Source organism: Alosa alosa, chromosome 19 (genome assembly GCF_017589495.1).
Source record: "Alosa alosa isolate M-15738 ecotype Scorff River chromosome 19, AALO_Geno_1.1, whole genome shotgun sequence".
Lineage (NCBI taxonomy): Eukaryota > Metazoa > Chordata > Actinopteri > Clupeiformes > Clupeidae > Alosa > Alosa alosa.
The window spans coordinates 6,938,184-7,009,690 of record NC_063207.1 but is presented as its reverse complement, the minus strand read 5'-3'; the positions used below and the strand labels follow the sequence as shown (position 1 = coordinate 7,009,690).

General features: G+C 46.2%; 4 protein-coding genes across 7 annotated transcripts in view; 2 read left to right on the top strand and 2 right to left on the bottom strand.

Annotated features, from left to right (window-relative positions):
• kctd3 (potassium channel tetramerization domain containing 3) overlaps positions 1 to 15,406 on the bottom strand; it is a 20,769-nt gene extending 5,363 nt beyond the window's left edge. The window contains exons 1-17 of the mRNA XM_048227850.1: positions 14,995 to 15,406; positions 13,572 to 13,625; positions 12,964 to 13,009; positions 12,611 to 12,684; positions 12,421 to 12,479; positions 11,637 to 11,717; positions 11,154 to 11,318; positions 9,459 to 9,549; positions 9,108 to 9,298; positions 7,902 to 8,017; positions 6,361 to 6,448; positions 4,969 to 5,085; positions 3,929 to 4,099; positions 3,337 to 3,492; positions 2,792 to 2,888; positions 2,262 to 2,461; positions 1,652 to 1,790 (exon numbers count right to left, since the gene is read on the bottom strand). Of these exons, the coding sequence (XP_048083807.1) occupies positions 1,652 to 1,790; positions 2,262 to 2,461; positions 2,792 to 2,888; positions 3,337 to 3,492; positions 3,929 to 4,099; positions 4,969 to 5,085; positions 6,361 to 6,448; positions 7,902 to 8,017; positions 9,108 to 9,298; positions 9,459 to 9,549; positions 11,154 to 11,318; positions 11,637 to 11,717; positions 12,421 to 12,479; positions 12,611 to 12,684; positions 12,964 to 13,009; positions 13,572 to 13,625; positions 14,995 to 15,065 (1,916 nt within the window). The 5' untranslated portion in view covers positions 15,066 to 15,406. The remainder of the gene's footprint in view (positions 1 to 1,651; positions 1,791 to 2,261; positions 2,462 to 2,791; positions 2,889 to 3,336; positions 3,493 to 3,928; positions 4,100 to 4,968; positions 5,086 to 6,360; positions 6,449 to 7,901; positions 8,018 to 9,107; positions 9,299 to 9,458; positions 9,550 to 11,153; positions 11,319 to 11,636; positions 11,718 to 12,420; positions 12,480 to 12,610; positions 12,685 to 12,963; positions 13,010 to 13,571; positions 13,626 to 14,994) is intronic.
• Positions 15,407 to 23,570: 8,164 nt separating this feature from the next.
• LOC125284437 (keratinocyte-associated protein 3) lies at positions 23,571 to 29,065 on the top strand. Of its 2 annotated transcripts, none has more exons than XM_048228380.1 (7): positions 23,571 to 23,734; positions 24,123 to 24,307; positions 24,510 to 24,569; positions 25,090 to 25,290; positions 26,956 to 27,087; positions 27,897 to 27,983; positions 28,579 to 29,065. In XM_048228380.1, exons 1-6 carry the CDS (start codon positions 23,722 to 23,724, stop codon positions 27,960 to 27,962), a joined length of 657 nt encoding a protein of 218 aa, XP_048084337.1. In that variant the 5' UTR covers positions 23,571 to 23,721; the 3' UTR covers positions 27,963 to 27,983; positions 28,579 to 29,065. The 2 variants fall into 2 exon arrangements, with proteins under 2 accessions (XP_048084337.1, XP_048084336.1); XM_048228379.1 differs by having other exon boundaries at positions 28,576 to 29,065.
• Positions 29,066 to 30,925: 1,860 nt separating this feature from the next.
• Positions 30,926 to 62,986, top strand: LOC125284436 (frizzled-3-like). 3 transcript variants are annotated; one of them, XM_048228378.1, is made up of 8 exons: positions 30,926 to 31,197; positions 32,531 to 33,308; positions 51,078 to 51,274; positions 52,154 to 53,168; positions 59,179 to 59,327; positions 60,067 to 60,309; positions 61,272 to 61,313; positions 62,382 to 62,470. In XM_048228378.1, the coding sequence occupies exons 2-7, from the start codon at positions 32,901 to 32,903 to the stop codon at positions 61,294 to 61,296; spliced, it is 2,037 nt and encodes a 678-aa protein (XP_048084335.1). In that variant the 5' UTR covers positions 30,926 to 31,197; positions 32,531 to 32,900; the 3' UTR covers positions 61,297 to 61,313; positions 62,382 to 62,470. The 3 variants fall into 3 exon arrangements, with proteins under 3 accessions (XP_048084335.1, XP_048084334.1, XP_048084332.1); XM_048228377.1 differs by lacking the exon at positions 61,272 to 61,313 and having other exon boundaries at positions 60,070 to 60,309; positions 62,382 to 62,986; XM_048228375.1 differs by lacking the exon at positions 61,272 to 61,313 and having other exon boundaries at positions 62,382 to 62,986.
• Positions 62,987 to 68,388: 5,402 nt separating this feature from the next.
• cdc42bpaa (CDC42 binding protein kinase alpha (DMPK-like) a) overlaps positions 68,389 to 71,507 on the bottom strand; it is a 94,188-nt gene continuing 91,069 nt past the window's right edge. Inside the window, 1 exon segment of the mRNA XM_048227796.1 lies at positions 68,389 to 71,237. Coding sequence (XP_048083753.1) covers positions 71,106 to 71,237 — 132 coding nt within the window. The 3' untranslated portion in view covers positions 68,389 to 71,105.

Below are 71,507 nucleotides of genomic sequence, written 5' to 3'. Positions count from 1 at the left end.
TTAAAGACAATTTTTCATGTAAAGACATTTGCAGTTTGTTTCGTAACTATTGAATTACAACATTGTGAAAGATCGTAATTCCAACGACTACAAACCCATCAGTCGCGCTAGTGACGTTAGCTCATTCACAGCCACACTAGATTGTACAAGCATACCAGCAACAGGTCTTAATTGGGCTTTCCTTGCCGAAGAAAATACCATGAGTCAGAGGATTAAACACATCAGGTAAGTTGTATTCCTCCATAGACTTTACATTACTGTTAAGTGACATAGCAGGCAGCAAGATGCAACCGTTAACTAGCTCTTATCGTTTCATTATGTTGGTGACGTACATCATTCGAGACGAGAGATGTAGTCCACTGAGTGGATTCGCACAAAACCAACATAACTTTTGAAGTCTATCGAACAACAGTACTTTCTTGACGTGAAAAATTATCTTTTAAATTCACACACATCATATGTGAAATTTGTGGCACAATTCAAACTGGACCAAAAAATAATTGTTATCTCTCCATTAACTCCCGTTCATAATTTTTTGAAAGATAGGTCCCATGGACCGGAAGTAGAAGGGGCGGGACTTCACCACTCTATACTTCCGTGAAGACATCACACTCTTCACCCTTAAAGGTGTGGGTGTTTCAACATTCTAACTTAAGATTCCGTTCCGCAACAATTGAAGGTTCTAAAATTCTATGTTGAATTCAATGAACCCTGATACTCTTTACAACGTTCATTTTCCAACATTCCCATCACACCGGTGTGACAGTACAACTTTAAGCGTTAATGCTAATCTCATCTGAGAGTGCAGTCTGCACTATAAGGCCACTAGGGACCCCAAGTGCGGTTCCTCAGCAGCACTTAAACAGCGCCAGAGACGGTACACCTTTAAGCGTTAATGCTAATCTCATCCCAAGTGCAGTTCCTCAGCAGCACTTAAACAGCGCCAGAGGAGTCGGAGCATCTCGCCATTTCAGCATGGTCAGCAAAGCCAGTTGCAAGTGCCCAGGTCAGACTGCAGCTCTTTATCAGGCAACAGCTTCTCTCTACAGAGGCTAGTAGTGAGACATTCTAAATGTTTGTCTGGGCACTAATAATTACACACACACACACACACAGAGAGAGAGGCTCTTCACCAGGGCATTCTAAAGGGCCATTCACACCAGGAACGATAACGGCAAAAATATACCGCTCTTGGTAAGTGTGGATGCTAATATCTTTATAGTTATCTTTCCTGGTGTGAACGGCCCTTAAATGTGTGAGCACTAAGAATCATACACACACACACACACACACACTCTTCACCAGTGCAATCTAACCCAGAGATGTAGAAATGCACATTCATATTTATCTTCTTAAACAAATATGATAAAGCCCAATTACGTGAATGTAAACACAGAGTTCAGGCAATACTGAGTCATTGTCGATATTTTCCTATTGTGCGATAAGTCAACAACATAATTATTGAGACAGGCTTACATCGAACACATTCAAAGTCATTTACACATATTTATACAAGTCACATGATTTTCTGTTTAGTTGTCATCACTCATAGGATTGACCTTAGTTAGAAAGCCAGGTTCTCTCCCTGTAGCTGACTGTAGCTGTCCTAGCTGAGCTGTGATTGGCCCGTGTGGTGGGGCAGAGCTCTCACCTGGAGCAGGACTCTCGAAGCCGATTGGGCTGCAGCACGGAGGGGGCGGGGCTTATGTTGGGTGTGGCACAGCGAGATGTGCTGAGGTCACATTGGTCCAGCAGCTTCAGAAGCTCCTCCTCTGTCGGACCTCCCACTTCTGTCCATCATGAAAAAAGGAGGAAGGAATAAGATTTCAGAGAATGAAACGCAGACCTGCTGCATTAGCTGGATTACAGAATGAGAGTTTATCAACTCTGGTATTGGAACGCAGACCTGCTGCATTAGCTGGATTACAGAATGAGAGTTTATCAACTCTGGTAATGGAACGCAGACCTGCTGAATTAGCTGGATTACAGAATGAGAGTTGATCAACTCTGGTAATGGAATTCAGTAATTTCCCACATTGTGTGTAAACCGCTGGACAGTGTTTTATGCAAATTAAAAAATGTGCGTGTGTGACTGACCAGTATCTCTCCTGACTGTCATAGCCCTTGTCAACAATGTCCATGGCAGCAGTGGTGTGTGTGTGTGTGTGTGTGTATGTGACTGACCTCTCTCTCTCCTGGCTGTCATAGCCCTTGTCAACAATGTCTACGGCAGCAGTGGTGTGTGTGTGTGTGTGACTGACCGGTCTCTCTCTGGGCCCTGTCGTCGGCCTTGTTGACCATGTCCATAGCGGTGGTGAGATCCCACATCTGGATGCTGCCGTTGGCTTGTCCGGTGAAGAGGTAGCGGCGCGGCCGCGAGCCCATGCGGCTGGAGCCTTCACACTCTCGCACCGTGAAGCAGGTGATGGTGGTGCCATCAACCGACTGCACCTCACAGATCCTGACCCACACACACACACACACACACACGTGTATATACACACATGCACATACACACACATACACAAACGCAGAAACACAGACAGACCAGATCAGTACATATAGGGACATAGGTCCACATATGATGCACAGGGGATCAATAAAGTATCTATCTATCTAGATAAATGTCAACACACACACACTCACTAAACGCTCCTTTGTGTATGTGTGTGTTTGCGTTCATTTAACAGTACAAGTAGCCCACAAAAGTATCCTCATAAATGATGCAAACTAGAAAGGATGGGATAGATATTGGATACTGTTAGAACGTGTACACACACACACAGTGTACCTTTTTCCAGTGGAGGAGAGGCGCACAAAGAGTTTGTTGGTGATGGGGATGACCTTCTGGATAAAGACCTGCTGGTCATCTCTCTCTCCAAACGGGCCTGTGGGAGTAACAGCAGTTCCATCACACACTATACCAAAATACCACTGTGCACACAATCACAAACTGTACAACTATACACACCATCACACACTATACTACTGTACTACTGTACACACAATCACACACTTTACTACTGTACACATTCACACCATCACACACTATACTACTGTACTACTGTACACACCATCACACACTATACTACTGTACACACCATCACACACTATACTCCATGTTTGGATACTGTCTGTCCACATTAGCACATATGCATAACCCCTCCCTCCATGCCACAGCCGAACTGTGGCCACACTTATACCTTTTCTTAAAATACAGTGTAGCTTCTCTGGCTAATTTGATCTTTGCTGCCGTCCCCTTATCTGTCCCCCTCTCATTGTAATGCCTTAACGGTCATGCCCCATCTGCGTCTTCCCTCGCCCCTTCCTGCTTACCGACGTCATTTCCTGCGGAGTAGCTGTTGTGGCTCTCAGCCTCCTCCAGGGAGAGGATCTTAAAGGAGGCCAGAGGTGTGGAGCCCGGCTGGGTGGAGATCATCCCCCGGAAGCGCGTCACCGTCCAGGTGCGCACGTGGTTGTTGTCAGCACACACTGATCACACACACACCCAACACACAAACCCAACACACACACACACACACGCATTTATAAACAGTGTTTAAAGAATGATTTAGATTTTTTTTTTTTTTTTTACTCATTTAGAATTTTGAGCAATATTGTATAAGTCAAGTTCATTGTCATTGTTCATTGGTTTTACGTTTATGGTCCTGTATTAAAAATGTATGAAATAATTGTTTTCTGGCTCTCTCTGCCTTACATAAAAAAAAAACATATCCTCACAAGAACCAACATTCTGGCACGTAATCACATCGCCAAAGGAAATCTAGCATCATTGTTACGTTACATGAAAAAAAGTAGCCTTTACTAAAACAAGTTTTAGTCTCACTAATAAAAACACATCCATGACCCAGGTCTAGCACTGGTCATCTTAGATTTTCCCATCAGCACCTTGGCCAGCGGGGCTCACCTGACACCAGGTGTTTCTCGGAGAGCATGATCTTGGTGACGGGGCTGCGATGGACAGTGAAGGTTTGGAAGAGTTGGGGCCCCGAGCCCACCGTCTCGGGGTGCTGGACGATCACACGCACCGCTCCAGAGCTGGTCCCGTACGCAATCTCAATCCAGTTACCGCTCACACCTGCACAACACACACACACACACACACACACACAGGGAGAGAGATGTGCTATATCAATCCAGTTACCACTCAAAACTACAGCACACAAATACACACACACACACACACAGGAGAGAGATGCGCTATATCAATCCAGTTACCACTCAAAACTACAGCACACAAATACACACACACACACACAGGAGAGAGATGCGCTATATCAATCCAGTTACCACTCAAAACTACAGCACACAAATACACACACACACACACACAGGAGAGAGATGCGCTATATCAATCCAGTTACCACTCACAACTACAGCACACAAATACACACACACACACAGGAGAGAGATGTGCTATATCAATCCAGTTACCACTCAAAACTACAGCACACAAATACACACACACACACACAGGAGAGAGATGTGCTATATCAATCCAGTTACCACTCAAAACTACAGCACACAAGTATACACACACACACACATATCTCAATCTAGTTCCCCTTAACAGAGATGGATGGATGAGGTGAGGAGAAGAATGAGGAGAGGAGAGCTGGGAGGATGAGGAAAGGAGAGATGAATTGAGGAGAGGAGAGATGGGTGGATGAGGAAAGGAGAGATGAATTGAGGAGAGGAGAGATGGGTGGATGAAAGGAGAAGGAGAGGAGAGGTGGGTGAGGGGAGGAGGAGAGGAGGAGATGGGGGGAGGAGGAGAGGAGAGATGGGTGGGTGAGGAGAGGAGGAGATGGGTGGATGAGGGGAGGAGAGATGGGTAGATGAGGAGAGGAGGAGATGGGGGGAGGAGGAGAGGAGAGATGGGTGGATGAGGGGAGGAGAGATGGATGAGGGGAGGAGGAGGAGGAGGAGACGGGTAGAGCCACTCACTGGTCTTTGGGGTGAGGTAGACACTGAGGGCAGTGATGGCGTCGTTCGAGGGGTCGTGGTAGAGCTCCGTCACCAGCAGATCATTATCCTTCATCCGCAGAGGAAACTTCTGCATGTCTAACACACACAAACACACACACACACACACACACAGACTCAGGACAGGCAGCTGTGACAAAACACATCCCATAGAAACCTACACTCACAGCAGTAGTGTTAATAAATCTAAGCTGAATATAACTGTTAAATGTAGAAATCAGTTATTAAGACTCTGAAGACCTTATTAAGACTCTGAAGGCCTTATTAAGATTTTAAAGACCTTAATAAGACTTCCACCCACTCCATGAAGGGCAGAGACCACAGGTGATAGAGACCAGATGGGACAAAGAGTACCGGTACTTTAAATTGATCTGTACTTCTGTAACGTCCAGCCAATTTACTCCTAAGCCACCTGGGGGTGTGCTGCATTATTCATTCAGTATGATTAGCTCATTAGCAGAGAATCACGTGGCAGCTGGACATTTCCCAGCCTTAGTTCTTTCTTAATACCAGTTCTAGGCACAACACATCCTCACATACCTATGCTACTAGTCTTGAAGGCACAACACATCCTCACATAGCTGCCCTACTAGTCTTGAAGGCACAACACAGGGTCAAAGGTCATATATAACAGGGCCGAGACATGGTGACCCTCTACCTTGTCTGACCATTTGAAGTAAATCAGTTGTATGAGCAAATACATTCACATAGACAAACAGACTCTGATGACAATAGTGAGGGTAAAAATACAGCGCTAATAGCTGTTTATAACTGCCCAAGGCAATTTAATCCCCCCCCCCCCCTTGATCAAACCGAGACAGCTGGGTTATATAAATCTTACAGCTGTCCTGTCATTAGGTTGCATGATCAGAGGGTCAGTTCCCAGCATTGCTTCTTGTCTACACAATGACTTCATGTTATTCAATGCAAATGATGTTTGTGGCTAGCCAAAGTTTACATACTGTAGATAGCCAACTCCGCCTCTAATAGTTCCCTCTGCTTTATCTCTAAGGTCAAGGTCTGGACACTTTGTATATACACACACACACACACACACACACACACACACACACACACACACACACACACACATTAAACATACCAGAGCTTTGTTTAAAGAAACAGTGCACTTTCTACAGCCTGCAGAAGACTTGTTCCTCCAAGATGTTCCTAATATTCCTGACTACGGTATGTTCATCTATGCATGAATTTTTTTTACGTTTTCCACTGTTTTTCCACTCCTGCCTATCTTCTCTTTTGTTGTACTCCCTGCTGGACTGGAGGCAGCTATGGGGGAGATCTGAGAGACTGCTATGGGAACAGAGGGGGGAGATCTCAGAGCTGAGCTCTCACCGATGTAGTAGATGGAGCCGTTATTGCAGCCCAGCAGCAGGAAGGAGCCGGCCGTGTCACAGCTGGTGATGGGCACCACGTCCTGCACCTGAGACACACACACACAGAGACATATGCACACATACGCACACACACACACAAACAGACACATACAACATACACACACACACACACAGAGACACATGCACGCATACGCACACACACATACAAACAGACACATACAACATACACACACACACAGAGACACATGCACACATACACACACATATACAAACATACACATACAACACACACACACACACAGGAACAGGGATCAGAGGTCATCTGGGAGGCACACAGAGGTCAATGTCCTTGCCACAGATCACCAGACCACCTGTGACTGTAGCTCACTGACCCATTCAGTCAGCTGTGTCTGCCGCTCACAGAGCTCACCATCCAGCTGTCAGTGTCTGTGGTCAGGAGAAATACCAAGCAGCAAGCAAGCTTGCGGACATGCTCACTGCCCAGTGCCTTTCTTAACGACACTACGTACTTCCATCCCACTCTTATTGCAACGTTTTAACATGAGTTTACAATTTAATTTAAAGGGGAACTTGGCAGGATTTCCCCATCTGCTGGAGAAATTGTGCATTATGCTATTTCAAACTGCGGGAAAAGGTAACGATAAAGCACATGGATTTGTTTACAAGCTAGCGAACGGTTAGCATAAGTTTGGCAGAACTATGTGGATGTTACAAGGTAAGAAACACGATTTAAAACAAGTTTCTTGTTTCTCACTTCTCTTCCGGACGGTAGTCTCAATGTTGCAAGGTTGGTTTTCCGCCTGGGGACGCTAGGGCGAAATGGAGAAAGTCGCCATTTTCACCGGAACAGGTCATTTAACCATCCAAATGATTTCTAAATGGGTTTATTACGTTGAAATAGTTGCCAAGTTCCCCTTTAACAAGTTTACATTTTAACAATGAGTTTAACATCATTTCGCACTATTCAGTTCACTTAAATATATAATCAGTTTGATTTACATTAGATCAGATTTTACCTCACAGTCCTACATGCGGAAAACACTAAAGGGCTGTACACACCAGGACCGATATGAAAGAGATGACCGCAACTATAACAATATGAGCATCCACACTGACCAGCATAAAAGAAAGTCCCCCCTCGCGTTAATGAATGTGATGTCTAAACTTTGATGGATTCTCATTGGCTGTCGGCTTGTTATCGTTCTCACTTGTGATTCCTAATAATAATGTTTTTCATGTTGTTATTGTTATAGTTAATGTATGGACGTTTATATTAGCTAGAGTGATACTTTTTTTCCATTATTGTTATAGATATCGTTAGCATTCTTGGTGTGAATGGCCTTTAAAGTTGAAGTATCTAAAGCCTTGTCTTTTAATAGCATATTGCTTCAACCAAATAAGCTCCAATTTCAACAGCATCTCCAGTCTAAATGTATTGTAGTGCATTTTAGTCCAAATCTAATCCCTGCTGATGGTTCAGACGTAGTCCTCTGATTGGTGGAGAGGTTGGGGGCGTACCTGCCAGTGCTGAGTGACGGCGTTCCACACCCCGACTTTCCCCGTGTGGCTGGTGGCCACCAGCTGACTCCCAATGAAGAAGAGAGAGTCCACAGGTACCCCCAGACTGAACACACCTAAACACACCCCAAAACACACAGCACGGATTACATACACCCCAAAACACACAGCATGTGTTACATACACCCCAAAACACACAGCACAGATTATATACACCCCAAAACACACAGCACAGATTATATACACCCCAAAATGTTTGCTCAACACTCCCCACCCCCCCTTCACCTACCACCACAAATACAATTACATTTTGTGGGAAACACTGAGCACGCATTAGTCCATGGGTACCCCCAGACTCAACACACCTGAACGCACCCCAAAAACACATAGCACACACTTACACACAACATGGGTTAGAGCCAGAAGCAAACACTCTCAGGCTACTGGTTTTTCTACAAGCACAGCAGTAACATGTGTAGAGATGTGTGAGTAGTCCATCCAGGATTATCAACACAAAACCGAGGGATTAGCTGATTAGCTGTGGGGTTTCTTATGCCTGTGCAATGCACACAGTAAGGCAGACCATGTAAGGTATTAGATTAGCACTATAATGATGTAATTCAATTCCTGGCTATGGTGACTGTTGAAGTCAGGACCAGTGATGTGAAACTGCTAAGATCTATTCACACATTGCAGCTTGTTTTACCCTAGGAGTGTACAACTGCACTGTAAGTATGCAATTGAAACGGTTGACAAGTTCCCGGTCAACTGATAGCCAGCTAGAGCTTATGCAGTGCTTTTTATATGATATTTGATACATCATAAAATAGACTGCATTTCACACAGACACAAGCAATAATGCAGCTGTCTGAAGCATGTTTTTCAATTTCAAATGAATTTCCATATGAAGGACAGATAAGCCCACGTGTCCCAACAAACCGCCTTGGCTATGCACACTACACACACTTCTGTGCTCTGGCCCAGACCACTTCATTTAAGTGTGAAAAACACACACACACAACTTTCACAGTCCAATATCACCAACTGTATTGCCAAGACACCAGTTGGCGTGCTAGAAAGCCTTCCATAAGTGGCAGCTGTGTTAAATCTCAACTAAAAGGCATTGTGATTCACACACAACCGTTGTAAAAGACACACAAACACACACACAGACACAGACACACAGACACACAGACACACACACACCTATCTCATTCCCGTTCCCCCCATCCTGGATGCTCCATAGAATGATGCTGCTCTCTGAAGCAGCTGCTACCATCTTGTCTTTGTCGCCATGGGGACCACCCACCACCTTAGCATTCAAAGCCACACGCTCGATTGGCCAGTCCAGGTACGGGCTTGAGAACACCTGCTGCCAACCTGACGACTCCTTGATCCTAAATACACACACACACACACACACACACACACACATACATACACATACATAAACACATTTCACAGATAAACAAAAGCCACATGCATTTACACAAACTAACATATCTACTGAACTCATTTCTAATGAATCAGATGTAGAACTAAATGGGGTGACCAAACCTGTAACATATGACGAAATGTGCGTAGGCAACAACGATCCAGTTATGGTGGCCAGCAACAATCAGCACCTTTCTCGGATCAACGGGAGAGCCTGACAAAACAAAACAGTCACACGCAAACTCAGTCTGTCCATTTGGTCATTTCCATAAACTGTATGTACATATATGCTGCTGTTCCCTGGAAATGTATTGGATGAGACTTTAAACATGACTCCCATGAAACCTAAAAGGTTGTGAAATGAATCAGTGTGTAGCATGAACATTGCTTCTGTTTTGGTGCAATACACATGCAGTCTACATGCAGTACTCATCAGTCTGAAACATTTGACTCCGAAATGCACCACATCCGTTCTGATGACTAACAGAAATTATATCAAAGAGACATCAAGGACTCTAATTGGTTGTTATTTCATTTAGCCAACTAAATGAAGATTTAGATTGGCTATTTTTTCCATTCTCTCATTTCTCATTGGCTGCTGTGTGCTTCCCTCATCTCCATCCTCACATGACTTGAGTAATGCATCTCTGTAGGCCTCACAAAGAGAGCATCTCAGTTCCACATAAAAGGCCTTTCACTGGTCACTTATACACTCACACACATGCACACACACTCACTCATATACACACAAACACATACACACACACACACACACACACTCATATACACACACTCACTCATATACACACAAACACACACACACACACACACACTCATATACACACAAACACATACACACACACACACACACACACACACACACACACTCATACACACACACACACAGTCACTCATACACACACACACACACACACACACACACACACAAACACAAACCCTCCCTCTCCTCTTTTCCCACAATCCCTTGCTGCAGCTCTGCTGCTGCCCTAACAAAGCCAAGTGACTAACACAGTGGACATGTCTGGTCCCTGATAGCCTCATGAACTGACCATAGTAACAGCACTCACTCTCAGCACTTCACTATGCAAAATAAGTAAGTAGTATAAGTATATATACTCTTTTGATCCCAATCTGTGAATTACTGAAACAAACACAGCACACAGTGTACACACAGTGAGGTGAAGCACACACTAATCCCAGCGCAGTGAGCTGCCTGCAACAACAGCGGCGCTCAGGGAGCAGTGAGGGGTTAGGTGTCTTGCTCAAGGGCACTTCAGCCTACTGGTCGGGGTTCGAACCGGCAACCCGGTTACAGGTTCGAAGCGCTAACCAGTAGGCCACGGCTGCCCCAACATGCTGCCTCCAACATGCCCTCCAGCAAATGGATTCTGATTTACAGTCAGCGTTTTATCAATCTCAAAATCATATCAGCTAGAGCGATACTTTTTTGTTGTTATTCTTGTAGTTATCGTTCTTGGTGTGAACGGCCCTATAGTCTGAATGCCAATTCAGTAGTACAGACCCTAAAAGCCTAAAACTACTGAATGTGTTGTTCAGAAGCCTATCTCATTTTCATCTGCACGAAACGGAGTCGAGTGTTGTGTGTTAGTGTGTGTGTGTGTCCCTCCCTATACACACCTCACATAGTTACTGTGGTGCTTGTGTACGTCCTCTCACCTAAAGTTGCTGTGACACTTGTGTGTGTCTGTGTCTGTGTCTGTGTCTGTGTCTGTGTCTGTGTCTGTGTCTGTGTGTGTGTGTGTGTGTGTGTGTGTCTGTGTGTGTGCGTGTCCTCACCTAGTCGCTGGGTTGCGTCTGCCCCTGAGGGTCCCGGCAGGCCTGGATGTCTGGTGGGTCTGGGGGGGAACCCTCCCTCCGCCCCCCCGGGCCCCGACCGCTCCTCTGGGGCCCCTACAGCTGCTGCCGATGCCCCAACACTGCTGCTCTTACGCGCCGGGATTGCTACACACACACACACACACACACACACACACACACACACACACACACACACACACACACACACACAGGGGATATACCATACCCCACTCAACAGCTGCTGGCAGGTGTGGTGTGTGTGTGTGTGTGTGTACTCAGAACATTTAAAGGACAGGGACAGGTGTGTATGTGGTGACAGCACAGAGTACTGAGTAAGTGAATAATAGTAACAGACAGTGAGTAATCGTGTGAGCTCACTTGGCTAAATAGACTCGGAGTCTGTGTGCATGTGTGTGCTCACAAGACTGAATCTTTGGCAGAGAGGTGCATTATGGGGTGTACCTGGAGGCGGCAGGTATCCGTGAAACAGAACACTGCCACACGACGACCGCTCCAGTTCCTCACACAGCAACAGTCGCCGCACTGCGCCATGGCAACAAGGAAACAACAACATCAACAACAAACCACGTGCCAACTAATAAACTCCTAGCTTGGCATAATTAAACTGGAAGCGGGTTACACCAGTTAGCATATAGCTAAGAGGGAGCTATCGGCTAACTGGTGTAATTCACTTCCAGTGAATTATGCTAAGCTAGGCTAACGGTTTCAAACTGGGTTATTGCAAGCACAGAGAAGAGAAGGGTATGTATCCTCTTATCTAATGCGGTAAATAAGCTAATTTCCCAAAAGGTTCTTTTAAGGTTGTATCAGCGATGGCGGGGTAACGTCACTTCTGTTGACGTTCAAACAAAACAGAGAGCTAGCTCGCTACTCCCTCCCCCTCCCTCCCGTGCAATTGAAACTCTCCTTAACGCGCATCTCGTCGGTTATTGGTTGGAACACTTTATTTTGCCTTTGAGTGGGTGCCAACCCTTGTTGGTAGCAACTGTTTTTGTGTACAGATCTCAGAGTGTAGGCTGCCTACAGAGACGTGTTTTTTTGACGGCCTGCTTATGGGGTGGGCAGCTAGCGGATCGTTAGGAAAGATTAGATGAACATGATCATTTATGCTTGGGCCTTTTTTGGGCCTGTAATCGCTGATACAACCAAAGTGAAAGTCGTTACACCATGTCTGCAGTCAGGCTGAGAGAGTCAGACAGAGTGAAGTCTCGAGAGGTGCCCTTACCTAACGGGGTTATCCCGTAAAACTCAGCTTCATGCCGTAGGACGTTTATATTCACCCCCCTATGAGAGAACATCAAGAGCTCAACTGAGTTACACTAATCTAATGTAGTGAAAGTGAATGTAAAAAAAGACATATGAAGAAGTGAACCTATTTAAAAATATATATTAAAATGCAACAGTGGTTACTCTACCGCAAGTCCAATTCCTTCGTCCGCAGAAAGTTCAGAATCGGTGCAAACACTGTTGGGTCCCTGTCAATAAATATCTGCAAGAGAAAATTTAGTTGTTTTTTTTATATTATATACTTTTTTATATTATTTTTTTATATTATATACTTTTAATTACTTTCTGCTGTTAGTGAATGTGTGTGTGTGTGTTGTCTGTATGCTACTGTGACCTTGAATTGCCCCTGGGGATCAATAAAGTATCTAACACCAATACGAATGCTGATCAGACAAACGTAAAGTATGAGGGGGTGTGTAAGTCGTTGTATCAGAGAACGTGACGTTAGGTAGATGGGTGTCCATATTGGATCAGTACTCACAGCTCCAGTTTCGTCCCTCAGAGTTGAGATTCGCCCACTGAGCAAACTGCAAGACAACAACACAACACACAGTTAGAACAACAACAACAACAACTTTATACAGCGCATGATCAAGACATCCATAGTGCTTTTACAGTGAAGTGGGGAACCTCATTAACCACCACCAATGTGTAGAACCCACCTGGGTGATGCATGGCAGCCATTATGCGCCAGAACGCTTACCACACACCAGCTTGAGGTGGAGAGTGAAGGAATGAACAAATGACAATCACATTGCGGGATGATCAGGAGGCCAGATTAAACGAGCCAGGTTAGGAATTTAGCCAGGACACTGGGGGGAACCCCCTACTCTTTGCGATAAGTGCCATGGGATCTTTAATGACCAATGAGTCAGGACCTCGGTTTAACGTCTCATCCGAAGGAGGATTTAGTGCGGGAGAGTGGAGGCTAAACATGTGGCAGCATTGGTCTTGTGCCACTTCCTCTGAGCCATTCTTTACAGTACAAACATGTCACATTACAGAGAAAAATACACAAAGACACTACCATGTTAATGACACCTGTGTGTGTGTGTGTGTGTGAGAGAGAGAGAGTGTGGTGAGGGGTACCTTGAGAAGAAAGAGTCTGGAATCCACATAAGGGTCTGTCTGGAGGTGCTAAACCTGGAGATGACAGGAATGTGTGTAAGTTGTCATGGTAAATGACAAACAGTTGTTGTTTTTTTCTCACACATTAGATTATTTCTTCATGTGTGTCTTCTTCAGTGCAGTGTACAATCCTGGTCAACCACAACTATGCTTTTAGGACATATGTGGTTAAGGTTAAGGAGAGTGGATGACATAACCATCCATCACAGCGTATTATTACAGTGATGCAATAAAAATGTGGTCTCCTCCCTCTCTCATACAGTTAAGCTGGGTTAACCCAATCTCTTTGCATGGGGTTGTATGTCAACATTTCTACAGCGGTCATTATGACCACAGAGCATGTGAGCTGAGGCGCTGGCAGCAGACAGACAGATCATTCATGTTTATGGTGATGTATCGTGTGGGATCCATTCTCTGTGGTTTAATCCGAGTAAGAGAATGGTCATCCGACGCGGCTTCTGGTAGGCTACACAGGAGGGCCGGGCAGCGGGTTATCTCTGCTCCGCATGCAGCAATGGCATTACCTCATCCCTGTCATAAATTTACTTTCGATTGCCCTTTTCATCGCTGGATGGTTGCCATGCAGGTTTAAGAGAAACTTCAAAACGGAGCCGAGCTAAACTGTCAGCATATTAATACTGACCAGACTATTTAGTTCACAACGGTCAACGTGACATTTGGTGAACTTGTTTGTGAAATGCTGATGAATGTTTCCATTGTGAACCCAGCTAAGTATCCATGAGGATTTTTGCATAAGGAGAGTGCTGAACAGGACAGGGTTTAAAACATTTGACAGTAACGTTATCTCTTGTCATAGGGGTCATAGGCTGTCCGAAAGCTAGCTATGTGGGCCCTGAGTTAAATCCGCATTTGACGCTAATCCTGCATATTTTGACGCATTTGTGATTAAACTGAGGGAATAATACCAAGCTGTTATTTGCAGCCAAACACGCCTAAAGTAGCCTAGGTTATAGCCTAGGCTACTTGTTTGAGGGGAACAGTCATGAATTGCATGTTATGTCAATAACAAAACCACGTGTCAGAAGAAAATGTAAAGCCATGAGTTATTGGTGTTGAAGGCTACACATTTCTTCAAATATGACCACCACTGTTATCTTAAATCCCAAATAGTTTCAGAAATTCAGGTGACTTGGTAAACTTGCGACAAATGGTAACATGTTTTCCCTGAACGGGACAGGGACAGGGAGGGAGTCCGTAGCCTACAGTCCCGACACAGACCAGACCAGTTCAGTAAGCTACATTTGTAAGGGCCTGTGGCTATGTCCATCGTGTGGTCAAGGACTTCCATACGCAAGGATAATGTAGGCTAGCAACCAGCTTCATTACACTGTAAGAAAACACGAGAATTGCGCACAACACTCACCTCGTTCCGCCGACGTTAAGTTGAATAATTTCTCCCATCCCAGGTGTAACACTGTTGCAAACCCCTGCCATGTTGTTTATCTCCTCATCGAGTGACACGGTCGATTCTGTCAATTAGTATCCAGTTTGTTTATGTATCCAGCTTCTCGGACGTTACTTACTCGGATTTTTCTTCTCGACCCACCACCGCCGCCCCCATGAAAACACTACGCCTCACTCCTGCATCGAAACACCGCTGTCTCGCAACGGCGGGCTATGAGTACACAGCTTGTAAACACTCTCTCGTCATATCTGGAATCTGTCCCTATTGATGTTAACTAAAGACCGGATAGATATACGTGGGTAATGAGAGGGTCTTGAGAATCCCCTTCGCTGTTTCTTGGCGTTGGGGTGGAGGCTGCTAGCCTTGTGAGCAGCGATGCTAAGGTCTGGAGTAGCAGCCAATCCGGCAACGTCATTCCTTTCTCATGGCCGTAGCCCCGCCTTGCATTTCGAGTAGGCTAGACAGCTCTCCCGTCTCGCGTCTCGTCTCTTCCCTGGAATCCAACTGGGAAGTCGGCTTAATCCGAGGGTAACAGTATGGTGATTCATTGTAAACAATGGCATCGGATTGATTGGAAGAGATTAAAGAAATGTGTAACTGTTTACTGTTAAAACAAAGAAACTGTGTTCTTCCTGCAAGCGTTTTATTTACTGTTTTGATTCAGGTGGCCTATCTTGAATCAGACATTTGTATGTTGTGTTGTGTTTGCCTGCAATCATAGTGGTAAACAATTAGATTACTGAAGTAGGCTAAATTGTGTCTTTGGCTTGTTTTAGTTTAAAAGGAGCCAAACACCACTTCACCATACTTACACAGCAATGCCCCCCTACATACACAGCACATTATTTCATCAGGAAGCTTCTCCAACACACATCCCCAACATACAGCACACTGTCCCCCAATACACAGCACATTGTCTCATGAGGAAGCTTCTCCAACACACATTTTGCACACTGCCCTCTCCCCACATACACAGCACACTATCCCATCTCCCCTGTCATCCCCCAACACACACACAAGACCCTGGCAGTTGGGTTAGCCCCTTGAGCCGTGGATCTGCCCAAGGTTTCTTCCTTGGTAAGGGAGTTTTTCCTTGCCCCTTGGGTGCTCCTTGTTGGTGCCCCAATTCCAATCCTCCCTCACCTTTCTTATGCAGCCCTTGCCACTTAATCTACTAAACCCTTCTTCTACTGCACTTTTTACCCCCCCCCCCAACATAATTTCACTGCATTTCTTACTTCCAGTAACTATATGCATGTGACAATAAACTTCCTTGTATCCTTGAATCCTTGTAAGTGCTCCCATTAGGCTATTCTGTCCCATCACTCCATCACGATGTGATTAGAGACCTAGATCATTTACCATTTACAAAAGAGTAGCCTAATTTATTTGTTGATGTTTATGGTAAATATATTTAAACTGATAAATGATACATATATTTAACTGCAATCAAATTTACATCAACTTTGTTTTGCATTATAGGCTAGGCTACTCCCTCATATGTTGTGTAGCCTATAGCTGTACTCTTTGTTGATTTTTCTTGAGTTGAAATATCAAACGTAAATGTTAATCTTTTAACTTTGTTGCTCTGTCATGCCTAAACCACTTTGTTTTTTTTTATGTATTTATTTATTCAGACACTTTTAATCCAAAGTGATTTACATATGTTAACTATATTATAAGGGATTGCATTGTCCCCAGAGCAACTTGGGGTTAAGTGCCTTGCTCAAGGGCACAACAGTGGAAGCCAGGAATTGAACCCACAACTTTTCCAGCTACTGTGTGCTAGCCCAGCTCCTTAGCCACTATGCTACGCTGCAAATGCATTTTCTCAGCCATGCCTTGCCATGCTCTATCTGTCAATGTCAGAGTAAAAGGCCAGAATGTGCTCTCGATGCTAAGTGGTTCAGATGATTCGCTGCGGTGGATGGCGGCGGGGCGGGCCGTAACGATGAGCAGACCCAGCTGACCACACTGAGTCAGAATCCTGCTGGAGCATCCGGTCTTACCCAACTCCCCAGCCTCGCTCAGCCCTATATCATGGCAGACTGCCTCAACCGTGGTACTACATTTAAGACTCTGTCCTTGAATTAAGATACATTTACTTAATCCACTGGCAGATAAATGTACTTGTTTTTATGTCTTAATTTAATAAGATTTTTAATTATTTTAAGTCAAATAATCTTATTAGAAAGCTCAAAGTAAGTATTTAAGTATACTAAATAACTTTTTATCTTCATATAAGAACACTTGGTAAGATATAATTTTTTGTAGTGTAGGTACAGAGGACAATCTGGGTTCATCTCATCTGTGGCTGTAGGGAAATATATTTTTTTTATATTATTATTATTTTTCTGTGGCAAGACTATAAAGGCTCTGTGGAATTTACAAATACTTCCTTGTTTTGTGCTGCACACACAGTCCCTCTAACAGCTCATCCCCAATTCGGAACCCGGTTACAAAAACTATCGGTTACAGTCTCCTAAACTGCCGGCGTCGTGTACACGCAAGGCGCAACCGGTAAAAAAATTCACCGGTTTTAAAAAAAACAGCGTTGTGTAGACAGCCCCTCAGTCAGGGGTGCAGAGTCAACAGTCTGGGGTGCTGAGTGGGTGGGTGGTGGGGGGGGTTTCTAGGGTGATTCCAAGAGCCTGTGGTAGTGTAATGGCTTAGGAAATTGGCTAGTCACAAAAGGCCAGGCGTTCGATTCCTGGCTGCCACTCTGTCCCTGAGCAAGGCACTAAACCCCAAGAGCTGCTCTCCAGGGAAACTGGCCCCAGCAATTGGTATCTGTGTGTCACTTTATAAAAATGTCAGCTAAATGCATAAGTAAGAGTCCTGCACTAATTGAGTCCTGCACTAATTGAGAATGCCCCTACAGACTTTAATGACCACACCTTAATGACAAAACATTATTACCAACATCATTATTTCTAAGTTGGGCTAATAGCTTAATTTTCCAGCTTGCTGTAGCCCAAATGATTTGATTGGCCCGAACACAGCTTGTTCGAGCATAGAGACTTCTCAATGGAGCGACTCCAAGGGGGTATTCCAAGTACATGGTTTAGTGACAAACCTGGGTAAGTTAAATCAGAGTAGGTGGTAAACGTCCTTATAGAAGAGCTAACAAAACAATGCCATATGGCTCTTGTTGTAGGAGGTTTGGCCACTTACTCTGAGTTAACTTACCCAGGTTTATAACTAAACCACATACTTGGAATACCCCCCAGACTGAATTCCCAAACTCAAATTTTGTGTGCGGGCTTGTGACGGCTCGCTAGGCCAGTTCTTTGTTTCTTGTTTGTCTCCCCTGTTCAGGTGCGCTTGTGGGAGTGGCCGGCTCCTTAGGACTGCTGCGGTATGCCGGCACGCAGGTGTGCACGCCACAGGCTTTTAAAGGCGGCTGCTCCGTGACATCATGAGACTTTTTTGCCTTCTGAACATGCAACACACACACAGCAGATCTCCCTCATTACAACACATACAGCAGATCTCCCTCATTTACAACACACCAACAACACCACTGACTACTGACCTGCTCCTGTCCAACCCACTTTTGAATCTAAGTAAATAAACCTTCATAAACCTGTATGCTACGCACGCCTCACTTCCATTATCTTTGTTGTGGCTTAATTGAGGCCTTAACAGGGGGTAAATTCAGCCTGGCTCCCATGGCTAATACATTTCTCCTAAAATTTCTAACAGCACCTTGCAGAGACCAGCTGATTCTGGCGCAGTTCTGGTTCTGCTTCGGATACGGACCTCATCTACTCCTGCTCTGGGCCAGAACCGTCTCAGAGTCGGATTGTGTCGGGACGGTGTGTGAGGTCCATGGCATGTGCTCATTCAGTCAGAGCTGATATTTCAACTCAAACTAAGAGGGACATCTGAGAGCTCTGAGAGAGAGAGAGAGAGGCACTTACACAAAGACGGGCGCTGTTTCATAACAATAAATCCTCCAGCCTTCTGAAGGAAAGTCATCACTCATGCACCGCAGCAAATGCAATTTTTTACTGCCACTCCACTGAATAAATTACCGTTGTGCTGCCGTTCCGAATCTTTAAATGTCCATGTCTCTAAGTGTTGCTACAGCTGCACAACATTGTTTAAATTTGTCACACTACTTGCAATAATGTGACAGTACTATAGTACTGTCAGTACTATACTACAGGCCTATACCACAGACCATTTTTACTTATTTAAGCAAGTCACAAGTTTGTTCCATCATATATGCAGTTTAAACAATCAACATCTATTTTTAATGTATAAAATCAGCTGTAAAGCTACATTTTTGAAAAAAAAAAAAACCTACAATATTCAGCCTTAACACTATTCAACAGTGACTAGTCTACTTCTTGGTCAAGAGAGAATAATTGAGGAGACTCTGCTGTGTAGTAATATCACCACCAGAGGGCGCCCATTCACCACCCTATACCCAGTGAACCTGAGCGAGGCAGCTGAGATTAGCAACTCTCCTCCCAAGCTGTTGGGTGTGACAATTTGTGTTCCTCACGGTAGTGTGTGTGTGTGTGCGTGTGCGTGTGAGTGTGTGTGTTCATCACAGCTGTTTCTGGAGGAGTGAAACTCCATGCATGCAGGAATGAGCTGTTGAGTGTTGAGCAAGCAGAACACATGATCCTGATTATGTGTCAGTAGGAGCGAGCTGTCAATATCCGTCGATAACTATAGAGTTCCAGCAGCACTGAGCAGCGCTGACGACTCCACTCTGACTCACTTACCAGGCAAACCAAAGAGCAAACACGATGACACAGAGCTGCAGTATTCCCAACACACGGAGGATGAGTTACACACGGATGGTAATGGGAGATGTGTTGGCCAGTCAGACAATACTGCAAACTCGCAGTCTTTCTAACATTACATTATGTATTGTGTGTGTGTGTGTGTGTGTGTGTGTGTAGAGAGAGCGGTATAACTGTAAGCACCCATTGACCCTGACAAAAATGTAGGTGCAGAATTTCTCCTCCCCCCAGCCCAACACACATGCGGCAGATATAAAACACCCCCACACACACATACACACACAAACCATCACTTCTATACCACCCACCCCCTTCGTGTGGTGAACACATCAGTGGGTAAATCTGCTGAGCTGGACAGCAGAGCCAGGCTTCACCTAATTAGTGCCATTTGACTTCCTGCTTACGTGTCCCTTCCTTGTCAGAGGCCATCACCACAGTGCAGCTGTCGGACTGTTGGACTCAAGTGATACTCTTGACCATCGCCTCAGAGTTCAGATCTATTCGACTCAAGTGCTACCTCAAGTGCTACTTTTGACCATCACCTGCAGTGTTCAGAGCTATCCGACTCAAGTGATACTCTTGACCATCCCCTGCAGTGTTCAGATCTATCCTCTTGCCCATCCCCTGCAGTGTTCAGATCTATCCTCTTGCCCATCGCCTCAGTGTTCAGATCTATCCAACTCAAGTGATACTCTTGACCATCTCCTCAGTGTTCAGATCTATCCAACTCAAGTGATACTCTTGACCATCTCCTCAGTGTTCAGATCTATCCGACTCAAGTGATACTCTTGACCATCGCCTGCAGTGTTCAGATCTATCATCTTGCCCATCGCCTCAGTGTTAAGATCTATCCTCTTGACCATCGCCTCAGTGTTCAGATCTATCTGACGCAGATCACTCCGTGTTCAGATCTATCTGACGCAGATCACTCCGTGTGTGCAGATCACTCTGTGAAGAAACAAAATGGAGGCCAGAGGAGGTCTGGTTCTGGTTCTGGGCTGGATGCGTTTCAGAAGCTGCTGCCATTATGTCTTAGGGAAGGGATGTTAATCACACACACACACACACACACACACACACACAAATGTGACTTATATATTGGTGTGCTCAGCGCAAGGGACATTAAATCATGTTCAAACTTTGCTGGGGTGGTGATGACTATGAACACTCTGTATAGTAATGTCTATGTGATGAGTCATTTGAGCAGTGACAGTGAACACATGTGACCCTTAGACTTAATGTTAAAAATAAGGAATAAAAAACAAACAAAAAGAGTGTTATAAAAACACTGCACCAGAAGAAAAAAAGACCAAACTCCCATCAAAGGAGTTTATAATTCATAGTGTTGCTGCTCCTAAATAATTCAGTCGTTGCACTCTGTGACCTATACTGTGTCTCCTCACTGCCGTTCCAAGTCCGAGATGATAGGCCTACATACTGCTGTTTGTTTGTCAGTAGCTCTTATCATCTCGATTCTCACATGGACTTGTGGCTGTCTAAAGACCCCAAAAAACGTTAATTTACTGTATTTTGGTTTTGTGTTATCTTAAGTTGCATGAATCTTCATTTGTGATATGGCTCATGGTTTGGTGATTGCATCTGCTGTTGTTGTTTTAGTTTGTCTGTGCCTTGCCCAAACTGTTTGACTTCCATTTCCACTTCGGTCTGACTGGAGACTCCTACACCAATCTATTGTTTGAAGATATTGCGCAATATCTTTAGTCTGTCAGATAGCCTCTCTCTATCACTTGAGGCATGGACTTTTGGCTGACCGTTAGTAATGTTTGCATATGTATATATTGGAACCTCGCCTGTTCTTCAATTGTTCCTCTATCTGTTTCACTTTCATGCGTGTTGTGAGTGTGTGTGTGTGTGTGTGTGCTTTTGGGACTTTGGATGCCTCAACCCCTCCCTCATACACCTCTTATCTATGTAAAGATTAGCTCTGGACAAACACTGGACCTCTGCTCAACCCACAGTAACCAACAGCTAACCATGCCTGCAGACAGGATCTCACAGACAAACAGCAGTTGGCGGCGGTCTATTGGTAATCTAAACGGGCATCTCCGCTATGTTCATGGCAGGGAATGATCCATCTCCCTTCTCCATACAGGACATATTACTTTACCAGTGAGAGGGAGGGCCAGGGAGTGTCAGCCATGGACAGGGAACGCAGTGTAATTTAACCATCCCCAGATGTAGGCATGCGTGTGTGTGTGTGTGTGTGTGTGTGTGTGTGTGTGAGAGAGAGACATAGAGAGAAAGAGAGTGGACGAGAGATAGGGAATCTGTGTGTGTGTATGAGAAAGAGAGAGACAGGGAAAGAATCTGTGTGTGTGAGAGATAGTGTGTGTGTGTGTGTCAGACCTAGTCTTATGTCAAGCACGAAGAGGAGGTACCACAGAAAGACAGCTGTCCTCAGGATTTTACACACATGTACAAAAACAGACCCACAGGCAGGTGTACATGCATACACACACACACATATATACATGAAAACAGGCACACATAGACATGCATGCATATGCATACTTACACATGCATGCAGAAACAGACTAATATGCAAAGTGCATTTTCTGCACAAACACACACACACACACACTTAAGATTGATATTTATGAGCACATGCTTGTCCTCACATAAAGAGACATGCACACTCACATGAAAAAAGCAACAAAACAGCACTTATACACACACACACAGTTTCATACACACATAAGCATGCAAACATGTGTGCAACTTTACACTGGGGGAATGGCAGTCTGCTTATTCATGAACATCTCTGTTTTCAGCAGATTTATGCCACTTACTGCATATTCATCTTCTCATTAGCTGGTGTTAACCTCTACTGGGGAGAAAAGCGGAGAAGCCAAACAATGAGGAATGTAAAGCTGCTGGGATTTACGCTGTCAAAGTTCAAAGTCACGCTCAGTGAGCATGTCAGCACTTTGGAATTAATTATGCAAAACAAGCAAGAAATAATACTGAAGTTTCACTTTTTTCCCCATTTTCTGGTGTGCAAGATGCGTGGTGTTTACAGTTACTTGAGAAAGTCGGCTGAAAGGATTCACTCTGTCTGTGCTTGTGTGTTTGCCACTAAAATACACATGAATCTCTCAGGGTTTCAGGTATACAGTTGACTGTGCAAATCTGGTCCTCATCTGGCTTTGCTCTGGCCCAATGCTGGTCCGGATATGGCCCAATGCTGGTCCTGATATGGCCCAATGCTGGCCTTGCTCTGGTCGAATGCTGGTCCTGATATGGCCCAATGCTGGCCCTCATTTAGTCCATGACCGGTCCTAATCTTGCACAAATCCATTCCTGGGTGTTTGCTCCAAGTCAGGTAGCAACAGTATCACTAACAGACACAGGCTGTCCTATCCTTCTCTTTATGGCCATAGTAGCCTACTCTTTCCAGTTCATCACCAGGAACATGCACCAACTAGGCTATAATAACATGCTTTTAAGAAATCTATTAATTGTTGCTCTTCCTGTTTTTCTCAAAAGCAATCTCTGCATGGTTTGGTGAGGCTGTACTCTGATCTCTTTACATAGCCTAATAGTCTGGTAATATCCCTTTTGATCGGTGTCATCAGATAAATCACACATAATTACTGCAATTAATGGAAGTTTCACTGTAAAATTGGCTAAAAGCTTGTGAATGCTGATGAATGAGAAACACTTGGTTGTAGCCTATGAAGGCTAGGACCAGACCGAAAACGAGGGTATGTATTAAACATAGAATGACCTTTGTTTCGATGCTACCGCCCACTTCCGGCTCACAGGTAAAAAAATGACGTCACACGGATGGTAACTCTAGGAAGGAGGCAAACACGTACAGATTTTAATGAAGGTTTTTTTATGGGATTACAAGTTACACCCAACACATTGAACAGCCCTGCGGTGATTTAAGTACGTTTTAGGCATGTGTGGCTTTGGTAAGTGTTAAACCGGACTGGATGATTTGCATTGAGGTTTATTTTGCAGTGTAAAAGTATCTTGCCCTAGCCTACGTTTCTTTCTTCATTCAACTACGGCCTTTCGCCTTGGCAGATACTCTGATTAATTATTCTGAGCTCTATTATTAAATAGTTCTTATTAATATGTAACATTAGATCTGCTTAAATTATTTTAAAAAATGCCTAAAATAGCCTTGATTTCAACATCTTTTTTATTCTAAAGATGCTGAAATCAACATTTGTAGCAGGCCTCTATAACACCTAACCGCTATAAACAACACTATGTAGGCTTGGTTTGGCTTGGCTTGGCCTACACGTTGGCTAGGTATCCGTAAAGGGGAATACGTTTTTCTTAATCCTGGGGCAGATAAAGAGAAGGGGCCGGGTTGGCTCATGAAGAAGGGGCTCATTCTCATCCTGGTCGGCCACATCAACTTCATCCTGGGAGCCATCGTGCATGGCAGCGTCCTGCGGCACATTTCCAAACCCAACAACGAGATCACCACAGAATTCACGGCAGCCAACATCATATCCGTGACCTCAGCACTGCTGGTGAGTGAAGTTATTATAGCCCACATCGCTAACACCACCGTTACACCTGTGAGATTGGCATCAGATCTAGTTATGAGTTTGATGAGAGAAACAAGGGGACCGTTTATGTTTTTGAATGGATAGTAGGACTTTTGTCAATTAAACTAAAAACAACCATGGAAAGAATAATTTCCCCCATATCGTTGCCTTCTCCCTGTTCTAGAGCATCGCCTCTGGAATCATCGCGATATTGGTGTCAAGAAATGTGCCAGTTCGGAAACTGGTAAGCCCTTTTGATATTTCCTGATTGAGTGGCGTTGTTGGTGTTACTGAACTTTTGCTCTGTTATTGTTTCAGAGCAATGAAGAGTAAGGAATGCAATAATTGATTTGGGTGTCAGTGTAATAAATAAGGGCCGTAGATATCGGTAGTCTTTAGAATGAGTCTGATACGAATATAGAATACATAAGTAAATGTCATCCCATACAAAAAGGAGTGTGTGTGTGTGTGTGTGTGTGTGTGTGTGTGTGTGTGTGTAGTTGTTTTAAGGTGGTTGCTGACCTCTACTGCCTCCTCTAGCACATAGGTCTGGTGGTGAGCTCTGCTGAACGCGCTGCTGTCTTGCGGCTTGCTGTGTGTGTGTGTGTCTGTGTGTGTGTGTGTGTGTGTGTGTGTGTGTGTGTGGTCATTGAAGTCTGCTGCGTCCTGTAGCACATAGGTTTTGTGGTCAGCTCTCTGTTGAAGGTGCTGCTGTATGTGATGTGTGCGTGCGTGCGGTCATTGATGTCTGCTGCGTCTTGTAGCACATAGGTCTGGTGGTCAGCTCTCTGCTGAATGCGCTGCTGTCTGCGGCGTGTTGCGTGGGGCTGCTGATAGCCATCAGTGTGACTGTGTCAGGAGACGGAGCTGGACTGATGAAGGGCTGCAAGAACGCCAGCGAGGTGCCAATCAACGCCCGCACACCCATCTTTGTGGAATGCCCCTTCGACACCACACGCATCTATGTGAGTCTCTCAAAACACACACACACACACACACACACACACACACACACACGCACACACTATGTCAGTCTCCAGAGCCGGACAGTAACGGGGTACATTTACTTGAGTACAGTACTTGAGTACAGTTTTGAGGGATCTGTACTTTACACGAGTATCATTTTTGGGGAGTACTCATGACTTTACTCAAGTACATTTGAGAGGCAAATATTGTACTCTTTACTCCACTACATTTCTATCCATAACCGTGACTACCCGTTACTACTTCTAAAAAAAAAAAAAAAAAAAAGAAAAATCTCGAAACCCTCAATTTGTTGTTTCCCTCTCAAAAGTGATTGGATTGTGCAGGCGCCACTGATTGGGACAGCCTATCAGCAATCACCTTCAGCTTTCCGCCAAAGTCAACTCCATGGTTAGATTTAGATAAGAGACGAAACCATGGACGAAACAATGGCTGAAGACGCAGCAGGTCCATCCCGGGAATGTGCCAACCTGTGGCCCCACCTCGCCAGACTATTTCAATTTTCTGAACAAGTTAATGATAGTTTTTGCTTCAAGTGTTTCCATTACAAAATAGTATTTTGTATTTGAAATACGTATTTGAAATACATGTATTAGAAATACTGCCCATCCCTGGCAACATGGTAAAAAAATGAAAATTACTTGATTTTACTTTCAATTCCTTTTACATTCTCCAAGGTATTAACATTAAATTGTTTCATAACTCCATGTAGGATGTTTCTGTACATAAATGTAAGCACTGTAGGCAGTAGTAATGCAATATTTAGAAAATGTACTCTTGATACTCAAGTACTTTTAAAAACAAGTACTTTAGTATTTTTACTTAAGTAGACATCTGACTGTTGTACTTTTACTTGTACTTGAGTAAAATTTAGCAAAGGGTATCTGTACTTTTACTCAAGGAATGAAGCTGTGTACTTTGTCCGCCTATGTCAGTCTCTCACTCACATACACACCCACACATCTCTGTGGACTGTACCTTCAACTGTGCCTTCGACACGCACACATGTCTATGTCAGTCTCTCACTCACATACACACCCACACATCTCTGTGGACTGTACCTTCAACTGTGCCTTCGACACGCACACATGTCTATGTCAGTCTCTCACTCACATACACACCCACCTTCCACATACACCCACCTTCGACTGTACCTTCAACACACACACACACACACACACACACACACACACACACACACACATACATGCACATCTGTGGTTAAAGGTTTTGGCACAAGCAGAGGTAATGACCTCAGTCCCAGACTAAACAAGCACTATTGAGATGCACAGTGCGTCTTCAAGCGTTATTAGCTTGGTTTGTTGCAATTAGCATTTGATTGATCACTCAAGGATGGCTGTTAGTACAAATTGATATCCTGTGTGTGTGAGAGAGAGCGAGGAGGAGGGAGAGGGAAAGACAGAAGCACAGAAAGAAAGAGGGATAGAGGGAGTGGAGAAAAGAGAGATAGAAGAGGACACCAGAGGAGAGCAGAAGGTCAAACCCAGAGATTGTGTGTGTGTGTGTGTGTGTGTGTGTGTGTGTGCTCCTTGAGTTCAGGTGATAATCCGTGTGTGTAATGGTTTTGATGAATGGCTTGTCTTGCTGCCTCGCCTGTGCTCATCCGTCCTCGTCTCCTGTTGCAGGACACCACGATGGCCCTCTGGTTTCCCATGCTGTTCCTGGCGGCCCTGGAGGTCGCCTTGTCCGTCTGGTGTTTCGTCATCGGACTGACCCTCGGAGGCATTGGGCCCTGCGCTCGCATATACAGACTACAGGTATGGTGTGTATACACACACACACACACACACACACACACACACACACACACACACACACACACGTCTATGTCAGTCTCTCACTCACATATACACCCACATCTCTGTGGAATGTATCTTCGCCTGTACCTTCAACACACACACACACACACACACACACACGCCTATGTCAGTCTCTCACTCACATATACACCCACATCTCTGTGGAATGTATCTTCGCCTGTACCTTCAACACACACACACACACACACACACACACACACACTATGTCAGTCTCTCACTCACATATACACCCACATCTCTGTGGAATGTATCTTCGCCTGTACCTTCAACACACACACGCCAGAGTTTTCAAATGAATATGGGGCCGACAGCGTTTTTAAATCATCCCGTTTCAGCAGCTCAGAAACACCTTAGTAGTGTAGATGAGACTAAATTGTAACAAATGTCAGATTACACATACATACATACAAGACCTATATGGCTGGATGGAATGGTGTCCACACACACACACACACACATACATACAAGACCTATATGGCTGGATGGAATGGTGTCCTCCACACACACACACACACACAAGGCCTTAATGGATTGGCGGAATAATGTCCACACACACACATGCACTCACACTCACACACCAGGTGGAATGGTGTACTCAGACATACACGCGCACACGCACTCATACACACACACACACACACAAGGCCTTGATGGCTGGGTGGAATAGCATCCTCACGCACACACACACACACACCTTAATGGCTGAGCGGAATAGTGTCCTAATGTAATCTCTTCCTCCTGACCAGTATGGGGATGAGGCGGAGGCTTTCACACCCAGCAGAAGGCCAGAAGGGACCACCGCCCAGGCATAGACAACGACCCTGGACAATGGGGTGAGACTCGTGTGTTATTTAGCACAAACACACACAATTAGTACTAACCTTTAACACCTGCTTGATAGTTTCAGTGTGTTAGGAACCACTATGTGTTGGTCACTGAGGCCAGTGTCAGAGCATGTGTACAAAGCTTGATGTATCTGATTATGCAATCATGGATGCTTGAAGAGGCAGAGGTCAAATAAAATGGTCCCATAGTATCTATGTGTGCAGACCTTCAATTTATAGCATACTCTATTAAAAAAAATCTGGTATGCCTATAACACATTTTAGATTAGATTAGATTGAACTTTATTGCCATTGTAGAGTACAAGTACAGAGACAACAAAATGCAGTTAGCATCTAACCAGAAGTGCAAGAAATCAGAAAAAAAAGTAAACAGTTTGGTAGTGACAGGTAGTGCAGTGTAAACAGTATATGACATATAGTGCCATGTAGACAGTAGTATACAGTTAAGCAAGTGGTATGGTTTAGAATAAGGATATGTGCAGTGTATTAACAGTTAAGAGCAGAATAAATACAGTATATACAGTGTAGTAACAGCAACATTGTAAGAGCAGCAAAACATTTTTTATTTTGTCTCTCACAGCAGGAGTGGGATGATGATGATGAGCACACTAATCCTGACTGCTCCACACCATCCTGGACTACCATCCTTGTATGAGGTGTTTATAATCTCAGTGCTGAGGCAGGTTCTCCCACTGTCTCAGAAGTGCCATCATGTGTCCCGTCACATTTTAAACATTTTATGAAATATTTTTTATCTGTAGAAGAAATGTTTATTATAACAGCAGTTTTGTATTAATATGCTTAATATGCTGGGACAAGATGTCATATTACACAGCAGAAGCATACCTGCCTCTCAGTAAAGGGGTAAAGTATTATGCAGTACCCAGAGCTCAAGATTCCATAAACTACCCAATTTACTGTTGATGTGAAAACCCTCCACTGTTCTGAAACATTTCTTAAGTTAATGGACAGCTGTTTGTCTGACAGCTCTCCACATGGCCAGCCTTGCCTCCTGAGGTCTAAAGTGCATTAAATCAGCCCTGCACATCAGTGGTGATGTGGGGAAGAGAGAGGGGGGCGGGGGGGGGTCGCGGACCAGCTTTGGGGGTTGGAGGTTGGAGGTGGAGGGTTTTAGGCAAGCTTTTCCAATCTAGCCCTCCCATGTTAATCCTTAAGCGCTGAAAGGCCAAAATAAATATTGACATAAGGATGCGACTGACTGTCAAAACAAAGGGATTTCTCCAGGCCAGGGAACTTAATGCCCTCCCATACACTCCACGCCCTACCATACACTGTCTGCGCAAGGCCACCCGAGAGCCTTTTGGGTGCCCTCTGGACATCACTGAAGGAAATCAACATAATTAAATGTGTATTTTATGAAGACTGTGCATTTCATTTAAGTTTTTGTATTGTGATTTTATATGTTAAATATCTGAAAATTAAGTACTGTATTCTGAAATCTGATTTTGCTTCAGTGGGCAAGAAAAAAAGTGCCCATATTTTAAAATAAAGAATACAAAATAGTTTATTTGGTAATGTTTTGTTGCAAATATATACATTTATTTAGGCACTTCATTTCCAGACAGAATTGTGGTAATGAAATACTACTTTTCTGTATAGGGGTATTTCATCTTCTACTGTATGATGGGAATGCTTTAGTGATTAGTGTATGGTTCAGTGTTGATGTTTTTTTGTGTGTGTAAATTGTGTCAAATCTAACTCGATTATAAAATTGTGGTAGCACAATTCAGGCACAATTCAGCACTTCAGGCAACTCTCGCACTGAGCCAAGGAAAATAAGTTAAAAACCCTTTATTTAAAGCTGGGGCATATAGTAAACGCCTTTTCTTCTAACTCAATTATATTTCAGTGCATGGTTTAGTCATTGTCTTTGCTGTTCCTGCCTCCTGACTGATTTTGCGCCTCTCTAGTCTGGTCCTGTGTGTGTGTGATAAAGCCAGCTGTAACGCCGCACTAACTCTACCGTTAGCGGTCGATAGCTATGCTATAATGCCACACATTATGCCAGCGCAGTGCTGGGGTTGAGTTTGGTGTGGTGTCAGTCTGGTCCGTTCCACTCTGGTTCCGGCCCTATTCTTTCCTCTGGCATTGTCACGCTGACCTGTTTCACTTCATTAGTCCTGGCCCATTGTCTCCCCCATCCTTCCAGTCTGGACTTATAAAGGCTTCCTATCTCTGCTGCTGTTTTATGAATTATATACATTTGTCTGTGTTTTCTGTCACTGTGTGTGTATGTATGGTAATAGGCAACTAATACTGTATTGTATTAGTGCCTGCCCTAGTGCCCATACAGTGAAATATACAGTTTTTTTCTAATTCCTTATTTGAAATGTGGAGCAACCTTGGCATATTCATGAATCCTGTCATGTGTTTGGCATATTTTGGATGGTAACGGATAGTAACTTGTGTCTAGGAATAATTTGTTTCTATTTGATCATACTGTACTTGTTAACTTGGTGAACAATCATCATCAAAAGAAAATTATGATAAACACAGTTGTTACAAGTTAAAGTTTTGGAAATGGAAATTCACTATAATGTGAAATTGTATTAAATAAAACAAATTGTTGACGTTTCATTATAATACTAACGTAAACAATCTTACAAATCAAATTGTAGCCTACAAATGCGAGTTAATGTATCTGTTTGTTCAAGACGCCCGCGTTCTGCGTATTACTTAACAGTTCCAATAATAACAAGCACACAGCTGTCAGTCAGATCCTATGGCAAGTAGGCTTCAAATTGATTTTATTTTACATATGGAATATAACGCACAAATCGCGGTGCGCATCCTTTCTCTCCCACAGACATGCGCCGTGGGCAGAAGGTGGGGCGTATCAGAACGGGAGGGGGAGTTTCGGTTGGGAATATGCAAAGCAACTACCTCCTCCACTCGGCTGTTACCGTTCATGTGCGTCTGTTCCTGCCTGGGTCGGGTGGGCACTTGGCTCTTCGTATCTCCGTAAACCAACGTGTAGAGTTGTTTTTAATGCGTTTAATGCATTTGGAAGGCTTGCAGGGACCAGCAGACTTGCACTGAGCGATCGTATGCGAAGGAAAAATAAACGGGACCTGCAGAAAGGAATCAGACAAGGGGACTGGGCTTATTTTTCCAGAGCAACAGCGACAAACACAGTAGCAGAGTGAGTAAGTCACGTCTCCAGCACACCAGCCAGTAAAAGGTGAAGTTTCCTTCTTTTTTGTATTTCAAATAACATTTTAAGTGTTGCTGCAAGGTGTGCGCATGATATTGATCTATCAACACTTTCCCAAATTAAAAAGAACAGATTTGGTTTTATGAAATCAATTAAGTTTGCTACCTTATGGCACTCGTTAGGTCAACAGCGACTTTACGTCTGAATGGTGTCATTCGTGGAAATTGTGAGATTGCCGGTTTTAGTAACGCTACATCAGCGAGGTTTATGGCAACATTGTAATTAGCAATTTCCTGTTGGTTAAGGTAGCCTAATATAAATGTATATTTTCAATTAGTATAACTGAAGAAGTAGTGTAATTTTAAAATGTACCCCCACCTTTGTTGATGCAGCCTAATCCCGTTGTATAATGTTCTACACTGCACCGGCGTCTCCAAGGAAGCGTGTACTTAGGTTACATTTCAGTCAATTTGCTGCGAGTGGTGTTCTGCTGCAGGAGCGGTGTGAGAAATTCCGGCTGCACGTTAGATGGTCCATCAAGCTCACACAGACGTGTGGCGAGGGGGGATGGGATATGGTTTTGCGTTACTTGGGATTATTTGATTGAAAACTCATTAAACATAGCCTATTAGACATAAGAAAGACTCATAAAAGGATGGGATTGTAAGAAGGGCGTGTTCGGTTTAATGCTGATCTCGGAGAGAAGGTAGTAGCCTATCCCCGGCGATTTCATTTTATGCGGTGTAACAACCTGGGCTGTCGTGCATGACAGAAGCAAATAGCTGATGAAAAGAAAGAAAAGTGAAAACCTTCGGATTTTATCGCTTCATGTTTGCCCGTAGGTGCGATGTCTCATGTAGGCTAATATGTGTTCTGAGAAGATAGGCGTCTAGTTTACTCATGGAAACTACTGACACATCTTTTTGTCACATCTTTTCCTTTGCGTTAGTATTTACCCAGGTGCCTTAAATGTGGGTGCATCCATGCTTATCCAGGACTCCGAATATCCAGGAGTGCTCTCAGACTTTAGTCTTAACAACCCCTTACTGTTGTAGAACATATAATTCATGCATATATTAATTGGCAGTTGAGGATGCATGCTACTTATCCTGAAGCTGAAGTAGTAGAGAAAGGTTTTGTGCAAGGAATATGCATAGTACTAAAATGTCTTGCGTCTCCTGTAGTGTGTAGGCTCCTTTATGGTTTTGCTTGGAAAGATTTGCTAAATAAATGAATACATGTAAATAAGAAACATTCTGGAGTTGTACTACTGAAACTATACTGAAGTTGTTACTACACAGACCCATTTGAGTGGCAGGGTAAGTGATTTACTTAATGTTTTAATCTGGTGTGTTCACAGGGACGGGTGAATGCACCTGTGCTACAGTTACCTTGTCAGACCAGTAGCCGTCTGCGCGGGTTTGCCTACGTCTGACGGAGGAGAGGAGGCGTAGCGTGAATGTGAGGAGAGGCCGCCGGGTGGTTTGGCCGGCTGATCAAAGCTCTGCAGTGGGCACTGACCCAAGAGAGCGACGGGTCTGCCAGCAGGGAGCGGAGGGAGGGGGAGGGAACGCCAGCCAGCCAGCCAGACTTCCATCCACCCGGGGCCCCGTCGGGCTCCCTGGAGACCCCATGAGCTGGAGGCAGGGCCCCCTGAGGGGGCTGGCAGCCTCGCGTCCCACCCCAGAGAGTCTAAGCTCCCTGCCCCGCCAGTATACTGGTGACACTGGATGTCGAGAGGATTAACCCCGCCCCCACCCCATCACCACAACAACACGTCCGACACCTCTGCAGTAGCTGACCTCTTGTTACCTGGTTACCCAGGTCGTGACCCAGAGATGCCCCCCTGGCAAGCTGTGCCCTGTAGCCCCGCGTGGGGACATGGCACCAGCCGTGAATGGGTGCCCATGCACGTGCCCGCACCGACACCTCCACGCCTGCTGGGTGCGCTGGTGCTTGGCGTCCTGCTGTTGAGCACCAGCTGTGGTGCCATCCACTTAGACGCGGCGCAGAGCCACAGCACCTTCACCTGCGAGCCCATCGGCCTGCGCATGTGCCAGGACCTGCCCTACAACACCACCTTCATGCCCAACCTGCTCAACCACTACGACCAGCAGACTGCCGCTCTGGCCATGGAGGTAAGGAAGGGGGGGTATCAGTGTGTATAAGTGTAAGTATAATTGGGGGCAGTCGTGGCCTACTGGTTAGCACTTCGGACTTGTAACCGGAAGGGTTGCCAGTTCGAACCCCGACCAGTAGGCACGGCTGAAGTGCCCTTGAGCAAGGCACCTAACCCCTCACTGTTCCCCGAGCGCCGCTGTTGATGCAGGCAGCTCACTGCGCCAGGATTAGTGTGTGCTTCACCTCACTGTGTGTACACTGTGTGCTGTGTGTGTTTCACTAATTCACGGATTGGGATAAATGCAGAGACCAAATTTCCCTCACGGGATCAAAAGAGTATATATACTTATACTTATACTTATACAACTTGTATAAGTATATATACTCTTTTGATACCGTGAGGGAAATTTGGTCTCTGCATTTATCCCAATCTGTGAATTACTGAAACACACTCAGCAAACAGTGAGGTGAAGCACACACTAATCCCGGCGCAGTGAGCTGGCTGCTACAACAGCGGCGCTTGGGGAGCAGTGAGGGGTTCAAGGCACCTAACCCAAGGCTTTAGCCGTTCCTACTGGTCGGGGTTTGAACCGGCAACAAGTTGCCGGTTGCAAGTCCGAAGCGCTAACCAGCAGGCCACGGCTGCCCCAATGGCTGTGGTGGTTGGTTTGAAGAATTAACTTGAATGCAACCGTTTTTAACAAATTAGCACAGCGTGGTTATGATGCTAACCAGATTTAAGCACAATTTAGTACAACCTGGAAAATCATTGTGTGGTGGTCAATGTTGATATTGTGGTGGGCTGCCACAAATAAGTCAATGTACGGGAAGCACTGGGATGGGAGATGCCTCTTCGCTCTTTCGTCCGGGAACATGTCTGGCAGTAATATGTTCTCTGTGGTCTAATAGTGACCGCCTAAAACAGTAGATTTCAGAAAATAGTCACTGTGTGTTTGGGATCCTACAGACATGCCTGTGTGCTCTGACATCTGCTTGTGTGTGTGTGTGTGTGTGTGTGTGTGTGTGTGTGTGTGTGTGTGTGTGCAACCATCAGTTCTGTTTTTCTGGTGGTGGTCTTTGCTTGGTGTGTCATCATCAGACATTTTGCAGAGTGTCCTCTTTATAGTATCTCTAGAATGGAATGGGGGCAGTCAACTCAACATCAGAAAATACAAATGTAAACAGAACAGCTTCTCCAACTCAAATTCCATTTTGGTACACAGCCAGCACTACTGATAGCCAGTGTTGGGAATGTTACTTTAAAAAAGTAATTAGTTATAGTTACTCACTACTTGTTCCAAAAAGTAACTGAGTTACTGAACTGAATTACTCTATGATAAGAGTAACTCGTTACCAGGGAAAGTAACTATTTGCGTTACTGTTAAAAAACCAAAGTTGCTATATGTCAAAGAATTTGGATTTTTTTAGCAGTTCTGAGCAGCCAGTTGAAATGAGTAGAACAGACAGGTGTTTGTAGGCTACATAACTTTCAATATTTATTAGATAGATAGATAGATAGATAGATAGATAGATAGATAGATAGATAGATAGATAGATAGATAGATAGATAACTATAGATACTTTATTGATCCCCAAGGGGAAATTCAAGATTGCATTCAAGATTCTTGTGCCTATTGCACATCGACAGACCTACTGTCATAGGTTTTTGTTGTGAGGCAGAAAGATCTAGCTTTTGCTGCTTGTAGGACTTTGCTCCGAGTCTTTCTTTGCTAGTGGATGGTGAGCTATCATCTGTGGTGGAGGTATCAGTGTTTTTGGCCACTAGCTTTAGATGCGTGTGTGAGATGCTTCATTAAAGTAGAGTTGCTTACAACGGATGTCGACTAAGTCTTCGCTCCTGGACATAATGTACACATTACATGCACGTTCTTGCCTTTGACCACAATGAATTTTAAGTAGTGCTTATATCTCCACCTTGAAAATGCCAACTTTTCATCGGATTGCTCCAAACCTCTAGCCTGGAAAATCCAGACCCTGATAATCTAGAAAGATTAAGGAACTGGCAAAGAGCAATGTACTGGCCCAACTCGAGGGGCGGCAACAAGCATGCATTTAAAAATCTCACTGCACGCAATTGGATAAAACTAGACCATGTTTACTCTGAATGATTTCGGACTTTGACGCAATTGGATAACAAAACGACCAATGTGTACTGTCCACCAACGTTGCAGCACTGTCTTCATCAGTTTAGCTGGTTCCCCGGAATGTTGGGGTAAAAGTAACATGCATCATTGCTCTTTGCCAGAGTGTCTCGCAGAGACCATTGTGCTCTCGCGAGAACTCTGGATTTCGAGGGTACCAGACCTCTGCTGTTTCGTCGAATCTCTATTTTAGCTGTTGCGGTGTGTGTGTGTGTGTGTGTGTGTGTGTGTGTGTGTGTGTGTGTGTGTGTAAAAACACTGGCGTAATTAGCTTAATTACGTCGTTATTAACCCACCTCCTCACTAGCTGTGAGCCAGGGGTGTGTTCGGAATACACAGTTTATTCAATCAATGCATAGTAACGCACCGCATGTAACGTCCAGGAACGTTAACGGCGTTGTAACGGCAGGAAAAGTTATTAGTTAGATTACCCCGTTACTGAAACGATAACGTCGTTACCTAACGCCGTTCTTTTAAACGGCGTTATTCCAAACACTGCTGATAGCAGAACGTGTTTTGGAGAGTTTGACATTTTCATTCTGCCTCAGGTAATGATGAACATTAGCCTGTGTACATAACACACAGATACAACCCACATATCAGGGCCGGATCAGTGCCGGATCAGGGCCACATTATGGCCGCATCAGGGCCACAGCAGGCTGGTTTTTCTCCAGATTAAGCGGCCATCTGAGTCTGTCATCTGTCTCCTCTCTAGCATCCCCTCTCAAACACCCAGATTGACCTTGACGCAACCACAACTGTGATGGCTTGTGTGTGTGTATGTGTGTGAGTGTGTTGACTGACATCTGTGTGTGTGTGTGTGTCAGTGTGTGTCCGTATTCTTGTCCTACATCATGTACATGTCCACATGTGAACCACCCACCAATCTCCACAAGCTCTCTCTGACCTGTAATATGGGTGGATGGAGGAGTGTAGGCGATTGCTTTCACTGACTTGTGGCGTGGGTGGGTGGGAGGGCAGGTGGGTGACTCCTCTCACCGACCTGTGCATGGGTGGGTGGGTGGGTGAGTGAGTGCTCTCTCTGCATTACAGTGTGGGTGCATGTATGCATGGGGGAACAGCACATCTCCACCCTCATAGCTCCACCCTCATAGCTCCAGCCAGACTTGCTCCCTTGTGAATTCTGTAGACAGCATTTTTTATTTCCATGTTTGCTTCATAGACTGTAAAAAATATGCTTCTTCATACCATATGTATTATTCACATGGATAATTGGTGAAATCTGCTTCTTGTTTTTGATCAAAGCTACATCGAGATCTAGTTTTTAGCCTACCCGTTTATTTGAAGCGTAAACAGAGAGAGGGATTGAGTGAGCATGTTGGTAATTGTGGCCATGGGAATAGTTAAGTTGAAGTTCAGTTGATTTAAACTTGGACTATTTTAGACCTAATTACATTTAAATCCCCCGAGATTCACAAACATAATCCATGTAATCAGTAGCCATGGAAGATCCAGCCAAACGGCACAGAACTGGCTAAAATAGCAGGAGAGAGTCAAAATAAATCGCAGCGCATAAAATAAGATGTCTCCGTAATCGCTAAACACAAGAGACGCCAGTAATTCAGTGATGTGTTAACTATCCTCCAGGGACTGACCCCACTTTCAGATGGAACAAATCTACTGAGGAGTGGGAGTCGACATGTCGCTGTTTTAATCTCCACGGCAACCCAACCAGAGCTTGGCGGGAGTTGAAACTGACTGCGCCTAATGTAGTTTATGATGTGAATATCACACCACTACATTTTTCCCATGGGATGATTTTAATTGAATAAATAAGTTAGCCTTGGTGATGCTTGTGCAAAACAGAATAATTAATGCTTTAGGGACTTTTTTTTCAGCCAGATGTGTGTGTGTGTGTGTGTGTGTGTGCCATATATAGTAACAGCGGGCAACTCTAGATTGGCTTTGGCTCTGAACTGGCCAGCATCTCCTGCTAGTGTCTGGGCAAATGCCACAGTAACTATGGGGAGTGTGTGAAGCATGTTATCATATACCCTGTAGCACTGTGTGTTAGCATCACTGATGCACTAGCAGAGGAGGAGGACTAACATGTTTACATGCATTTAAAAAGTTCAGTTTTGGTCGGTCTAACACAACAACGACGCGTCATAGTAAATGTACTGATAGAGGCCCTGTAGCTCTGTGTGCTAGCATCGCTATGTAAACGTACTGATAGAGGCCCTGTAGCACTGTGTGCTAGCATTGCTATGTAAACGTACTGATGGAGGCCCTCTAGCTCTGTGTACTAGCACTAGCTGATGCACTAGCTGACCTCTGTGGAGGAGGACCAGGCTGGACTGGACTGGACTGAAGCCCTGGCAGTCTGTGCTGGCAGAGATGGAGATCTGTTAAAAGCCCATTTCTCCCCCTCATACAGCACTGGCAGGCAGGCAGGAGGATGGATGGGTGGGTGGTTGGGGGGGTGTAGGTGAGGAGCGGGTGGGTGCGTGTGTGGATGAGGGAGCGGGCAAGCGAGTGGGTGAGCAGGCGGGCAGGCAGACGGATGGACTGACAGACAGGCGCTAATGGTGCCAGCTGGTTATTCAGCACCACTAACTGGCTCCTAATCTGCTGTGTGGCCTACAATGGGGGGATTGATCAGCACGGAGAAAGGGAGAGAGAAAAGGGAGGAGAGAGAGGGAGCGAGAGAGGGTAAGGAGGAAAGAAAGGATGAGACAGAGGGGTTCCCATTCTCCCACTTTCCCTCCCTCCCTCTCTGTCTCCTTTCTTCCCTCTTTCTCCTCTCTCTCTCCCTCTCCCTCTTCTCCCTCTTTCCCTCTCTTTCTGCTGCAGTCAATTAAGTCTCAGTGGAGGGCAATAGCACCCAACCCACGCTCTCTGATCTCTCTCTGTGTGTGTGTGTGTGTGTGTGTGTCAGTGTCAGGTCTCTGTGGGTTGGAACAACATCCTAGGTCACGTGAGGTGGGAGGGGGGGCGGTGTGTGTGTGTGTGTGTTGCAGAGGTGGTAGGCTCCACCTCCCAATCTCTTCTGTTCCAACTGTGGTGTGTGTGTGTCCTCACCCCTCCCTTTCCCCATGGATGTATGTAACATCACTCCAGGGACGTGTGTGTGTGTGTGTGTGAAACCAGAGATAGGAACGGGGACCAGCACTTCTTGTCTTACCCCTCCCCCTACCCTGTGCTCGCAGAGAAGTGACAGAAGCGTGTGTGTGTGTGTGTGTCGCGCGTGTGTGTGTGTGAGGCGTGTGTGTGTGTGTGTGTGTGTGTGTGTGTGTGTGTGTGTGTGTGTGTGTGTGTGTGTGTGTGTGTGTGTGTGTGTGTGTGTGTGTGTGTGTGTGTGTGTGTGTGTGTGTGTGTGGCTGTACCACGCCTTTTCCATCCTTACCGAATAGGGAAGAACAGGTTCACCGCTCCGGTCACAATGTGTTTTTGTCTGACATCCGTACGCACGTCTCAGGCTTGCTGGAGAGAGCAGTGTGTGTCCGTTCAGTGTGTGTGTCCGTTCAGTGTGTGTGTCCGTTCAGTGTGTGTGTCCGTTCAGGGGAGGAAAAGAAGGAAGCTTGTGTCCAGTCCCACTGACCGTCTCTGCAGGCTGTCCTGCACATCGCTCTCCTCTTCAGCGTCTCTGCAGGCTGTCCTGCACATCGCTCTCCTCTTCAGCGTCTTGGCAGCGATGTGCGGGGGCGATTATGTGAAGAGCTCGCGGCACATAACTGTGGGAAACGCTTGGCTTCATTGGTATTTTTGACGCGGCTGTTTACAAAAGAATGTTGCTTTTCTGCTTCATCTCCAGGCTGGACTGTTTGCCTTGTGAAGAAGACACAGCTGCCGTCTCAACTCCATTTAAAATAAATAAATAAATACAAATATTACCTCCAGCATTTTGTGGAGATGTATGAGAAATACAAAGTTCGTAAGCACAAGCTCGGCTGAGCTGAGCGAACAGGGATACTGAGCGACGTTGGTGAATAACTAAAGTCAAGGTCGTTATTGGGGGTCTTTAGATTTGTGTGGATCTGAAATGTATGAGCGGGAGATTAGCGGAATCTCCGCTGAAGGAATAAAATGCGTAAATATAGGTTATCCGTGTCTTATGTTCTTAGGCTGAGCTGGACTCATGACCTGCGGGTTTCGGGAGGGAAGAAAGAGGTCATTTTCTTGGCCCTGATCTGCTTGTTCACACGCAAAGCCGCAAAGCTGCAAACCCCCGAGAGCCCTTTGCTCCCGACTGCCCCATGCAATCGCCGCAGATAGTGTCAACAAAAGGAGAGATCAGGGAGAGTGGACAAAAGAAAATATCAGCACATTGAAAATGCCTTGAATTAGACAACCATTCATTTGTCCAGCAGCCCCTACAAACTCTCTCTCTCTCTCTCTCTCTCTCTCGTTCGTTCTCATAGTGCTATCAGCAGCACGTGGCGAACATTCATTTCCTCTCGTGGAAATATTATCCCCAAACTAAACCTGCTTAAGCCTGATGTTGCGACAGATTCTCCGCTGCTTTCAAACTCCCTCTCGGCAGCCTGGCCTCTCTCCATCGGCCGAGATGTGTGTCTCTCTGTGAGTGTGTGTGTGTCTAAGTGTTTGTGTGTGTGTAAGTGTGTGTAAGTGTAATGGGTGTGTGTGTGTTGGCGTGACCCGTGCATAACCTCCTGGTCGCAGACGCCTTGGGGTGCTGCGCTGGCTGTCTGCGCTGGGTAGTGCGTGGCCCTGGCGTGGGCAGAGAGTGGCACAGACGAAGGGTGGCGTGGCGTGGCGTGGCGTGACTGATGGCCAGGGTGACGGTGCTGGTCTGGGGCTGCCAGTGAACCCCAGTTAACCCCACAGCACAGAAAGCACAGCATTCACACACAGTCTCTCTCTCACACACACACACACACACACACACACACACACACACACACACACACACACACACACACACACACACACTCTCTCTCTCTCTCTCTCTCTCTCTCTCTCTCTCTCTCTCTCTCTCTCTCTCTCTCACACACACACACTCACACTCACACACTGTCTCTCTCTCTCGCATGCATACATGCACCGCAGACACACACACACACACACACTGTCTCTCTCTCACACACACACACAAACACAGTCTCTCACACACACACACAGACAGTCTCTCTCTCTCACACACACACACACAGTCTCTCTCTCTCTCTCACACTCACTCTCAGACTCACACTCACACTCACACTCTCACACACACACACACACACAGTCTCTCTCTCACACACACACACACTGTCTCTCTCTCTCACACACACACACACTCTCACACACACACACTGTCTCTCTCTCGCATGCATACATGCACCGCACACACACACACACACACACACACATACACACTGTGCTCTCTCTTGCACGCACACATGCATACACACACACACACAGACACAGAGACACAGACACACAGATCACGTTCGCCCAACAGTACAGCAAAATAGCATAGCTGATCAAAGAGGAAAGGCTACACTGCATACAACAGTCACACACAGAATCACACACGTGCACACACAGGCAAGCATCCAGAAACATAAGCGGCACCATTAATAGAGACGAGCGGAAGAGACGCCTCATGGGCCGGATGGGAGGAGGAGAGCAGCAGGCAGAGTTTGGTTTGAAGGAAAAGAACAAGTGATGAACATTGAAGTAGAAAGGATGGACACAAGCACTGGTGGTGAATCCCTAATGATGACGAGTGCTCCCGGAGTTAGCGCTAGTTTTGTTCAAAAGACCCCTGTGGCGTGTGTGTGTGTGTGTGTGTGTGTGTGTGTGTGTGTGTGTGTGTGTGTGTGTGTGTGTGTGTGTGTAGAACAGCTTTGGGTGAGATGGCCTCTACTAACCCTCTCCTCCTCTATAGTTCCTTTATTTTTCTCTTCCTGCTGCCTCTCTCTCTTTCTTTCTTTCTTTCTTTCTTTCTTTCTTTCTCTCTCTCTCTCTCACTCCATTTCTCCATCTCACTGCCTCACCCTCCTTAACTGGGTACAGGAGTAGCCATGGCAACAGTCCTTAATTGTGTCGCCTCAAAAGGACATGCATTACTGCCTGCGTGTGTGTGTGTGTGTGTGTGTGTGTGTGAGCAAGCGAGTGGGAGAGTCGTTCCCAGAGACCCCTGACCCTAGAGGATGAGGACTCCTCAAAAAGGAAAAAGGAAAAACAACTCCCTCGTTCATGAAGTAGAAAAGGGGGGAAAAGAACTGCTCCTCCCTGACTGAGGTCGCTCTGTATTTGGCATCAGTGGTTGTCATGGCAGCAAGGACTGGAAGCAGAGTGCTGGAACAGGAAGAGTGAGAGGAGAGGAGGAGAATGAGGAGGAGAAGGAGGAGGAGGAGGAGGAGAAGAAGAGAGGAAAGCAGACAGGAGGGGAAGAGAGGAAAGCAGACAGGAGGAGGAGAGGAGGGAATAGGCGAGACAGAGAAGAGATGAAGTCAAGGACGGGTGAATGACGAGAGAGAGAGAGAGAGAGAGAGAGAAAGAAAAAGAAAAAGAAGAGGGAAGCAGCACATTCTTTTCCTCTGCCTTTTCCAAAGACTGAGAAAAGAGCGAAGATTAAGGAAATAACTCCACATTTGTCCGATCACACACTCCTCCTCCTGACCCCCCCCACACACACACACACACACACCCTCCTCTACCGGGGCATGTCTCCATTGTGCAGAGCCGTGCTGGTGGGTTGCCCGCAGCCAATTGGTTTGTGCAGCGCGCCGTTTATCTTCGCTCGCCCCGCGGTCACTAAAGGGCTGGCTTTCATCCCCTCGTGTCGACGCACGATACTCTCCCATTCAGGCTCATTCAGAGCCACCCACAGACTGGCCGGCCGTGCCTACCCATCCTCCACGCTGTTGCTCTCATTCACACACACACACACACACTCACACACACACTTACGCACGGCCTCACACACACACACACACACACACACACACACACGTGTGCACCCGTCACGCTCATGCCGATGTCTACACCAACATCCCATCTGACCTCTGCTTGTCTGGAGGTTAAACTCGCCCATGCATCCTGAGAGAGAGAGAGAGAGAGAGAGAGAGACACAGACAGACACAGAGACAGACAGAGACAGAGACCACACACACATTTACATGTACACCATCCCTAAAAAAGCTAGAGCACAAACTCAACAGCCCAATGACACATTCAATCTCTTTCTCCCTCCCTCACACACACACACACACACACACACACACAGAGAGAGAGCTGAAGTAATTAAGCCTGGAGTGCAGACTGAGATGTCTGATGAACTCTGACGCTTTGGGTCTCTGTGCCCTCTAAGATAGATAGATGGAGTGAGGGAGGGAGAAATATAAAGGAAGAGAGGGAAGAAGAGAGGGATAGACATTGAGTGAGGGAGGGAGAGATAGGACTGAGACAGAGGAAGAAAGATGGAGTAAGGGTAAGGGAAAGGGAGAGAGAGAGGAAGAGAGAGAGTGATGAAGTTTGATCCAGAATGACCTGACAGTGTTTGGCAGTGTTTTGGGATGGGGGCAGTAGACATGTTATATAAGAGCACTCTGACACATCAACAGCACTTTGGGCAGCAGCAGGCTGTGTGTGTGTGTGTGTGTGTGTGTGTGTGTGATGGTGGTGGTGGTGGTGGTGGAGGGGGCACCACTGGAAGACAGTGGTGCCCACACAGGGCTATTTTTAGCCAGACTCACATCCCCAGTCTCAGACAACACAACACAACCCAGCACAGGACAGGACATCACAGTGGCATTCTGGGAATGAGGAGGACCCCCACACCCTTGCCCTGTCCTTCACACTAGCTTTGGGCAGGATGGCTGTTGCCATGGGTACCATTTAATATTAGTTAGAGAAAGCTGTTATATAGGCTAGATGAAGTAGGTCGTCTTTAAGTAGCAGACGCTTCTCTGGGTCGTCCCTGTCATGTGCGGGGCTCCTCTGAGAGGGTGAACCCATCATCATCTTCATCATAATCATCATCGTCGTCGTCGTCGTCGCCGCCGCCTGCTTTCTCGTGGTATTAAATTTGTGAATAGATTTTGCGTAGTCTATGCGTAATGTGTGTACACACACACACACACACACACACACACACACACACGCATATATATATATATATATATATATTTCTATTTCTATTTTTTTTGCATAGCTCTTTCCTGGGCTGAGCGGAACTAATAACAGTCCTCCTCTCTGAGCACCACATGTTAAGGAGTGGGGATACAGAGTACAGACATATCACCCCTGTGTGTGTGTGTGTGTGTGTGCATATGTGTGTGTGTATGTGTGCGGCGTGACACTGGCCTAGAGAGAGAAAACGGGTGAAAGGAATCTGGGATTCTAAAGACTCCCCTCCCTTTTGAGTGACTAATCTGCTGGGAAAAGATGGCGGCTTTATCCATGTGCCATGAATATCGTGCAAGGAGCTTTTTCCTTCCTTCCTCTTCCGCAGTTGGCACCAGAAGGTGTAAAACAAGCTAGAGAGCTCTCCACCTGCTCAAGTAGAGAGAGAGAGAGAGAGAGAGAGAGAGAGAGAGAGAGACTGTCATGTGTGCCAAGATCCTATGTCAGACAGAATGAAAGGAGAGGAAGGAAATATTAGAGAAGAAGGGAAGATAAATGGAGACATGAGAGAGAGAGAGAGAGAGAGGGGCGAGCTACAAGGTGCAGTAATGAGGAGAGGAAGAAGGAGAGGTGTGTGTGTGTGTGTGTCTGTCTGTCTCTGTGTGTGTGTGTGTGTGTGTGTGTGTGTGTGTGTTCAGCCAAGTCTCTCCCCACCAGCCGTCACTCTCCTGCCGCCAGCCCAGAGAGCCATTACAGGGAGCTGCCCACCAAATCCTCCTCCTCCTCCTCTCTTTAGACACCTGGGTCACTCCAGACTTGGCATCACACTTCCAGCCTTTCTCTCTGTCTCTCTCACTCTCTCTCTCTCTCTCTCTCTCACTCACTCACTCACACACACACACACACACACACACACACACACTCTCTCTCTCTCTCCTGTCAATATGTCGTCCCCACAGTCTAGTTAGAGAGCTAGCATTATTTCGTTTTTCTCACACTCTAACACAAAGCCTCTTAAGCAGTCAGGGCTCCTCAGCCTGCGCCCTGACACATACACACCCACACCCACCCACACACACACACACACACACACACACACACACACACACACACACACACACACACACACAGAGTCCTTTCAAAGGTAACCTTCATTCACAGATTTGTTTAAATGAAGCCTTCGTTAGACTGACAGACAGACAGAGAGAGAAAAAAAAGGAGAAAGAGGAAAAAGGAAAAAGGAGAAAGAGAGAGAGAGGGAAAAAAGAGAGAGAGAGAGAGAGAGAGAGAAAAAGGAGAGAGAGAGGAGAGAGAGAGGGAAAAAAGGAGAGAGAGAGAGAGAAAAAAAAGGGAAAAAGAGAGAGAAAAAAAAAAAGGAGAGAGCGGAGAACAACAATCCATTGATGTGTGTTTTTTTAGGGAGGAGTGTCTGCTGAAGGCGGTGTGTGTGTGTGTGTGTGTGTGTGTGTGTCTGAAAGAGAGAGAGGCGCGTTCGTTCCTTTGCCCCGCTGCCAAAATCACCCTCGCTGTCTCCAACCCCGCTGGCCCTCTCACGCCCCTCTCATGCCCCCCTTGCTTTCTGCCCCGCCGCTGGGGTGAGGGGAATTTAACCCCGCGGGGCTTTAATGAACCTCCCGTCCATCAGCCCTCTCTGCAGCGCAGCGCAGCGCAGTGCCGGGGGTAAAGGAACGCAGCGCAGAGTCCTCCTCTGTAGAAGATGCCCTGTGAGGGAATGCTCTGTGGTTTATTACGCGTCTGTCGGCGCACTGATATGAGAGATATGAGGCTCTGTGGTTTATTACGCCCGGCCACCGTACCACGCCGCTGTGAGGTGAGGTCATCCCTGTTTAATAAATGGAGCAGCAGAAGCACTTTATTCTGGACGTTTCCCCTGCAGAAAGGGCTCCAGTAAGGGTCGATTTGGCTCACTTAATGGCCTACTCTGAGTCAGCCCTGTGAGGAACAGCGATGTCTGCTTACATGCAATGCGATACCATTCTCTACCTCTCATATCTTTTGGAGAAGTGTGTGTGTGTGTGAGCGGTATTGTAGTACAGTCAGATTGAAATGGAGGTGTGTGTGTGCATATGTTTGTGTGTGAGGGGTAGTGGTGTTGCAGTGCACCCAGATTGAAACGGGTGTGTGTGTGGTAGTGACGTAGTGCAGCCAGGTTGAAATGTGTGTGTGGGATGTTGGAGTGCAGTCATGCTGAAGGGGAGCAGTGTGTTGGACACTGATGTGATAAGTGTGCCCTTGAGTTTCAGGAGGCAGGATCCTGAGAGAGAGAGAGGATGAGATTTTTGGATGAGATGGAGAGGGGAGGGCAAAGGGGTAAGTGAGGATGAGCTTTTGGCGTCTGTACCCCCAGATCCCCTGCTGTGTGTGTCCCAAAACACTCTCGGCTGGGGACGCGCTCCTTCACGCTCCAACACACACACCCCTGTCGCTCGAGAATCAGCAACGGCCCACAGCATTAAATATTGAGGCTTCCTGTGTGTAGGTGTGTGTGTGTGTGTATGTGTGTGTGGGTATTGTGTGTGTGTGTGGGTATTGTGTTGTAAACCAGGGACATGAGATTTGCTATTATACTTGAATGAATATAAATGCTTTTGCCAGATATGTGACGATTCAGGATCTTATCAACCATCTCCTGCTCCAGTTCCTCTGACGAACGCTGGAGATGCAGACTGAATTATAGAGGCTGTTTTTAGACGGGCTGTTTTCGTCTAGTGGCCGCCTAGTGCTTGAGTTTTGACTGTCTGGCTTTTGAACTTGTTTACTTTGTTGTGTCTGAGAAGTGTTGAAGTTTATTCGTCTGCAGGTCCTTATGTAAAATGGAAGAGGTATCATGAGCTATTCTTAATGGCTTGTCCCTGTAGTGAAAGTGAGAGAGACACAGAACTCTATTTCAGGCGGGGGCTTAAATTTAGCTGCCCTCTCTAGTGCCTGTCCAAATAGACAGGTGTACCTGCTGCCCTAAGCCTGCCAGTGCTTCTCTCACAGCCAAGTCTTTTAATGAAGTCATCTTGTGTTTTCATTTCTTCCCAGCCTTTCCCCACAGGAGTGTGTGTCTGAATACTGATTAGGTGTGTGTGTGTGTGCGTCTGTGTGTGTGCGTCTGTGTGTCTGTGTGTGCGTGCGTCTGTGTGTGCGTGGGTGTGCATATGTGTGTATATGTGTGCATCTGTGTGTGTGTGTGTGTTCACTTCCACTATGCTCCCTGTCTGTTGACTCCCTGTGTCGGCTCATCTCATCTATGCACTGCGAGTGTGTGTGTGTGTGTGTGTGTGTGTGTGTGTGTGTGTGTAACCAGACTGGATCATCTCTCTCACGGAGGACGTGTCGGGACTGGAAGCGGAGTCTGATGTCTTAATGCCGAGAGAGACGTGTCATGCATTCAGGAGACAGAAGCGTTAATATCTCTCTCTCATTCAGTTCCGCACACACAGCCTTTGGTTCCAACAATCAGCATGACAGGAACCCGAACCCCCCCCCCCTCCACCCCACCCCCAATGCTCTAAAGCTCATATTCGCCATTCAGCTCGTCTTCACAGGGAGATGTTATTTACCAAACAAGGGAAGGATTTGGCTGCTTTGTGTCGAGATCAAGGGACGCAAAGATGAGCGATAATCTGTTTTCACAGAGGGTGGCACAGTGTTGGCACAGACGATGCCAGCGGTTTGATGTCGTTGGCACCAGTGGTTTGGTGTTTGGAGTCAGCAGGAGACATCTTCACCGTCTCAGGAAAACAGTGACAGAGCCCCACCCTGGAGGGGAGCTTAACTCTCCCTTTGTGTGTGTGTTTGAATATGTGTGTATGTTTGAGTGAGTGTGTGTGTGTGTATGTGTCTGTGAGAGTGTGTGTGTGTGTGAAACACCCCATTCTGTTCCCACAGCTGTGGAGTTACCTTGCGGGCTCATCATAAGCTTCTGTATATCAATAATGAAAGCGTAAGCCGTTGTTATCCTCTATTAACACGCACACACGCGCACGCACACACACACACACACGCGCGCACACACACACACACCAGAAAGATGAGCTCTTTGTAGTATGTAACAAAGTAGGGGAGTATGAACACACACACACACACACACACACACAAATTCCACAACCCTAGTGAGTTGCTTTGGACAGAGAGTGTGTTAGTGTAGTAGATGTTCTGGTCCGCACAGTCTCTCGTGTTTGAGTGTGTGTAAGTTCTGAACCGTGAGAGTGTGTGTAAGTTCTGAACCGTGAGAGAGTGTGTTAGTTCTGAACCGTGAGAGTGTGTGTGTAGTTCTGAACCGTGAAAGTGTGTGTTAGTTCAGAGGACGCTGTGCTGTAGCAGTGGTCAGCACAACACAGTCCAGTCCAGCTGTACACTTCACACACACACACACACAGGGGGTCTTGTAGGCTGTCTGACTGGGGGTCTCTCTCTCTCTCTCTCACTCTCACACACTCACACACACACACACACACACACACACACACACACACACTGGGGGTCTCTCTCTCACTCACACACACACACAGGGGGTCTGTAGGCTGTCTGACTGGGGGTCTCTCTCTCACTCTCACACACACACACACACTGGGGGTCTGTAGGCTGTCTGACTGGGGGTAACTAACCATTAGCCCGCTGTGCTCCTGATCTCCATCTCCACGTGCAGAGTAAATATTTAATGAGTCAGCCTAAATATTGATGGGAATGTTATATTATTGACTGCGGTGCGGACTGAATTTCTGAGCTTTAAAAAAAAAAAAAAAGAAAGAAATGATAACAATCTGATGGAGCCAAGTATGCTTCCCGCTCACGCTCACACACACTCAAACTTCAGAGCTATGAGAAGCGTTTAATAAGTCTGGTGCCACTATTCACCAATCTCACACACACACACACACACACACACACACTCAAACTTCAGAGCTATGAGAAGCGTTTAATAAGTCTGACTCTGGTGCCACTATTCACCAAACACACACACACACTCCAGAGCTATGAGAAGCGTTTAATAAGTCTGGTGCCACTATTCACCAATCACACACACACACACACACACACACACACTCACACTCAAACTTCAGAACCATGAGAAGCGTTTAATAAGTCTGGGAGAGGGAGCACAGTGTGAGACTCTGCATCAGGCTGACCTTTTAACAGACTTCCAGAACGTTCTCTATCCACAGTGGAATCGAGTGGTCGGCCGGGAGGGAGGTTCGATCAATTAAATCTTGTATAAACTCTCCTTTATTACAGCAGACTAATGGTGACTGTAACTTTAACTGTAACTGGAGAGCTTCTGTTGCAGCAGCCACAGGCTAACACTGAAACATGACTACTGCAGCCAACAACCACACAACAGCAATGCCAATAATTATGTTTTTATTTGTGCATCATCTATCTCGTCATAACAATAATTATGTTTACAACTAACATCCACAGCAAGTCAAGTCAAATCTAGCAGGTAAGACAGAAGAGCGCAACAGGACACAATGACGTAACAGGACAGAATAATGAGACAGGATAGTCTTAACAAGACAGAATAATGTGACAGGATAGTCTTAACAGGACAGAATAATGTGACAAAAGAGAATTGCTTTAACATGAGAGAATAATGTGATGAGATAAAGTAGCATTAACATGAAAAATAACCTAACAGGAGAAAATAATGTGACAGGAGAGAATAGTGTTAACAGGGCCGAGTAGCAGTAACAGGAGAGAAGTGCCCATCAGGAGAGAGTAGCAGTAACAGGAGAGAAGTGCCCATCAGGAGAGAGTAGCATTAACAGGAGAGAAGTGCCCATCAGGAGAGAGTAGCAGTAACAGGAGAGAAGTGCCCATCAGGAGAGAGGAGAGAAGTGCCCATCAGGAGAGAGTAGCATTAAGTGGAGAGAAGTGCCCATCAGGAGAGAGTAGCATTAAGAGGAGAGAAGTGCCCATCAGGAGAGAGTAGCAGTAACAGGAGAGAAGTGCCCATCAGGAGAGAGTAGCATTAAGAGGAGAGAAGTGCCCATCATGGCGGACTGCTGTGTCCCAGCTGGAGTGGCTAGTTGCAGCAGTGCCTGAGGGGAGTAGCTGTCCGGTGATCAGTAACAGAACATGAGCTGAGGGAGGACAGACTCTAATGACAGGAGACAGGGAAGGTGTGTGTGTGTTTGTGTTTGTGTTTCTGTAAGTCAGACTGTGACAAGACATTGGGTTTTGCGTTGACACTTGAAAGAGCAGTGAAGAATTTAAGAAAGTGTGTGTGTGTGTGCTTGCTTGAGTGTAGCTTGTACCATATTTTTCCCAGCCTTCCTCAGCAGTGTTTTCTGTAAAACCAGTCCCCAGCAGGAAGTGTGTTTTGTGTGTGAGTGTAGGGCCCAGGTGGGGGTGGGGTGTGTATGTGTGTGGTGGGCATTGTTACCCCCTCCCCAGGGATTTGCATGTTAATGCCCCTGCTCTGCAGCTGCCCCCATTTCCCAGCATGCCTTGCGTCTCCTCCCGCGGGACACAAAAGGTCTGTCCAGGAGCCGCCCATGGCCCAGTGAACCTGCGCTCGGCTGTGCTCGCCGGGCGTCGGGTTTCGCCTGCTGGACCACTTCCTGTGCCGTTGTGCTGCTAGCCGCTCGCTGTCAGCGTTAGACGAGACCCGAGCGCTCTGTCGCTCTCTCTGCTAGCAGTCGTTAAAAAGACAACAACGCAAATGAAGTAAGAGGAAAGCTAGTGGCGAAGAACACACATTTCTACTAATACTACTCTGGCTGCTTTCTGCGTTGAATACAGAATTGGGCATCGTTAGCTCCACGGCTCTCTTAGCGGCTGGTCATCACGGGCTAATCCTCAATGCAAACAAGGAGCAGGGGGGAAACACAGAGCTGCTGTGTCCATGTCTGCCCTCAGCTGCCAGTCATCAGGTCCCTGTAGAGTCTGGGCCATGCAGGTCATTATCTGTGTGTGTGTGTGTGAGAGGGTGTTTTCCTGGTTCTCATGTCAAAAGGTGAAAGTCATCTGGGTTGTTTACATGGCATTTAGACTGTAAGGTCAGCCACCTGCTGCTGCTTGATCTCTACAGCTGTGTGTGTGTGTGTGTGTGTGGGAATCAAGTCGTCTGTGTCCTCATCATCTGATTAGTAGCTGGCTCTGACATGCTCTCTGCTTTCATTCCCTTCCCTTCTCTATTCAATCTTTTCCTTCCTTCATCTCTCTCTCTCCCTCCATCTCCCTTTCTCATCTTTCACTCTTATCACCTCTCCCTCTCTCCATCCCTCCTTGGCTCCTCCTTATCCCTCATTCCACTCCCTCTCTTTAACACTCCCTTCTTCCTGCTTTCCCCCCTTTCTTCCTCTCCTTCTCTGCCTTCCTGTCTTTTTCCCCTTTTTCTTCTTTTCCTCTTTCTCCCTTCTTCCCCCTCTCCTGCCCTCTTCTCTTACTGTGGTTGATCTGTGTGATGGTTGAATAAAGGCTATAAAAACTCACCTCTCACTCTCTCTCAATTTAATTGGCTTTATTAGCATGACTGTTCTTTTATAGTGTTGCCAAAGCAGTATAAAAATAATAACATGGTAATTGTGATAATAACAGTAGTGATAATATTCTCTCTGTCTCTGTGTTCCGTAGCCGTTCCACCCCATGGTGAACCTGCAGTGTTCTGCGGACCTGCGTCCGTTCCTGTGTGCGCTGTACGCTCCCGTGTGTATGGAGTACGGCCGAGTGTCCCTGCCCTGCCGCAGCCTGTGTGTCCACGCCAAGCGCGACTGCCACAAGCTCATGGACATGTTCGGGGTGGCCTGGCCCGACGAGATGGACTGCTCCAGGTCACTGTCACACCACACTACTCTCTCTGTGTGTGTGTGTGTGTGTGTGTGTGTGTGTGTGTGTGTGTGTGTGAGGGGGCAGGGTTGTCCACAGGGGATTTATTGATTGAATTGTGGTCACCAGGCTCCATATATGTCAGTATGCATTTCCTCATCTAGTGGATATATATACCCATTATACACCAGTCAGGACTGAGACATTAGAGTGTGTGTGTGTATGTGTGTGTGTGTGTGTGTGCGTCTGCGTGTGCGTCTGCGTGTGTGCGTGTATGTCTGCGTGTATGTCTGTGGTCAAGCAAAATATGTCTGCATGTAGGAAAATCTAAACATTTAGACATTTTTATTATTAAAATACTGTCTCGTATTTTATCATAGTCCCAGCCCTAGACCATCATTTCAGCTGAATATTATATTCATTACGCATACGGTCTTATTATATTATATTATATATATATTATATTCATTACGCATATGGTCTCATTGTATTATATATATATATTTTCATTATGCATATGGTCTTATTTATTGGCTGAGACTTTTTAACTACACTTAGTCTTTGACTTATTCATTACCCAACTGCTATAAATAAATGTATAAATAAATATTTAAAATAAATCCCAGGAGTATATGTGATCATATCAGATATCTCTGTACATGGGCAGCCAGTGTTAGCCTGAGCGGACATGTGCAGTCTGCTCCACTTTTAGACGTGTGTGCGTGTGTGTGTGCGTGTGCGCTGATGGTATATTTCTCCATCTCTCGACTCGCTCAGGTTCCCGGACTGTGACGAGTCGTACCCGCGCGCCGTGGTCCACTTTTGTGCGTGTGCGGTGTGTGTGTGCGCTGATGGTATATTTCTCCATCTCTCGACCCGCTCAGGTTCCCGGACTGTGACGAGTCGTACCCGCGCGCCGTGGACCTGCTGACCACAGAGACCGTGACGGCGGAGCCGCCCGTGTCGGTGCAGCGGGACTACGGCTTCTGGTGCCCGCGCGAGCTCAAGGTGGACCCCGAGCTGGGCTACTCTTTCCTGGGCGCGCGCGACTGCTCGGCCCCCTGCCCCAGCATGTACTTCCGCCGCCACGAGCTGGCCTTCGCCCGCTACTTCATCGGCGTGGTGTCCATCGTGTGCCTGTCGGCCACGCTCTTCACCTTCCTGACCTTCCTCATCGACATGACACGCTTCCGCTACCCGGAGCGGCCCATCATCTTCTACGCCGTCTGCTACATGATGGTGTCGCTGGTCTTCTTCCTGGGCTTCCTCCTGGAGGACCGCGTGGCCTGCAACGCCGCTAGCCCCGCGACCTTCCGCGCCGCCACGGTCACCCAGGGCTCGCACAACAAGGCCTGCACGCTCCTCTTCATGACTCTCTACTTCTTCACCATGGCGGGCAGCGTGTGGTGGGTGGTGCTGACCGTCACCTGGTTCCTGGCGGCCGTACCCAAGTGGGGCAGCGAGGCCATCGAGAAGAAGGCGCTGCTGTTCCACGCCACCGCCTGGGGCGTCCCGGGCCTGCTGACCATCACGCTGCTGGCGCTCAACAAGATCGAGGGAGACGGGGTCAGCGTGCAGCCATCGGGGCTCTCTGACGTGACCCGCATGCGCTGGTTCGTGCTGGCGCCGCTCGGGGTGGACGTGGTGCTGGGGGTCGGGCTGCTGCTGGCCGGCATCGTGGCGCTGAACCGCGTGCGCATGGAGATTCCGCTGGAGAAGGAGAACCAGGACAAGCTGGTCAAGTTCATGATCCGCATCGGCGTCTTCTCCGTGCTCTACCTGGTGCCGCTGCTGACCGTCATCGGCTGCCTCTTCTACGAGCAGAGCCACCGCCAGGTGTGGGAGACCACGTGGGTCAAGGAGCGCTGCAGGGACTACCACATACCCTGCCCATACCAGGTACGCACACACACACACTCTCTGGGTCAAGGAGGAGCACTGCATAGACCACATACCCTGCCCATACCAGGTACGAACGCACGCACACAAACACACACACACAATCTGGGAGCACTGCAGAGTATACCCTGCCCTTACTAGATACCAGGTACGAACACACACACACACACAGTGGAATAGCAGTCCCCAACAGGTGCACCGCACACCTGCAGTCAGCTCCAGTGTCGTGTGAACATCAAATGAGCCAGTTTGGACATCTCTCCATCAGTCCCCTTTCATCCCTACCGCCCCCCCCCTCCCCAATCAGATCTCTCTGTAGAGGAGCCACCCCCCAATCAAATGACTCTTTAAAAGCTGCTCCAGTTTGGTCGGGGACAGTAGAGCTCCTCTCTCTCGCGCTCGGCCCCTCTCACGCTCTCAGGGTTATGTGTCAAGTGGAGTCAAGTGTGTACACACACACACACACACACACACACACAGCTCTCAACACTAATAGGAGAGAGAGGGGGACCGCAGGAGAGAGAGAGAGAGAGAGAGAGAGGGGACCGCAGGAGAGAGAGAGAACGGCACAAGAGAGTAAAAGAGAAGTTTATTGTTCTAATTTAATGTGATGTCATACTGTTCTTTATTCTTTAGAGAGAGAGAGAGAGAGAGAGGTAGAATGAGTGAGAGAGAGAGAGAGAAAGAGAGAATGAGTGAGAGAGAGAGAATGAGTGAGAGAGAGAGAGAGAATGAGAATGAGTGAGAGAGAGAGAAAGAGAGAATGAGTGAGAGAGAGAGAGTGAGTAGAGAGAAACCAGTGATGAAGGGTCTGAGAGAAAGAGTGGAGGTTTCTGAAGCTGGAGAGACACTGGTGGAAGCTCTTTTCTCTCTCTCTCTCTCTCTCTGTGTGTGTGTGTGTGTGTGTGTGTGTGGAGTGTAGTGCTTCTCTGACTGAAAGCTCTTAGTAGAGGGAGCCTGAGGGGTAAACGTAGCCTAGAGGAGATACACTGACATTGCACAGAATCATTACACACACACACACACACACACACACACAGACACACACACCAGAGCTGTGTTCCTTTGTGCAACACCCTCAAAAGGGTTTGTGAAAAGGGCTAAGCAGGGTTGCACTCACTGTCATGGAACATACATCATACACATGCAGCATATCCACTCTGTCATACACTGGTGCAGGGGAGAAGGTGGGAGTAATATAGTGACACACACACACACACACACACCTCTGGGCACGCTCTTCTGTACGTGCTCCCGCGTACTCTGCCCACTCTCCCTATGGTTAGCTCACTTAATTATTCAGCACCTGAACATGAGAATCTGGATGTGTGGGTTTAGGAATGAGAAGTGTGTGTGTGTGTGAGAGAGAGAGAGAGAGAGAGAGAGAGAGAGCAAGGAGGCACATATCAGTGAGTGTTTCAGTGAGTTTAGGAATGGTGTATGTGTGTGAGAGAGCGAGAGAGCATATCGGTGTGTTTGTGAGTGGGTATAGTGAGAGGTGGTTCGAGTTCATCTAAGTGGTGGGTGGAATGAGTGTGTGTGTGTGTGTGTGTGTTTGTGCATTTGAGCGTGCGTATAACTGAGTGGTGAGGTGTGTGTGTGGATGATTGCCTGCAGATCCTCTCTCGGTATCTCTTTCTGTGTGTTCATTTGAGGGCTTGTTAAGTCACGCTCTGCTGATTGCATTGTGTGTGTGTGTGTGTGTGTCTGCTTCAGTGGTATATTTGAGTCAAGGGACAAGCGCTGAAGGATGAGTTTGTTTTGTAACGCTGGAGATGGTGGAGGGGGCCTGGTGTGTGTATGTTTGTGTGTGTGTGTGTGTGTGCCCTCAAAGACCCTGCTGAAAGCTGATGAAAAGCTATCAGCACCTCCCAATCACCTCCAGCTAATCCGTCGACAGCGAGAGAAAGTGATTCCTTCAGCCGAGATTCAGTCAGTTCCTTCCAGTTACACACACTTTTCTTTCACGCGCAGTCCTCGTACACACACACACATACACACACACACACACACACACACCTGCACACACACACACACACACATTTCCACACGCCGCTGTTACACACACACATTTCGCACACACACGCCAGACACACACACACACACGCCTTCTGCACAGGGCTGCAGACACACACACACACACACACACACACACACGCTAGACACACACACACACACACACACACATCACACACACACACACACAGGAACCCTCCTGGCTTATGAGATTTTCTCTGTCTAGGGAGGGAAAGATGCTGTGGCCTATCAAAATAAATAAACAATTCTTAATGTTAAATTCAGTTCTTTATAAACATACATTTGTATGCTATGAATTCCCGTGTGTGTGTGTGTTGTAGTGTGACACACACTCCACTGATCCCCTGTGGCACGTGTCTGTTCAAGACTGACGTGTGTGTCTGGGCATCATTGTTAAAAAAGGGTGTTGAGATGCCACAAGAGCAAATATACACACTGGTATGTGTGTGGCAATGTATGTGGATGAGTTTGTGCACACATGGGTCAGTAGCTGTGTGTGTGTGTGTGTGTGTGTAAGCTCATAGAGATTGTGTAACCCACCTGCTGGATGAGCTCAGACACTGGCTATTGTTTTAGACTAAAATCATCATGGACTGACCCTGTAAGTGAGAATGTGAGAAATCGTTGCACACACACACACACACACACACTTTTCAACAGCTAATAACTGTGGAATTCATATTGGAAATGATGGAGGTGTGAAGATGGCAGAGTATCAAATTCAGAAGAGTAAATGAATGAGGTTTTGTTTGAGTGTGTGTGTGTGTGTGTGTGTGTCCCATCCTGGTCCCTCTTTCTGTCCCACTGGGAGCATGTCTGGTCTCAGGAATTCCAATTTTGCTTGGTGTCATCTGATAGCTCCTGTGAGGTTCCTGTTCTTTCTGTCTGTGTGTGTGTGTGTGGTAGACATGGCACAAATTTGTGTTTGTGTATGTGTGCATGAGGGTTGGACTTCCAAGTCTTCAATATTACTCTGTGGGGGTGAAACTGCCAGTCCTTATTTCAAGTGTGTGTGTGTTTTGTGTTTTTGGATGTGTCACTTATTTGACTGCATCGCTGGAATCAACTTTGTGTGTGTGTGTGTGTGTGTGTGGAGTGTAGTGCTTCTCTGACTGAAAGCTCTTAGTAGAGGGAGCCTGAGGGGTAAACGTAGCCTAGAGGAGATACACTGACATTGCACAGAATCATTACACACACACACACACACACACACACACACACAGACACACACACCAGAGCTGTGTTCCTTTGTGCAACACCCTCAAAAGGGTTTGTGAAAAGGGCTAAGCAGGGTTGCACTCACTGTCATGGAACATACATCATACACATGCAGCATATCCACTCTGTCATACACTGGTGCAGGGGAGAAGGTGGGAGTAATATAGTGACACACACACACACACACACACCTCTGGGCACGCTCTTCTGTACGTGCTCCCGCGTACTCTGCCCACTCTCCCTATGGTTAGCTCACTTAATTATTCAGCACCTGAACATGAGAATCTGGATGTGTGGGTTTAGGAATGAGAAGTGTGTGTGTGTGTGAGAGAGAGAGAGAGAGAGAGAGAGAGAGCAAGGAGGCACATATCAGTGAGTGTTTCAGTGAGTTTAGGAATGGTGTATGTGTGTGAGAGAGCGAGAGAGCATATCGGTGTGTTTGTGAGTGGGTATAGTGAGAGGTGGTTCGAGTTCATCTAAGTGGTGGGTGGAATGAGTGTGTGTGTGTGTGTGTGTGTGTTGTGCATTTGAGCGTGTAACTGAGTGGTGAGGTGTGTGTGTGGATGATTGCCTGCAGATCCTCTCTCGGTATCTCTTTCTGTGTGTTCATTTGAGGGCTTGTTAAGTCACGCTCTGCTGATTGCATTGTGTGTGTGTGTGTGTGTCTGCTTCAGTGGTATATTTGAGTCAAGGGACAAGCGCTGAAGGATGAGTTTGTTTTGTAACGCTGGAGATGGTGGAGGGGGCCTGGTGTGTGTATGTTTGTGTGTGTGTGTGTGTGTGCCCTCAAAGACCCTGCTGAAAGCTGATGAAAAGCTATCAGCACCTCCCAATCACCTCCAGCTAATCCGTCGACAGCGAGAGAAAGTGATTCCTTCAGCCGAGATTCAGTCAGTTCCTTCCAGTTACACACACTTTTCTTTACGCAGCAGTCCTCATGTACACACACACATACACACACACACACACACACACTCGCGCACACACACACACACACACGCACACACGCTCGCACACACACACACACGCTCGCACACACACGCTCGCACACACACACACACGCTCGCGCACACACACACACACACACACACACACGCTCGCACACACACACACACACACACACACACACGCTCGCACACACACACACACAGGAACCCTCCTGGCTTATGAGATTTTCTCTGTCTAGGGAGGGAAAGATGCTGTGGCTATCAAAGTAAATAAACAATTCTTAATGTTAAATTCAGTTCTTTATAAACATACATTTGTATGCTATGAATTTCCCAGTGTGTGTGTGTGTGTGTTGTAGTGTGACACACACTCCACTGATCCCTGTGGCACGTGTCTGTTCAAGACTGACGTGTGTGTCTGGGCATCATTGTTAAGGGTGTTGAGATGCCACAGAGCAAATATACACACTGGTATGTGTGTGGCAATGTATGTGGATGAGTTTGTGCACACATGGGTCAGTAGCTGTGTGTGTGTGTGTGTGTGTGTGTAAGCTCATAGAGATTGTGTAACCCACCTGCTGGATGAGCTCAGACACTGGCTATTGTTTTAGACTAAAATCATCATGGACTGACCCTGTAAGTGAGAATGTGAGAAATCGTTGCACACACACACACACACACACACACTTTTCAACAGCTAATAACTGTGGAATTCATATTGGAAATGATGGAGGTGTGAAGATGGCAGAGTATCAAATTCAGAAGAGTAAATGAATGAGGTTTTGTTTGAGTGTGTGTGTGTGTGTGTGTGTGTCCATCCTGGTCCCTCTTTCTGTCCCACTGGAGCATGTCTGGTCTCAGGAATTCCAATTTTGCTTGGTGTCATCTGATAGCTCCCTGTGAGGTTCCTGTTCTTTCTGTCTGTGTGTGTGTGTGTGTGGTAGACATGGCACAAATTTGTGTTTGTGTATGTGTGTGCATGAGGGTTGGACTTCCAAGTCTTCAATATTACTCTGTGGGGTGAAACTGCCAGTCCTTATTTCAAGTGTGTGTGTGTTTTGTGTTTTGGATGTGTCACTTATTTGACTGCATCGCTGGAATCAACTTTGTGTGTCTTTGTGAAGAACATCCCGGGCCTTCAACTGTGTGTGTGTGCAAGACTGGTGAAGAGCCTACAGTATATTGCCAGTTTGTTAGTCTCACATGACTAGTTTAAGTGCCCAGGTGGTGAGGCCATGGAGACAGCAAGAGGTGTGTGTGTGTGAGAGTGTGAGAGAGAGAGTGTGTGTGTGTGTGTGGGAGAGAGAGAGAGAGAAGTAGAGAGAGAAGTAGCCTTTGTGTGTGCTGCTCTACTATTTGTGCTCGGAGGAGAAGGCTGGATTGTCCGAGAGCAATGAGCTGTGCAGTCTGAAGGAGTGAAACACACACACACACACACTCCAAAGCTTGCACAAACTTCTACTTAAAATGGACTCCCTCTCAAGAAAATATCTACAATATGCAGTTATACTCCTACACACACACACACACAAACTCTCTCTATCAGTGTGTGTGTTCATGTTGAAGAAGGCTAGTCGTGCTTTAGCAATATTTTTTGGTGCGTGTTTGCAACTTAAGTGTGTGTGTTTACCTCTAATATATGTATGTGTGTTTGCCTCTAATATCTGTGTGCGTGCGTGCGTGCGCATGTGTGTGTGTGTGTGTGCGTGCATCTAATGTAAGTATGTATGTGTGTGTGTGTGTCCATCCATCTAATGTATGTATGTGTGCATGTGTGTGTTTGCCTCTAACGTGTGTATGTTTTGCAGGTGGAGGAGACGGGTAGGCCCGCCCTGGTGCTCTTGCTGATGAAGTACCTGATGGGGCTGGTGGTGGGCATCCCCTCCGTCTTCTGGGTCGGCAGCAAGAAGACCTGCTTTGAGTGGGCCAGCTTCCTGCAAGGCCGCCGACGCAAGGAGTAAGTTCTGTGTGTGTGTGTTTGAGTGAGAGGTTTAGTCATGTACAGTGTGCTCTTTTAAACCTTGACAAAGTTACTGTGCATTAGGGAGGGGCTGTTGCTGAGTGTGTGTGTGTGTGTGTGTGTGTGTGTGTGTGTGTGTGTGTGTGTGTGTGTGTGTGTGTGTGTGTGTGTGTGGGTCACAGCTGCAAAGGCAGTATGATTGGTATGGACGATTGATCTGTAACACTATGTGTGGAATGGGGTAAAGCTTGCACCCCAAACCCCCTGCAGTAAAGTGTGTGTGTGTGTGTGGTGCGCCTGGCCAGTCTGCTGGTTCTGCTTGAGTGGTTCTTTGGGAATGTGGGCTGTGGGGACAGAGAGGCTTAAGAGGGCGCAAGTCCCCCATCCCCAGCCTCAGGCAGTGCCTATGGTAGTAAACCCTGCTTTATTCCTATGGTAGTAAACCCTGCTTTATTCCTATGGTAGTAAACCCTGCTTTATTCCTATGGTAGTAAACTGTGCTCTATTCTTATTCTTCATCCGTGCTCGTGATCCTCCTGCCCCTATTAACAGTCTTAACTTCTCCCTCGGTGACCTTCCCGGTGTGGCCACCATCTCCCCCCCCCCTTGTCCCTCTCCCTGCCCCACACACCTCCACCTTCCCCCTCTCCCTCGGCTCCTCGTTCCGACAAACTCTTCCCGGCGGTCCCGTCCCGGCTGTCCCCCTCTCCCGCTCCCTTCCCTCCCCCTCGCCCAGCAGCAGCGCCGTGAACGAGAGCCGCCAGGTCCTCCAGGAGCCGGACTTCGCTCAGTCCCTGCTGCTGCGTGACCCCGCGACCCCCGTCGTCAGGAAGTCGAGGGGGACGTCGACGCAGGGCACCTCCACTCACGCCTCCTCCACCCACCTGGCCATGGCCGACGAGGAGCGCAGCCGAGCGGGGAGCATCCACAGCCGCATCAGCAGCTACCACGGCAGCCTGCACCGCTCCAGAGACGGCAGGTAAGGCACCAACCAACCCACTCACCGTGCTAACCGCTAATGCTACAGCACCAACACCAAACAAAACCAACCCACTCCGCTAATAACCGCTAATGCTCCAGCACCAATACCAAACAAAACCAACCCACTTCACCGTGCTAACCGCTAACACTACAGCATCAATACCAAACAAAACCACCCCACTCTCCGTGCTAACCGCTAATGCTCCAGCACCAATGCTAAACAAAAAAAAACCATCACGCTAACTGCTAATGCAACAGCACCAATACTAAACAAAACCAATTGGCTTTGCCAACGTCTGACGCAAATGCACCAAACTGTGATGCTAAATACCCCATTCCTAAAAAGCACCAATCCACCACGATAACTGCTAATGCTACAGCAACAACCTTAAAGAGCTACACCAACTCCTGATACAACCACACCAATCCTAAAAGGAACCAATCCAGCATGTTAACCACTAATGCTACAGCAACACCAACTCTAAACAAAACTAACACCAACCTACCATGCTAACCACTAATGTCAGTGGTTACAACTAATGCTACAGCACTAACCCTCAACAACACTTAACACTAACCACTAATGGTAAAGTTCCAATCTGGTGAGTGGCTAGAGTGACGCCTCAGCATATTGTACATCTTTCTGGAGATGAAAAAGGAGAATGTAAAGACTTTGTCATAAAGAAAGGAATCTTAACAGACTGAGCAGCTTAAGTTAAAATGCTATTTGCAAGTTAAGTTTATAGCTCTCATATCAATTATGAAGTTTTTAGGATCTCACTATACTGTGCTATAATAAGGTACTGTAGTAGAACTGAACACGAATCCTTGTTTTTGGCTGCTGGATGGATACATAGCAAACAAGAAGCAAACAGTTGATGTGAGATTGACAGACTCACTGAGACTATTTATTTGGCTTTAGATGCATTGAAGTTGATGGATTTTTTTCCCTCTCTTTAGAATGAGACGGAACATAAAAGCATGAGTCTCACCCAAATACATGTAAGTTGGCTACCTTGGCAAATAGTTTGATCTCAAGTTAAAATGCTGTGTGCTAAATCTAGCCAAGCTCTAATTTTCAGTTAGAGTGCAGAGGGGTGGAAGGCCCTTGAGATAAAGTGCCTTTCACAGATGCATTCCTGAATGGCTCGCCAGCCTGAGCCGTCGCACGGATAGCAGGTTAAGCAGCCACGCTTCTCAGATGAGTCAAAAGATTAAATTCAAAATGGCCTCAAGCGAGAGTGATTTTAATACTCCTCTCCTCACCACGACTCGATGGCAGAAAGTAACGGAGGCGGCTAGCTTCAGTGGGTCTCTACTGAATGAGGGAATAGGATATGTTTGGCTTGCTCTAGCTTCCTCTTATTTGGCTCAGGGACGGGAAAGCACTGAAAAGCTTAACTTTGGCATTTATTTGTTTACACAGGTTTGACACTAATTAATGTCTAAGGTCTTCAAAGCTAAAATGATAAATATAGTTGCAGTAATGATTTTGATTAAGTTTTATTTAGTATAATTTGTATTTTGTATATTTAGTATATTCTTTATCTTCTACTGTCCTTATTGCTTAGTTGTGTTTTTATATTATATACTTTTATTACTTTTTCTGCTGTTATTGAATGTGTGTGTGTGTGTTGTCTGTATGCTACTGTGACCTTGAATTTCCCCTAGGGATCAATAAAGTATATCTATCTATCTATCTATCTATCAACTCCCTTTCATTTCAAAATGGCATCAGCAGTATCCCCGTAGTTGTAAAGAACCTAAAGCTAGATAGCTAAGAAAGAAAACTTCAAATAAGAAGCAATACTGTACATTTATTAATGTCCCCAAGCTAAACCCCTAAACACTTTGATACTCCAGACATCAGAACAGACTTCTTAGATAGTTTCAGATGGCCTTAAGCTACACTGGAGTTTCATCTGAAAACTGGTCCAGTTGTGTAAGGCACTGATGAGAAAAAAATGACAAGGTGCAGTGAATGTTGCACAAGAGAGAATAAACAGGAATAACCTCCAGTCAGTAGAGAGGAGGTGAGCTCAACTTTCTTTCCATCTCTCTTCTCTCAAGGTACACCCCCTGTACGTACCGTGGCGCTGAAGAGCGAGCACCCTATGGCAGCATGCCCCGCCTTAACGAGCAAGTCCCCTCTCGTCACGGAAGCGTTCAAGACCTGGACAGCCGACCGCGGCACGGCAGCCTGAGCCTCAGCCACGCCTCTGCCTCTGTGGCCGGTGCCCCCATCTCCTCCCCCCTCCATGCCCCCGCCACCCCCACGAGCGTCACGCACGGCTCCGGCATCAGCCGCGTCGAAGAGGAGGACGGGGCCAGCGCGTAACCCGCGGAAACGGGAGCGGGAACCTCCTGACGGACAGACTGGTGATTTTTTTTATTTGGCTCAGACTGCATGAGCGTGTGTGTGTGTCAAGAAGTGTCTGTGTGTGGTGCAGAACTGCGGACAGTTGATCTGACGTCTTGTGAGACACCGTGCGGACTCGTCTCGTCAGAAGTGGGGAAGGCGCTAACTTGACCACTACGCACCTCTCGCCCCTCAGGTCGTCCGCTTTGAACAGAGGCCACGCCACGACAGCTGGGTGTGTAAGTGTGTGTGTCACTCAGACCTATGGTGGTCCCCCTGGTGACGCACAAAGACGCGCACACACACACACACACACACACACACACACACACACACACACACACACACACACACACACACACACACACACACACACACACACACACACACATGACACTGCTGTGTACTGACTGCTAATCCAATAAGACTTGATGTGTTTTCTACTGTGAATATAACAAGGGGAAGCTGGGAAGGCAGTAATGTATGTATCCGAATTGTCAAAGTTCCACATGTGGAATTTTTATTGCTACTGTTTGCCTATGGGCTGGACAGGCCTACTGTCTGTTCCTACTGTTTATGAGTTCAACTGACCTGCTGTCGGTGCTGTACTGTGATCGGAGATTAGAGGGGAAGAACCAGAGAAGTTGGGGAGAAAGCAAAGAGGAAGAGGATGAGGAGGAGGAGGAGGGGGAGAACAGAAGTCAAGAGGAGAAGAAAGAAAACGAAAGAACAGAAAGAGAGGGAAGGAGGGGAAGACGAGCTAGAGTAGAGGAGAAAACGGGATGGGGATCGGGAACGGGATCAGGATGGGGATGGGGGATGGGGGAGGGGGATCGGGAGGTGAGGGGGTTGTTAGTAGGCAGCTGTCTGGAGATCAGACCAGGAATTTCTCACCTGCTGCTGAAGGGTCCTCTTCCCCTCCAGATTAGCACGTTACCACTGAACCCGAGTCAGCATCAAAGCAGATCTGTGCTCCCCTCTGGTGCAACATCACACCATGCAAGACCTCTCTCTCTCTCTCTCTCTCTCAACCCCCCGCAGACTCCGTCAGGAGCTCAAAGGTTTTGACAGAGAGGAGCGAGAAAGAGAAGGAGAGAGCGAGAAGAGAGAAATGTGTGTGTAGGTTTGGGAGCGGTTGCTGCATATGTTCCAGGCTCAGGGCCAGTGCTTGTGTTCAAATGTCAGAAGATTATGGATTGACTGGGTTACGAACTTTGATGGTGTGTGTGTGAAGATGTGGCTTGCATGCGAGTGTGTCTGTGCTCACTCTCTATAGTGCTTTATCTGTGTGTGCCGTGGCACTTTTCCTCAGCGATTTCTGCTCCACAAACCTCAACGCCGGATATGCTCAGTCATTTACCCCCTTGCCCCCCACTCTCCCTCCCTCTCTCTCTCCCTCTCTTACCCCCACTCTCCCTCGCTCTCTTGCCCCCAGACCACCCTCCATCTCTCACTCCCCTGGACCATTCCTCTGAGCCTACCTCATGAGTTTGGGGCTGGGGGTGGGTGGGGGTATTTACCCACACAAAGGCAGAGGGGCCTCTTGGCGTACTCCCGTCCAAGTACACACACACCTGAACCACCTGGTACCCTAGAATTGAACCCACAACTTTTTGGGCTAGCGTGTAATAGTCTGAAAAGCTGTGAGTTCAAAACCCCGCGTTGCTCCAGGGAGAATGGACCCATGTAATATAATTGGCATAGTAATTCTAAGTCATAGTAAGTGGCTTTGGATAAATGAATCTAATGAATCCAAAATGAATAAAGGTAATTAATGTAATAAAAAAATCCTTGAATTTCCCCTTGGGGATCAATAAAGTATCTATCTATCTAAAAATCTAAAAGTAGTGGTAAAAAAGAGATAATAAAAGTACTCAAATCTTTACTGTTAAGTTATTTTTTTAGTATTTTTTTTTTATCAAACATAATTAGATTAAAACTTTTAGACTATTTGATTAAAATCCATCAGTTGTGGGCAGTTGTAGAATTTTTAAGGACTCTCCTCCATTAAGGGCTCCTCTCTTTATAGACTTTAAATATTACGAGTAACAGCCAGATTATTTCATTAGCCAGGTGGAATCTGGTGTGTACTAGCTTGGCTGGAATGAAACTCTGGGGCGTCCTCTGGCCTGTGTGTGGAGACCACATCGCTCCCCAGACCCAGCCTCCGCCCTCGCCTTCTCCACCCGCCCCTCTCCATGGTGTGGACGTACAGGTCCACAGACACAGAATCCAAGCCACGTTTTGGCTCCAACCGGTGGTGTAGTCTACGTGATAAGCAGGACTACGCAGTATACCCACTTAAAATAGGCAAGGATACGTATTAACATTTGGGGTTGATCACAGTATATCCACTACAGCTAACTTCTACATTACAGTACATACACTACAGCTAACTAGACTACACCACTGGCTCCAACCATGCATTGATCCTGCAGGTTTTGCCTGCCGTGCCATGCTTAGGCTACCTGTTTGGAGTACTACTAGGCGTCATCCTTGAAACCACGGACTCGTCTGAACCGGACCTCCACACCTAACCCTATAGTGAACAAGTGCTCTACTGTCTGTGTGCTACTGTGACTATTATGCAAACCTTCAGAAGAACCACGGAAAGCTCTGGAAGCGCCGCAGTGTTCTACGCTGCACCGGCTCCAGGGCGTCCCTCCTAACCACTCCCCAAGTGCTCATGTCCATATGCAGCTTGTGGCGCCCGCTCAGTGTCTTCAACGCGGCTCCAACCGCCAGGAACAACACACGTCACGTCACTACACCCAGAATGCAACTGTCGCTTGTGCCAAATGTGATAGAGACTGATCAGAACCAAAAAACATCATGGAGACGTCATGAAGACATAAGCAGCTGTGCTTCCTGATGAGGGTGTGTGAAATCTATGTGTAATTTAATTAAAGATGTACAGTAAAGCGCTAAATGACCTAATTGTGCTTAGTGGTGTATAAATGTGGGTGGAGGAAAGAAACCTAAACCGATGGGTTTGCTTGTCTGTTCAAAGGATGAAAGAGTGTGTGTGTGTGTGTGTGTGTGTATGGTTCCATCATTTCAGTGCCTGCTATTGTGTGTGTGTGTGTGTGTGCTGTGGTGTTCAATTCATCTCGGATATGTAAGAATGGTTCTAACCTGGGAATGGATGTTGTTTTGAAGTGATGTGCATCTGGCAGTCGGAGTTAAAGCTGGTGTGGATCCTTGGTGCTGCAGGTTTGAACAATATCCTCTTCATGGCACACAGAAAACCTCGACCAAATCGCTCTGGCAGATTGGTACTGAACTGTCCACATGTGGCGCGTCTGTACCAGATCCGGAAGCATCTGTGAACTATGATCATCAAGATACCTGTGCTGACTGCTGGTTGTCCAGTATAAATAATTAAATATATAAAATAATAAATGTTGCAGTCAACCTAAAAGCCCTTCAGTTGTCTAATGAGTATCTAGATGAATAAATCTGAATGTTGGACGAGTTGGAATTAATTCTACAGACAGCTGTGATTGCATATACTGCAAGACCATACCTGGATATATCCCTCTCAAAATTGTTCCACAATCAACTGACAGCCAATTAATCAGTTAACTGTCTGCGTTGTTTCAAACAAACTGTTCACCGAATTCTGCCCAGGTGGTACCCTGTCTAGAAATCAGTTACTCTCACTGGGGGTTGGTCTCCATGGAGACGGGTTAGTGTTCCACTCTTCTGTTCCATCCCCAGACCCTCTTCCTGCCTTTTCCAAAGTAATGGAATACTAATATCCTTCATGCATTTTCTGTTTCCACATAAAGCAAAATATGGATTTTTTTCTGTTATTGTACAGAAAATGTTGTTTATAACCGGTTTTAGCACTTTAACTTTGTGGCTAGCTGTTGAATGTGTACAGTATAGATGTTCAGTCATAGGGCGATGCAAGATTTCATTAAAAATGCTTTTTAAGAAATTCTTTACAGATGTGAAGTTTTTTGTTTATAAACAGTCTTGCCAAAAATGTGATCAAATTAAAAGCCTCCAAGGCTAACTGTTATCCAGAATTACCCCAAAGAAATTATTTTCACTCCTATTACATTTTGAGTTGAATCTCAAAATTAGTGAAAAGGTGTCCAGTTTTCCAAGCCATTCAAAACTGCTAACGGAGAGTATTCATTAAGTCCACCATTCAGTCAGACCTAACTGAACACTACTACTGTTCAAAAGCCTGGAATCACAATGTCTTTGCTTTTAAATGAAAAACAAATGGAGGATTATTTTGACGAAAGAAGTTTGAAAAACACTTCCAATTTAAAATCATTATTTCAAATCTTGTCAATGACTTTCCTTTACATTTAGCTGCATGTCCTATTCAAGCTCACTTCATGTAGGCTTTCATTGACAACAATGACATTTCTAAGTGACCCCAGACTGTTAAAAAAAGGTAGCGCATCATCAAAACCCGATCAGCACTGTGGTAACTACGCTAACAGGCATGCTCTCTTAACATCTTTACTTCAATATATATATGAACAATCAATCGATACTTTATTTATCCTGATGGAAATTGAAACATCAGCCTATGCAGTAAGAAAATGAAGAGGCATCTGCAACAGTTCCCCATTTTATTGAAATATGCCAAAGTCAGGTTATTATGCTTTTTTTTTCCACATGAAAGAATGGAGGTGGTCTGTCCCATACACCAAAGTCTTAGAACATTCCACCTTAAACATTCCACCTTAAATATTTCTGTGCAAAGGAAAACAAAAGAATCTACATCATTGTAGTGGGCTGTCCGCTTCCACTTGCCAACCATTCAAAACACAATCAAATCAACTCAATATAATAATAATAATAATAATAATATTATTATTAATAATAATAATAAACATAAGGTGGAAAATCCAGCTTTTTGTCCTAAAAACAAGTGATTACACCTATGACATGCAAAACTGTACATATTCTCACATACAAAAACAAACAAAACAACAAACAAAAGAAAAACCTAGAAAAAAAATTTGATATGAAATAGCATGTCACCCAAAGGCAAATTAAACACCTCGCTGAAATGCTAATGTGTGTGTTGTCTGTCTGAAACCCTTTACTGCCACCTAGTGGCTCAGCCCATAATCCAGCGTGCAGCTGAGACTCTTAACGGATTTGGCGCAGCCCTGGGCCTGACCTGTTCCGGAGTCCACAGTCATCTGGGGACTGTCTTCTACTTACATACTTTTCATTCCCCTCAGAAATCATCCCAACTCACTTTAACCCAAAAGCGCTAGTCGCTGCTATTTAATAGCCCGACCGACAACGGTCGAGACATCGCTAGTCCGTACACTCATCCTCTCCTCTCACTCTTCGCTTTAAAAATAAATCATTGGTTTTCACATACCTGAGTTTATAAATCAATCATCATCATCATCATCATCATCAACATCACTATTAGCTGTTTCATAACTTCGGCTAAAACCCAAACCAAATGGGTCAGTCGTCCCTAGAGGAGCCAATCACACGGAGCTTATCTCAACACAAGAGGGAGAGAGTGGTCAGTGGAGAAGGGGAGGAAGTAACACCTCTCTTATGCCATCCAGATCAATATGAGTGGCATATATCGAGATTTAATAACACCATGCTAGTTCAACGTTAAGACAACGTTTCTGACAAAACGTTAAAGGAAACCTTTAGGGGTGACCTTCAGACTGTAAGATATGAAATGTTCAGAAACGCGAGGGTTTTTTTTTTTTTTTTTTTTTTTTTTCATAGTGTCTTTGAAATGCTTCTCATACAGCTCTAGTGTAAAACATCAGTGCATTGAAAACACTAGGAGGAACCCAGGCACTCAAGCAAAACACACATGCACCATGGGGTTTTGGACTGGAGACAGAAGACACAGTCACCGTAGAGCACAAGATGAGCCAACACAAGAGAAACTGCTGCCTGCCATACAGCAGGCTAATGTGTTTCCACCCACGTTTCACCTGTCTGAACTCTTGACCTTGGTCTCCGCTAGCGAGGACTCCTACAGCTCTTGCATTAGACCACAGGACACAGCTCGAGAAGGCTGAGCACGATCTGAGGCTGTGCTGTTTGAAATGTTGGCATCACTGCTGGAAAAATAGGCAGCGATGCGCAACAGTACACATGGATAACATACTCCATGTTGGTTTTTTTTTTTTTTTTTTTAAATGAGTTCTTCACAACCTGTTTACTGAACATGGCCAAACTGGTCCACTTACACAACCTTGTGCTTTTCAGGCCCCAACACGTCTAAGGATACAAAGTTGCATTTGGAAACTGCCAAGCTCAGCTTCACCAATAGAGTCAGAATGTGATTTCAGGTCATACAAAATATGGAATAACTAGTTGCCATGGTGAGTCCCTTACCATTCCAGAATGTAGTGAAAAATGGAATGACAACGAAAAGTACGGAAGGTCAGCCAATCAGCTGCAGTGGTGTGTAGTTAAATGCTGTGGTCAAAATAATAGTGGTGTGTCTCTCTAAGTGCTAGTATCCAGGGAGACGGATACAGGGCTTGTGAATGGCCCGACGGCAGCCGAACTCAGAGTGGACCTGCCCTGGTTCCGCTCTAGAACCGGCTGCCGTCTCCTCAATCCCTGGCCCAGCTCCTCTCAGACCACTTTTAGTCCCAAAGTGATCAGCTGATCTGCCACATAAGGCAAAATAACACTGAAATATTATAATGCAGCTTTATGCACATTGTAGGTACGCATACTCGGTGCGGCACACCTTTGTGGTAAACTAGTATACTCTAGAAAGAGTGTGTGTGTGTGGGCGGTGTGTACTGAAGTGGCTAGGTGGATCTTGGAAATCGTTGTGACCCATGCAGTCAAATGAATAGCAAATCAAGTGTTCAGAGACAAATGAAACAATCCACAGGGTTAAATTATTCATAACATGAATATAAATCATATCAAACATGTTTGGTATTTGTTTTTATGACTTGTGGGGTGCTCAAAAACAAACAATCATAGTAAACACACTTAATGTAATAACAAAACAAAAAATGTAGCACTGAAACATGTAAATAAAATAGTTTAAAAATAAGTAGTGATCTCACTTAACTTCTTTGGAGATAGCGTTATTGCTTCAGAGAGGGCCAACCAAAGCAAGGGGAAAAGGCTGCAAAATACATTCTGCACAGGACAAGTGATTGTGTGTGTGTGTGTGTGTGTGTGTGTGTGTGTGTGTGTGTGTGTGTGTGTGAGAATCAGCATACATGTGCCAAATTGGTTAAAATAGCGTATTCTTTTTTTTTTTCTCAATGCTGTGCCAAATCCTGTTTAACTGATCCAGCTTTAGCTAATGGGTTGTGTACTCGAGCTTGAAGATTAACAACCTATAATAAAATTAAAGAATAAAAATAATAATAACAATAATTAAAAAAAAAAACAACACTCATTACACCAGGTGTTGATGGAACTTCAACCGTTTGACACAAAAAGTCAAATGAGAAGCTAGCAGTGACCTCCGCCAGTTGTCTCTCTCACTGGGGGTAGTGTTTCCTGTGCTAATATATTATCCTCTAAACACACGCTATATACACGTCTAAACTCCGCCCAGCCTACAGGTGAGACACACCTGCACACTTGCAGGTATCACACACAGGTGTGTGTGTGTGTGTGTGTGTGTGTGTGTGTGTGTGTGTGTGTGTGTGTGTGTGTGTGTATCTCACCTGAGGATAGGAGCAAAAGCCGAGAACAGGTCCAAATTTAGTGTTCTTAAATGAAAGCTTTAAGTTTTTTTTTTCTCAGCTGAGAACCTTAACATTTTGCCTTTCAGTCAGTGTTTCTTCGCTCACTCCAACACAGAGAGGAAAAGGTCTTGCCGTCACAGCCAGTTAGACGGGAAGGGGTCTTATGGAGGGGCAGTCCCTCAGCCCCTGGTGATGGTTTTTCTGTCTCCTGTCAGCGTGTAAAACCATCAGCCTCCTCACGGCGGGTTTTGAGTAGTTAGCGTTAGCGACGGGAGGCTAGTGAGTGCGGCCACTGGCCACTACAGCGACCAGTCCCTTCTGTCCACAGGCAGGCAAACAGTGGTGACGCATCAAGGCTGTTTTTTTTTTTTGCGCAAGGGGTCGAATGGGGTTGCACATCCATCTGTGCAAGTAAACCCTTGAAACACATGTTCGCGCGCGCACGCACACACGCACACACGCACACACACACAGAACAATCCAGCCTGATTAACCAAGTGCATCAGGCAGGGGGAAACACACACACACACTCCCAGGGACTTCGGCTTTCTGGGGTATAAAGTCTTTCAGGGTGCTCAGTCCTTCTAGGTGCCCAGTCTGCCGCATGTGGCTGAAGCATTAAGTGGGGTATGTAGGATACGGAGGTCCTCGGAGCGGCAAAGCGACAGAGTCCCCGGCTCTGGGGGATGGATGGGGTGTGTGGGGGGGTCAGGTTGGAGGTTTGGTGAGGGAGGGGGGGAGGGGTATGACTCATGTCTCCCATCCCATGCGCTCACTGCTCTCCAGGGAGAGGGACTTGGGCTTGTGGGGGGAGGCTGGGCTGGGGGGGCTGCTCAGGTTGGAGCTGTTGGAGGCCGTCGAGTGGCGGGGGGAGTCCGAATCCTGCAGCAGAGCAACAACACACACCAGTCAGAACACACACACACACACACGCACGCACAATATAGCAATCAGAAAACACACAAGCACAACACACAAAGGCAACACATACACAAACACAAAACATTACAATCAGGAAACACACAAACACAGAAAACACATACAAAATAGCTATCTGAAAACACACACACATATTTACATAGACCAGTCAGAACATACACAACACATTATACTGTATACATAAACACAATACATAAACACAGCGTTAACAAG

Bases quoted from the DNA above. Each gene is read 5' to 3' on its own strand.
- LOC125284437 (XM_048228380.1), top strand. The intron at 24,308-24,509 runs GTGAGTGAAGTT...TCCCTGTTCTAG, and splicing joins CCGTGACCTCAGCACTGCTG to AGCATCGCCTCTGGAATCAT. The intron at 27,088-27,896 runs GTATGGTGTGTA...CCTCCTGACCAG, and splicing joins CTCGCATATACAGACTACAG to TATGGGGATGAGGCGGAGGC.
- LOC125284436 (XM_048228375.1), top strand. From the start codon at position 32,901: ATGTCGAGAGGATTAACCCCGCCCCCACCCCATCACCACAACAACACG. The intron at 51,275-52,153 runs GTCACTGTCACA...CGACCCGCTCAG, and splicing joins GACGAGATGGACTGCTCCAG to GTTCCCGGACTGTGACGAGT. The intron at 59,328-60,066 runs GTAAGTTCTGTG...CCCCTCGCCCAG, and splicing joins CAAGGCCGCCGACGCAAGGA to CAGCAGCGCCGTGAACGAGA.